At 37.8% G+C, this 72089-nt stretch overlaps 1 protein-coding gene and 1 pseudogene across 6 annotated transcripts; both read left to right on the top strand.

Moving 5' to 3' along the window:
- The first annotated feature begins 16407 nt into the window (after window positions 1–16407).
- LOC114042595 lies at window positions 16408–22854 on the top strand (annotated as a pseudogene).
- Window positions 22855–35882: 13028 nt separating this feature from the next.
- Window positions 35883–68485, top strand: LOC114042597 (cytochrome P450 2C42-like). 6 transcript variants are annotated; one of them, XM_027861278.1, is made up of 11 exons: window positions 35883–35999; window positions 37249–37307; window positions 42435–42663; window positions 47558–47720; window positions 49480–49629; window positions 50651–50811; window positions 51477–51653; window positions 55013–55154; window positions 60986–61173; window positions 66801–66942; window positions 67985–68485. In XM_027861278.1, exons 3-11 carry the CDS (start codon window positions 42484–42486, stop codon window positions 68173–68175), a joined length of 1494 nt encoding a protein of 497 aa, XP_027717079.1. In that variant the 5' UTR covers window positions 35883–35999; window positions 37249–37307; window positions 42435–42483; the 3' UTR covers window positions 68176–68485. The 6 variants fall into 6 exon arrangements, with proteins under 6 accessions (XP_027717079.1, XP_027717081.1, XP_027717082.1 ...); XM_027861280.1 differs by having other exon boundaries at window positions 37249–37360; window positions 42551–42663; XM_027861281.1 differs by having other exon boundaries at window positions 37249–37360; window positions 47633–47720.
- The last annotated feature ends 3604 nt before the right edge of the window (window positions 68486–72089 follow it).

Here is a 72089-nt window from a genome sequence, read left to right as displayed (position 1 = left end):
TGCCTTATAGAATATCATATTGCATGCCCTATGATCTTTTAATGTAGAAGCTGCAAGGTCCTGCCTAATCCTGACTGTGGTTCCATGATATTTAAATTGTTTCTTTCTGACTGCTTGCAGTATTTTCTCTTTGATCTGGTAATTTTGGAATTTAGCTACTATATTCCTTGGTGTTTTCAATTTGGGATCTCTTTCAGGAGGTGATCAGTGGATTCTTTTTATGACTATTTTGCCCTCTGGTACTAGGACCTCAGGGCAGTTTTCCTTGATCATTTCCTGAAAGATGCTGTCCAGGCTCTTTTTTTCATCACGATTTTCAGGTAGACCAATACCTTTTAAATTGTCTCTCCTGGATCTATTTTCCAGGTCAGTTGTTTTACCAATGAGGTATTTTATGTTTTCATCTATTTTTTCATTCTTTTGTTTCTGTTTGACTGATTCTCACCCTCTCATAGAGTCATTAGCTTCCATTTGCCCAATTCTAATTTTTAACAAATTGTTTTCTTCTATTAGATTTTGTACTTCATTTTCCATTTGGCTCATTTTATTTTTTAAAGAATTCTTCTCCTCAGTGAGTTTTTATGTCTCCTTTTCTGTTTGACCAATTCTGCTTTTTAAAGAGTTGTTTTCTTCAGTTAATTTTTGTCCTTCCTTTTCCAAGCTATTGACTCTCTCTTGCATACCTCTCATTTCTTCTCCTGATTTTTCTTCTACCTCTCTTATTGGACTTTTAAAATCCTTCTTGAGCTTTTCCAAGAAGGCTTTTTGGGCTTCAGACCAGTTCATATTCCCTTTTGAGGTTCCAGATGTGGGTTTGTTGACAATGTTGTCCTCTTCAGAATTTCTGCCTTGATCTTCACTCTTCCCACAATAAGAATCTATGGCACATTTCTTTTTGCTCATGGCATTTGCTTATTTTCTGGCCTTTAAAAAGACTGAGCCCTCCTGCTGGGGAGCAAGGGACACTGACCCAAACTTCTTGTGCTAGGAGCCTGGGGCCTGGTCACTGGCTTTGTGTGCTGGGGCCTCAGATGCTAGCAGTTTGAGTCTGTAGGGTTCTGGCAGCTTAGCTGTTATTAGGCTAGAATTAGCAACACTGGAACTCTAGGGGTGGGATTGGATAGTCTGGCCCCTGGAGGTTGCCTGCTCACTTGAGCCTTTCCTTTCACTTTTTTTGGCTCCTTTCAGATGGATGTTTCACTGCTGCATGATGTTTCTCCACCTGGGGTCTTCCCCCTTGCAGCTGTGCTTTCCAGAGTTTTACTGAGGCTCTGGGAGACTTGGCTGCCATAGAACACCATGGCACATGATGATTTTCCAAGCTGGTTTCCACTGGTTCCCCTACCCATACTGAGACACTAGGGGGCCCTGGTGTTGGTGTTTGCCTGCTCCACCACCTGGGGTTCAGTATCTCCCCCTGGTATGCTGAGGTGGGGCTTTCCACGAGCTTGCTGGGATGCCTCTTGTTCTGTACTGCTCCCCTTCCCCCAGGGCAAAAGGAGCATTTCTCATTAATCCCTCAAGCTTCCCGGGCTATCAGACTGCTGCACCCCATCTTTCTGATGGTTCAGCTGTTCCAGGATTTTTCCTGGGGCAATATTTTCTGGGCTTTTAGAGATTAATAAGGGACAGGGAGAATGATTTATTTCTTACTCCACCATCTTGGCTCCCAGAAGCAGATCTTGGAAATGTTTAATTAAAATTAAAATAAAAACATTAAAATAGTGTTAGATTTTAAAAGTTAAATCTATATGTGGCCTTCAATATTCATAGTGACATGTATAATTTAGTGGCCCCTATTTCTATTTGAATTTGATGCCACAGTTTTATACTATCCTCATGTGTGCTCCTTCCTCCTCATACCTCCTCCCCCAACAATAGTCCCCCCCTCCATCTATCCACACTGACTCTGCAAAAAAGGGAGGGAAGTATATTTTCTTATCTCTTCAGGAACAAGTTTGACTTGGTTATCATAATTATGGGACATTTGGTTTAGGGTGTGTTTCCATTTTCGTTGTTGTCATTATGAATAGTTTTCTTGATTCTGCTTAATTTACTCTGCATTAATTGTCATAAATGTGTTCAGGATTCTTTGAAATCTTCATAAAGAACAGACTATTAATAATATAATATTATTGTATTAACTGTGTTATTGTATTAATTGCATAAATAATACAATAATACAACAGATGATTTTACTCAGTAGGTAACAGAATCTAATAGAAGGGATGAAGCTTTGGGAGAATAGTACACAATTAAGAATAAATAGGGGCAGCTAATTGGTGCAGTGGATTGAGCACTGGTTCTGGAGTCATGAGGACCTGAGTTCAAATCCAGCCTCAGACACTTGATACTTCCTAGCTGTGTGACCCTGGGCAAGTCTCTTAACCCTGCTTGCCTCACTCCACCCCCCCTCCCAAAAAATCCTGGAGCTTTAATTCACAAATTATGTTTACACATCTTGGAATTGAATTTTAAGATATTTACAGATTTTGAAATGAAAAATCTTACTATAGCTATGATTAAGAGCATAATGTACCTTTATAATAATAATAATAATAATAATAATAACAACAACAACAACAAACATGTATATAGTGCTAGTTATGTGCCAGGCATAGTGCCTATACATATAAGAAAAGGAAAGACAGTACCTGCTGTCAAGGAGCTTATAATCAGATGAAGGAAAACATCCCATCAAAGGAATCTTTTTTTAAGAACAATTTTTATTAATTTATTTTTATTTATCAACAATCACTTCCATAAGCTTTTGAGTTTTAAATTTTTCTTCCCCTTCCCCCCTCCCCAAGACAGTGTACAATCTGATATAGGCTATACATATACATTCCTATTAAACATATTTTCACATTAGTTATGTTGTAAGGAGGAATTAGAGCCAATAGGAGGAACCACAAGAAAGAGGAAACAAAACAAAACAGAAGGGAAAAAAAAGCAAATAGTGTGTTTCAATCTGCATTCAAACTCTATAGTTCTGTCTTTGGGTGGATAGCATTTTCCATCGTGAGACCTTTGGAGATGTCTTAGATGCTTGCATTGCTGAGAAAGGTCAAGTCTGTCAACATTAGTCATTGCACAGCATGGCTGTTGCTGTGTACAACATTCTCCTGGTTCTGCTCACTTCACTAAGGATCAGTCCATACAAGTCTTGCCAGGTTTTTCTGGTCTGCCTTCTCATTATTTCTTATAGCACAATAGCATTCCATTACATTCATATACCACAACTTGCTCAGTCATTCCACAATCGATGGGAATCCCCTCAATTTCCAATTCTTTGCCACCACAAAAAGAGCTGCTATAAATATTTTTGTACATGTGGGTCCTTTTCCCATTTGTATGATCTCTTTGGGATACAGCCCTAGAAGAGGTATTGCTGGGTCAAAGGGTATGCACATTTTTATAGCTCTTTGGGCATAGTTTCAAATTATTCTCCAAAATAGTTGGATCGTTGAAAGGAAGTTTTTTTAAAAGGGCTAGAATGGAGTAATTACCTGATGAGGAGAGGATAATAATGGTGGAGTGGATTCCAAAGAAGGCAGCTTCCTGTTACACATTTTTATACACGTTTTCTTATTTTCCCTATGGTACTATGCTACTACAGTTTTGTGATTTCATCTAAGTACTCATCAAAATTTTATGCAGGAAAACGGATTTTGAGTGATAATGGATATTTCTTGCAGCGATTTACAAATGTCAGTCAAAATGCAAAGAATTGAAATAAATCTTTTTTTAAGTAAATCTTAATCATAGTCTTTATATATACACAAGGAATAAACCACAGCTTTTTGAGCATTCTTGCATAAGATAAAATTTGTACTTAATCTGTTCACTGGTTTTAGAAGAAAATCATGGAGAAGGAAGGACCAAAAGTAGAACTTAGAATATATTGTGCATTTCAACTCCTTTACTTTTTTTTGGCATATGAGGAAAAACTATCTTTAACATAAATTTTAAAAATGGCTTATAAAGGGTAAAGCTTATTTTGTTACTTTGTTGTTAGATTTTCCAAAAGCTTTTTGGAGTCCAGTCAATAATTAACAATGCAATAGCAGTCCAAACTCTAGCAGTTACTGGGCAAACTTAACACTTTTCATCTATGCACAGATCTACATGAGAAAATATTAAAAATTTCAGACTCGGATATCTTTTTCATTTTCCTCCCATGTTATCATATTAAGAAATGATATGCACTTCAATTTGTCAAAAAGCAGCACTTGTATCTTAGCAGTTATATGTGGTTTCTAGTAAAATGACAACCAATCTGTAGTTCAGCATAAATGTTTCTTTACCAAGATAGGACACAAAGATTGGGTTTCTTTGTGTGGCAAATGTGCCATGTAGCCACCCTTTGCTTGTCTAGCAACTCAGAAAAATTTGAATAACTACCTACTCCCCTCCACATACTCTATAATCTATACCTGTCCTCCAAGACTGCCCTGGACCTTCTTTCTCTATTTCACTTGGTTATTTCATCAGCTCCCTGTGGATTGACATCTCTATGCAGATGATTCCTAAATTCAAGTCCAGTGCTGATCTTTCTCCCCCAAATTCTTCCCCTCTCCCTAACTTCCCCATTACTCTCAAGGAGACCATTTTACCAGTACCTAGATTTCCAACCTAAATGTCATATTCTTCCACATTCGTGTTTAACCCCTATAGCCAATTTGTTGACAAGCTGACAAGCTTTTGAGTCTCTCTCTACAATAGCTCTCATAGACCCTTTCTCTCCTCTGATATTGCCTTCCCTTTAGAACAATCACTCATCACTTCCTCCCTGGTCTAATGCATTTACTTTCTGATTGGTCTTCCTGCCTCAAGGGGAAGGTGGGAATAAGCATTTTTATAGTGCCTGCTATGTGCCAGGCACTTTGCTAAGTTCTTTACAAATATCTTCACAACAACTCTACAGGTGGGTGCTACAATCCTTATTTTACAGTTGAAACTGAGGCAAATAGAGGTTAAATGACTTGCCCAGAGTTACAGCTAACGTGTCTGAGATCAGATTTGATTTCAGATCTTCCCTGGCTCCAAGCCTATCAATTGTTGCCACTCTACTCAGCTGTCAAAGAGATCTTTCCAAAGCACAGGTCTGACTATATCACTCCCCTTCCCCTCCTCCCCACAGCCCCCAACTCCAGTGACTCCCTATCACCTCCAAGATCAAATATAACATCCTCTTTGGCTTTTAAAACTCTTCATAAACTGCCCTGCCATTCCATTTCCCCATCTTCTTAGATTTTAATACCCTACCATATAATCTAATCCAGTGACACTGATCTTTCTCATTCTTGAATAAGACACTCATCACCTAACTGTGTTTTCACTGGCTTATCCCCATTCTCTCCCTCCTTATCTCTACTTCTTGGCTTCCCTAGCTTCCTTCAAGTCTCAATATCTCACCCTTCATAAGAATCCTTTCCTGGTCCCCCTTAATATTAGTTTCTTTTCCCCTAGACTAACAATATTTGGGATGGGGTTTGGATAGATATAATTCTAGCCTAGAACCTATCTGAGGAGAGCAGTGGCCAGCCTTATGGCCCCAGTCTCCTGCTTCCATCCTAATATGTATCTTTGGAGAAGGTGGGCAGAGGAGACTAGAGATAACTAGTCACATCTCCTGATGAACCACATTTAGACAAACCAATGTGGACGCACATAAACTGAGTAGCACTTCGCAGACCTCCAGGTCACTCTCCTTCCTTCCTCAATGAGTTGTCATCTCCAGTTGTCCTGATCTACATCTTGCCACTGGACCTAGATGGCTCAGGAGGTAAAAGAGATTGGTGACTTTGCATATCCCTTTCTCCCTTAAGTCCAATTCATTTGAAAGTCATAGCATCCCCTTCCTATTGTTATCATCCTCTTTGAGAAAAAAAGACAAATAACAACAACAACCTGGCTCACAGTTTTTCTCCTCCCTAACTACAACTACTTGAGACTTCAATGTACATAATGACTTTTCCTCAACCATTCAATTTCCCGAAATCTCCTTATCTGACCATAATCTATTGGCTACCATATTTTCCTCTGCCTTCCCTTTCCAAATACTACTATAAATGTACCCCATCACCTTCAATCTCTAAACCCTTCATTTCTTTCCTAGGCCATTACCCCTGCATTAACTACACACTTTTCTTTTTCCCCATCTTTATCTCTTGGTATACCAGTTCAACTCTATACTGTCTTCTTGAGTCCCTAGCCCCTTTATTTTCTTGGTTTTCTTTTGTCCCCACTCTAGTACAGGCCCTCACCATTTCATGCTGGGACTATTGCAATAATCTGCCAGTGGATCCGTCTACCTCAAGTCTCCGATTATGTCACCTCCTCCACTCCATAAACTCCAGTGGCTCCCTATCCCCTCTAGGATCAAATGTAAAATCCTCTGTTTGGCATTCAAAGCCCTTCATAACCTAATCTCCTCCTTTTTTCCTGTTTTCTTACACCTTATTCCTCACCATGTACTCTCATATAGGGACCCTGGCCTCTTGACTGTTCCACAAACAAAGATGCTCCATCTCTTGTCTCTGGGCCTTTTCCTGGTTGTTCCCCATACCTAGAATGCTCTCCCTGCTCATCACTACCTATTGGCTTCCTTTAAGTCCTAACTAAGATCCCACCTTTTACAGGAAGCTTCCCCTAACCCCTTTGAATTCTGGTGCCTTCCCTCTTGTGATTATCTTCTATTTATTCTGTATATGGCTTGTTTGCTCATGCTTGTTGTCTCCCCCTTGGGTTCATTGAAGTACAAAGGATTGCAACGACAAACTTTACTATTCTCTGATTTGCAATTACTGTTTGTTAATGTTTAATTCAAAATGTCTTTTCTCTAGTCTTACCCTGCCAAGTCCTAGTCTGGGTAGGATTCTCTCACCGTTTATTGCCTTTTCCCTTACTCCTGAACCAATGAATGAAGCTAGAAAAAATCACGAAAATGTGCCTGTTTGTTTCACTATAGACTTTCTATGTCATCTCAATTGGTCCTCACTGTTGCAGAGCAACCCTTTTATGCTTCCATAATGAAGTATCTTACTACCATGACTTTTCCAAACCTTTTTGTCCCCCCTCAAGTTTTTCAGGGCTCCCCCTCCTTTCACCCCTCTCAGCTGACAGCTTTATCTTATATTTCACTGAAAGAACTGAACTCACTTGCCCATAGGTCCCTCTTATACCGTCTTCCTTTCCTCCCCCTTCCTCTTTTCCTTCCTGCCTCCCTCCCTCCTCCTTCCCTTCCTTCCTTCATTCCTTCATTCCTTTGTTCCTTCATTCTTTCCTTTGTTCTTTCCTTCTTCCTTCCTTGTTCCTACCTTCCTTCTTTCCTTCCTTCCTTCCTTCCTTCCTTCCTTCCTTCCTTCCTTCCTTCCTTCTTTCCTTCTTTTCTTCCTTCTATAACAAGGGACTGGCCACTGAAACTGCAGTTCTAAGAGACCATGGATATTGAGTGGAACCCAGAGAACATACAAAAGACTCCTTTGGGGGCCACTTGGTCTCTTTCCCTTACAGCGGCTAGTGAGGACGACGAGCTGCTGTGCTCCACTCTGTGAGGGAAGGGCCTCAGACCCTCTCTCACTCAGAGTTTATAAGGTCTTATATGCCGTATAAATATTGGGCTCTTACATTTACAGAAACCCATTTAAGGAATTCTTCACCTGGAACTTTTGTTATTGGATTCTTTAAATTGAGAACCACCAGTAAACAACTGGCAATTATTTTTCTCTTATTTTATTTATTTCAAATTTTTTCTTGAATATATTGTAAAAAGTTTTAAACATTCATTTGTAAAAATTTTAAGTTCCATGATCCAACCATTCGGGAGAGCAATTTGGAACTATGCTCAAAGAGCTAGAAAAATGTGCATACCCTTTGACCCAGCAATACCACTTCTAGGGCTATATCCCCAAGAGATCATACAAATGGGAAGAGGACCAACATGTACAAAAATATTTATGGCAGCTCTTTCTGTTGTGACAAAGAATTGGAAATTTAGGGGATGCCCATCAATTGGGGAATGGCTGAGCAAGTTGTGGTATTTGAATGTAATGGAACACTATTGTGCTACAAGAAATGATGAGCAAGCAGACTTCAGAAAAACCTGGAAAGACTTGTATGGTCTGATTCTGAGTGAAGTGAGCAGAACCAGGAGGATGTTGTACACAGTAACAGCCATGTTGTGTGATGACTAACTTTGATAGACTTAGCCCTTCTCAGCAATGCTAGGATCTAAGATGTCTCCAAAAGTCTCATGATGGAAAATGCTATCCACATCCAGAGAGAGAACTATGGAGTTTGAATGCAGATTGAAGCATACTATTTGCTATTTTTTTTCTGTTTTGTTTTGTTTCGTCTTTCTTGTGGTTCCTCCTATTGGCTCTAATTCTTCCTTACAACATGACTAATGTGAAAATATGTTTAAGAGGAATGTATATGTATTGCCTATATCAGACTGTGTGCCGTCTTGGGAAGGGAGGTGTGGAAGGAGGGGGAGAAAAATTTAAAACTCCAAAGCTTATGGAAGTGATAGTTGATAAATCAAAACAAATTAATAAAAAAATGTGAAAGAAAAAAAATTTAAGGTCCAGATTCTCTCCCTCCATCCCCTCCTTGAGAAGGCAAATATATATATATATATATGTATATATACATATATTATACATATGCAATCATGAAAAACTTATTTCCATCTTAGCCAAGTTACAAAAGAAAACACAGGCCCAAAGGGGAAAAAAATGAACAAGAAAAGGAAGTAAAAAAAAAATCAATCTGCTTTCATACTCCATCAGTTCTTTCTCTGGAGGTGGAAAGTATTTTCATTATGAGTCCTTTGGAATTGTCTTGGATCATTGTATTGCTGAGAATAGCTAAGATCATCATACAATATTGCTGTTACTGTATACACTGTTCTCCTGATTTTACTCACCTCTCTTTGCCTCAATTCACATGCATCTTCCCAGGTCCTTCTGAAAACATCTTGTTCACCATTAATTATGTTACAATATTATTACATCACAATCATATAGTACAACTTGTTCAACCATTCCCCAACTGATAAGCATTCCTTCAATTCCATCAATTCTTTACCATCACAAAAAGAAGTGCTATAAATATTTTTGTATGTATGTATGATCCTTTCTCTTTTTCTTAGATCTCTTTGGGGTACAGACCTAGTAGTGGTATTGCTGGGTCAAAGGGTATGTACAATTTTATGGCCTTTCAGGCATAGTTCCAAATTGCTTCCCAGAATGGTTGCATCATTTCACAATAGTTCACTGTTACCAACAGTGCATTAGCGTCCCAATTTTCCTCCATCCTCTCCAACATTTGCTATTTTCCTTTTCTGTCATATTAGTCAATCTGATAGACAGGAGGTAGTACCTCAGAGTAGTTTTACTTTGCATTTCTCTAATCAATAGTAATTTAAGTATTTTTACATGAATATAGATTGCTTTGATTTCTTCATCTGGAATCTGCCTGTTCATGTCATTTGACCTATTATCAATTCGGGAATGATTCATATTCTTAGATATTTCACTCAGTTCTGTATATAGGTGAGAAATGAAGCCTTTATCAGAGAAATTTGCTGTGAAATTTCCCCTCAGTTTCCTGCTTTCCTTTTAATCTTGGCTGCATTCTTGTGTGTGTGTGCACAAAAACTTTTTAATATAATGTAATAAAATTATCTACTTTATATCTCGTAATCTTTCTGGCTCTTATTTGGTCATAAATCCTTCCCTTAACCATAAATCTAACAGGTAAAGTATTCCATGTTCCCTTAACTTGCTTATGAGATCACCCTTTATGTCTAAATCATGTACCCATTTTGACTTTATCTTGGTATATGGTATGAGTTGTTGTTCTATACCTATTTTCTACCACACTGCTTCCAGTTTTCCCAGCAATTTCTGTCAAATAGTGAGTTCTTGTCCCAAAACTTTGGATTTGGTGTTTGTTAAAAACTAGATTATTACAGTCATTGACTACTATGTATCATGAACCTAATCTATTCCACTGATGTACCACTTTATTTCTTAGGCACTACCAGATTGTTCTGACGATTACCATTTTGTAATACAGTTGAGCTCTAGTACTGCTAAGCCACCTTCCTTCATGTTTTTTTATTGATTCTCTTGATAGTCTTGACCTTTTGTTCTTCTAGAAGAATTTTGTTATTATTTTTTTCTAGCTCTATAAAACAATTTTTGGTAGTTTGATTTTATGGCACTGAAAAAGTAAATTAATTTAGGTAGAAATTTCATTTCCCCTGGCCGTTTGGCCTACTCTTGAGCAATTAATATTTTTCCAATTATTTAGATCTGACTTCATTTGTGTGAAAAGTGTTTTGTAACTGTGTTTGCATAGTTCCTAAGTTTGCTTTGGCAGGTAGACTCCCAAATGTTTTATATCGTCAGCAATTATTTTAAATTCAATTTCTCTTTCTAACTCTTCCTGCTGGACTTTGTTGGTAATATATAGGGATGCTGATGATTTATATAGTTTTATTTGATACTCAACAACTTTGCCAAAGTTGTTATTTATTTCAACTGATTTTTAATTGAATCTCCAGAATTCTCTAAGTATATCATCATATAATGTGCAAGGAGTGATAGTTTTGTTTCCTCATTGTCTATTCTAATTCCTTCATTTTCTTTTCCTTCTCTTATTGCTATAACTAGCATTTCTAGTAAAATATTGAATAACAGTGACATCCTTGCTTTACCCTTGATCTTACTGATAAAGTTTTTAGTTTATCCCCATTACAGATAATGCTTGCTGATTGTTTTAGGTAGATACTATTTATAATTTTAAGGAAAGCTCCATTTATTCCTATGCTTTCTAGTGTTTTTAATAGGAATGGTTGTTGTATTTTGTCAAAAGCATTTTTTACATCTATTGAGATAATCATATAATTTTTGTTTTTTTGTTATTGATATAGTTGATTATGTTGATAAGTTTCCTATATTGAACCATTTTTGCATTCCTGGTATAAAACCCACCTAGTCATAGTTTGCTGTAATCTCCTTGTTAATGTTTTATTTACATTTTTTGCTTCAATATTCATTAGAGAAATAATCTATAGTTTTCTTTGTCTGTTTTCCTCTTCCTAGTTTAGGTATCAGTACAATATTTGTGCTGTAAAAAGAATTTGGTAGGACTCTTTGCCTTTTTCCCCAAAATAGTTTATATAGTATTAGAATTAATTGTTCTTTAAAGGTTGGTAGAATTCATTTGTGAATCCATCTGGTCCTAGAGATTTTTTTCTTAGGGAGATTATTGATAGATTGTTCAATTCCTTTTTCTAAGAAAGGTTTATTTAAGCATTCTATTTCCTCTTTTATTAATCTGGCAATTTACATTTTTGTAAAAATTCATCTATTTCACTTAGATTGCTAAATTTGTAGGCATGTAATTGGGAAAATAGCTCCTAACAATTGCTATAATTTTATCGTCATTAGTGATGAATTCTCCCTTCTCATTTTTGATACTGGTAATTTGGTTTTCTTCTTTCATTTTTTTAAAATCAAGGTAATCAATGGTTTGTCTATCTTATCATTCTCACCTCATAAGACCAGCTCCTAGTTTTGTTTATTTGTTCAATGGTTTTTGTACTTCCATTTTTATTAATCTCTCCTTTGATTTTCAGGATTTCCCATTTGGTCTTTAATCAGGGATTTAGAATTTGTTCTTTTTTTAGTTTTTTTAATTGCATGCCCAACTCATGGATCTGCTTTTCCCCCTCCTATTTTACTGATCTGTTTGGAGACATAGAAATTCCCCTAAGTACTGCTTTGGCTGTGTCCCATAAATTTTTTCTATGTTGTCTCATTGTCATTCTCTTTTATGAAATTATTTATTGTCTCTATGATTTGTTCTTTGACCCACTCATTCATTAAGATTATATTGTTTAGTCTTTAATTAATTGTAAATCTATTTATACATGGTCCTTTATTGAATATAATTTTTATTGCATTATGATCTGAAAGAAATTAATTTTATATTTCTACTTTTCTGTTCTTGGTTGTGAAGTTTTTATGCTCTAATAAACAGTCAATTTTTGTGATGGTGCCATGTGAAGCTGAGAAAGAGGTATACTCCTTTCTATTCCCATTCTGTTTTCTCCAGAGGTTTATCATATCTAACATTTCTAAAATTCTATTCATCTACTTAACTTATTTCTTGTTAATTTTTTTGGTTCGATTTATCTAGTTTTGAGAGGGGAAATTTGAGGCACCCCACTAGTATATTTTTACTATTTTGTCCTGTAACTCACTTAACTTTTCCTTTAAGAATCTTTTCTTTTTCATTTTACACTGTAATTGTACAGCCAATATTTCATTATCTCAGAACAGTTTTTTTGTACTATTTTTTTGTGTAAGTACTGATACTTATTGTATTTATGAATCATTTATAAGTATTGATATTGTTACCCTGAAGCATGGAGCCTACCTGCTCAATGTTCGTATTCTCCTTCTGCCATTAAAAACAGACCTAGACTTCTTGCCTTATTGTGAGAGCCTTAAAGAGTGAAAATATATAGGATAAAGTTACCATGCTGACCTAAAAATCCCAAGTAATCAGCCTCAAATTTCCTTTCTTGGTGGTTTCATACTTTCTGGAGATATAGCTCACCTTGTTCTTCTGAAACTGAGACTGCCTGTCTTAGATTACTCTTGCTGTGGCAGGGATCCCAGGAGAAAATGGTAAGTGTCCTATGATGCTTCAGAGACAAAGAAAATTTTGGTGTTCTCTCTGTGTAATGGTGTACCTAGTGATGTTGATTAGATTCCTTAGGTATTTTGGGGATTCCTGGAGAAAATTTGAGTTGCTCTACTATGTTGCTGAATTTTATAAAATTAAACTGATTCTGTGAGTCTGACCTCAGAGGAGGAAGGGATGGACATTTTTGCAGAAGAGGGAGAGGGTGAAGTGGCACAGCTCTGTAGAACCCAGAGATGATTTATAAATACCAAGTCTGAGAATGAGGAGGCGGCCACCAGTCTACCCCCCACCCTAAATATCCCTTTAGGTAGAGATGAATGATCTGGGAAGCTCTGTACTTACAAGGTTTCGTTCTAAAATAAGAATTTTCTTCTTTTTACTTTATTTTACTTTGGGGTGGGCAAGGCCCTTTTCAGCACATAGATAAGCCTTGTAATTTTTTTTGTTTATTGAATCTATATAACTGCATTTGTGGCAATTGTAACTTCTCCATAAAACATGTAGGACTGTTTAAGATCAGGGCCACGTTGACTGTTTTGAGACTCTTTTATAGCACTAGAAGAAAGCATTCAAGAAAGAGTATTTATGCTTCCCCGAGATCCTAGGAAACAGTTCTGGATTGAAGACATGGGCAATTTGTTCAGAACAGCCCATGGCTAATTATTTGAGGACAGTAGAATTTTTTAATGGGGGTGAGGAGGTGCAGGGAAGGTTTAATAGGGGATTGGTCGGAATGGGCCTAGTCCTGAGAGCATGTGGGTGTTTGGTGAGCCTGCTTCTAGGCGGAGTGGAGATCCCATTTTCTACTTTGGAGGATGAGCATGTATTCTGACTGTTTCTAGTTTATTTACCATGTCCTTTTTTTTTTGACTATCGAGTTGGAATTAGAAATTCGTAGAAAAGACTCTCATGGGGACAGTTCTGTTTCTTTGGGGCTAGTTTCTCTTTAAAGGAACCAGGAAGCTCTCTTTAGGACTTGATAGATCTAGAGGACCAGGGCCTGAATCATTGGTATGACTTTCTGGCTGCCAGAGAAAGCCTAGCCTAGGAGGCATCATAGGCTTCACAGAACTCTCACTGATATGAAAGTCAATAGACCTTTCTCATTGGGCATTGCTGCTGTGATTTACCCGGAAGTGGAAGGGGTCCCTTGCACATTTGAATCAATATTGTATCCTTTTATTTGTTTTTATGTTTGAGTCAAAGTCTTTGTTAAATATTTTATGGCCTGCAAGTGTCTCATTGCAATCTAGTCCTTATGCTGAACTCTTCTACTGGTTTGAGTTAAGGCTAGTCCAGAGCAGGTGTCTTCTTTCCCTGTGCCTGTTTGGTGTGGTCTCTACTTCCTGTCTACCATTCTGGTGTTCCTTATGAAATTTCTTATAAAATATCAGAGAATAAATTCAGAGTTAATAGGGCATTGGATCTGGTGTTAGGAAGATCTGAGTTTAAATTCGGCCTCAGACACTTACTAGTGTGACCCTGGGCAAATCACTTAATCCTATTAGCCTCAGTTTCCTCATCTGTAAAATGAGCTGGAGAAGAAAATAGAAAACTACTCCAGTATCTTTGCCAAGAAATCTTGACACGGGGCCACAAAGAATCGGAAACAACTGAAAAGACTGAACAAATACTGGATCCAGCTTGTACCCTCTCCTGAGATCTGATTCTTAAATTTCCAGTGTGAGCCTTTATTGCAAATGTTACACATAAGGGGTGAATGGTTGTTTTGTTGCTGATTGTCTAGACTTAAGAAAGTGAAGGAGAAATGTTAATAATGTGCCTGAAACTTAAAGTGTGTTATATATACATTTTTTCCTGGACATTTTGGACATTTTATCAGCATATATCAGCACATTCCTGCCTATAACCTGCAGAAATGGCCAGTGTTACTCTCTCTGTATGCAATAGGCACTTGATAACTACATTCTGTCACCATTTAATGATTCAGCATTAAACTGATTAAGGAGAATTAAGGAGAATTTTGAGACTTGGCTACTATTTGAGTCTTGGCTATTATTTCAAGCTAGCTCCTTTTAAAGCCAGTGTGTATTAAAAAAAGAGAAGCTTTCCCCATTCAAAAAAATGATCCTTGAACTGAGGGACCATTTTTCTCAGGGAAGGATAGTTATTATAATCAGTTATGGTCTCCATTGAAAATTTACTCTAGATCATTGTTTCCCAAACTGTACATCATGGGGTAATTGCAAGTAGACCATGAATTAAAACGTACCCCAAGCACTGTCATTTAATAAAAAAGTTTGTTGTAGCAAAATAAGCACTGTAGAATGGAAGAATATTGTTTTATACATGTATATGTTATTTTTCAAAACTGTAGTCAAGTTTAATTTTTAAAGTGCAAATTAACTTAAAAGCAATGCTTAAACTTAAAAGCTCTTTTGTAATTACGTGTTTTTAATGAATACTATTAGTAAAAGTATAATGTGTAGGTCAATGAAGCCTATCTCCAGATGTATCTGGGGATGTGGCTAGAGTTGGTGATGGCTGGATATTTTGGGAAAAATATCAGATAAAGATGAACAGGAAATAATGTTTTATATTAACTTTGATGGGGAATTTTAAAAGTTTTAAACCATAGTACCGTTTCTCGGCTGTCATGATTTCCTTGCGTGTTCAGATTGAGGGAGATTGAAATCTTACTGCGTTTCATTTGTAAAGCAGAAATAGTCAAGAAGAACATTAACATAGTGAGCTTTGTATTTTGCAGATATTCAGGAGTGGCATGTGGCCTGGCCTTTGAGATCACAGATCTGTCTCTCATACACATTATATACAGGTACAATGAACTCCTGACATGGTCCACACTGTTACTCCATGCCTGCTCTGATCCTATAAAAATTAATTATTCATTCTGGGTTTTTCAGGGTCTGCTGGCATCTGTTTAAAAATTAAGGTGGACATGAAATGCCTCAGTGGTGTTCACAGTAAATACGAGAGATTGTACCAAAAAAGCAACCACAATTACCCTCTTCCTCCCCAACAATTCAAATTTTCTTGAATAAATGCTTAATGGGTTCTACAAGTCATTTCCATGAGACCTGGAAAAGACCTCAGCTTAAAAAGGCTAAAGTCTCCCATTGCATTTAGGGTCATCTCCAATTGTCTTGATCTATATCTTGCCAGTGGACCCAGATGACTCCAGAGGAGAAAGTGAGGCTGGTGACCTTGCCCAGTCCTCCCTCATTTAAATCTGCTTCACTTGAAGTCACGGCATCCCATCCCTAATGTCATGGTCCTCTTCAAGAATGAAAGACAAACAAAGATGGGTCAATGAAGTTTTTAATGTTATAAAAGTGGCCTCAATCTTGGAACAGATTAAGAAACGCTTTTTCAGCAGAGTGGTAAGGTACTATGGTATGTGACATATGCTGTCTAAGTCCTAGAACCATTGGTTTTGTTTAATGTTTGTTAAAAGTATTGATTGTAAGGTGAGGCAGGGCCATATTGGGAAATAATTGTGGTATATAAGGAGCAAAATGAATCAGTAAAACTTTAAAGAACAAATTTAAGGGCTCCTCATACTTTAAAATACACTACTATAGAACAAGGCTGGGGTTCTTTTAATCTTATTGGCAGGTAAAAAGTACATCTGTTTGCAGTCCTCCCCAGCTTTGGAGAATAAACCTTCCATTGCATTAGTAGTAAGGAAGACTGTCGATGAATCCATCTGTGGTCATTGCTCTTGGCTTTCTGCTCTGTATCTCATATCTGCTTATCATTTTGTCATGGAAAAAGGGCTTTGGAAGAGGAAAGCTTACACTGGTCCTGTTCCTCTTCCCATTATTGGCAATATACTACAGGTGGACCTTAAGAATATCCCTGAATCTCTTTCCATGATAAGTAAACATCTCTCTCTTCTGTTGGTTTCATTCCTGACTCTAGCAGCAGTCAATTTGTTTTGGGAGACTGTCTTCAAGCAGCTTATTCTAATAAGTATAGCATGTTAGAGTAGGGAGGTAGGTGCCTTGTAGGTTTTCTAGACCATATTTTGATTCGCTATAGTGGCCATCAGGGCCCACTTCCTCAGCACTAGCTGGGTGCTATTAAGTTCCTGTAGATATGGATGAGATGCATTCTACAAAATGCTATCTTCTGCTATTGCTACTCACCATGGGACTGCAAAGTTCTAGGAGAAAATGCCATCAGTCCCATTTAAAATGTTCACTGTCCATCATAGGAAGAAAGGGAGTATTTGATGTGCCTGATTATTTCTGCTGCCTGAGGAATGAGTAGGTCCTCCAAACAGGTGGGGACCTCCAATCTTTGTTGGATCAGAGTGGAGAAAGTTTTCCTTGCACATTCCTTCACCGGAGCATTCATGCAGCCTTTGTGTGGAGCCTTAGTCCTTACATGCAATCTTAAGTGTGCCTGGCTGAAAGCAAGCCTGGTCTCAAGAGGAAACAGCAAGTTCTGAACTCAGACCTGTATATCTCAATACCTTTGAAAGGTAGCCTAGGGTAGTAGAAAAGGCATTGAATGTGGAATTAGAAAAGCCTGGGTTCAAGTCCAGATTCTGACATTTATTAGCTTTGTGCCTTGGGTAAGTAATGGTGACCTCTCTGGACTTCAGTTTCCTAGGTCTGCATGAGGACATTATCAATAAGGGTCCTATCTGCCTCATAGGGTTGTGAGAAAAGATTAAGTGAGGTTAACATGTGAAAACCAAAATATGTTCTCATTTTGACCTTGGTAGATTGCCAAACTGATATCTTTACCATATCCTTCCCAGACATACTCTGATCTTTGGGGCCTCAGTGTCCTCATCTGTAAAATTATATGATTGGTTTATAAGAGGAGTGCTTATCTTTGGGACCATAAACTCCCAGTGAATCTGTAGATATATTTCACAGGTTCTGTGAGTTTGGATGGGAAAAATTACATCTTTATTTTATTCTAATACAAGTAATTTCCTTTGTAATCCTATGCATTTTGTCCTAAAAATATCATTCAGAGGAGTACATAGGCTTCACCAGACTATTAAAAGAGTCCATGAATATAATGGGGTTAGGAAGATATGGTTTAAATGATCTCTAAGGTCACTTCTGGATCTGTACCTGTGATCCAATGATACTGATTTCTAGGATTTCTGTTGGAATGAAGACACTTTTCTGCCTCAAAATGTCACTCACAGCATTTTTCCTATTTTCCAACTCTGCTATTCTCAAAGTTTTAGATGAATAATAATAATAATAATAGCATCTTTATAGTGATTTAAGGTTTGCCGAATGTTTTACAAATATTATCTTACTATTCTCACAAGAACCCTTAGAATTAGGTGTTATTATTACCCTCATTTTACAGATGAGGAAACTGAGGCAGACAGAAGTTAAGTGACCTGCCTGGGGTCACATAGCTATTAAGTATCTGAAACTGGATTTTAAGTAAGGTCTTTTTGATTTCAGGACCAGTACTGTATCCACGATGGCACCTAGCTATGAAATATAAGCTCAACCTCTCCAGAAGGTTGGAGATATTGCATCAAGGTCATAAACTGTGCCTCATTAGCTAGTCTTTTGGTTGCTAGCCCAAGGCACAGAATAAACTTTTAGTCTTTTGAGCTATCTATGACTTGTGTTGAATATGTGGGTTGCATCATCCTCTCTGTAATAAATGTCAGAAATGTTTTGAAGGAGCTGATAATGGATTGAGAACTTCTCCAATTAAGATCAACAACAGTAAGCCTACCTGTTTACCACTCAATTCAATGAGAACCCTCTCACTACTGCTCACATCTCTTTTCACAGCTAGCAAAAGAATGTGGCCCAGTGTTCACTCTGCAATTGGGTGTTGAGCGTGTTGTCGTGTTACAGGGGTACAAGGCAGTGAAAAAAGCCCTGATTGATTATGGGGACAAGTTTTCTGACAGAGGACATATTCCAATTTTGGAAGTCACTAGGAATGGATTAGGTAAGTTTCTGTTTGTTGCAGAGCAAGAAGAGAAAGACAAGAAAAGAATAGTCTTCCAAGAAACTGGTGGAAATAGACCCATTTTTAAACCAAAACCCCCAAAGGAGTGGCATGTTGGGGAGGATGTAAATATGTGATATGGAAGATATTCGTCTTTTGTCCAGGGCAGTAGCTGCATAGATTCATACTATATGTTATAGTCAGTTCAAGTAGGAAGAAAGAGAGTAAGGCAAAAATAAAAAGACAAAGAGAGAGACAGACAAACAAATAGAGACAGAGACACACTGAGAAAGACAGAGACAGAAAGACAGAAAGAAAGAGAAAAGGAAAGAAGGAAAAGAAGGAAGAAAGAGAGAAAGGAAAGAACAAAGAGAAAGGAAGGAAGAGAGAGGAAGAAAGGAAGGAAGAAAAGAGGAGAGAGAGAAAAGATGCATGGAAAGAAGGAAGGAAGAGAGAAAGAAAGAAAGAGAATGATTCTGGGTTGGAAGAGTCCTGGAGTGAGAAGGGAGATCTCCTTCTCCCGTCTGTCTAGCCTTTACAATTTGCTCTAATCATTCACCCCTCAGCTGTGACTTTTACCTTCCAAGATCCATTGCTCTAGTTCATTTTCTACTTGATTGGAATTTCTCCTTGCTGTTCAGAGATCCAGTGCTCAGCAGTCTGGTACCTACATTAGTGTCCTCCTACTGGACAATGACCACAACTTTATGTAGCTTGGAATTCCTAGGATCATGTCTCCTGGCAGTCTGACCAGTGTCTTCTCTATATTCTCTATGAACATGTCATAAGAGACATTGTCAGATGCCTTGCTGAAATCTGTGTCTACTCTTCAAGGTATTGCCTAGATCTAGTCGTTTGATAATACTATAAAAAACAAAAGGAAATTAGCTTAGGCTAGCAAGACCTAGTCTTGATGAACCCATGCTGACTCTTAGTGACCACCCTTTCTAAGTGTTCACTAATCAACTTCTCTTAAGAGTGGCAAGAAAGTTAATAACTGAGACAAGACTCCACACTGTGTAGGACATCGAGACTTTTGTCTTGCCATGTACTTCTTGTTGGGCATAGCAGAAAAGGGAGGGTGGCAGCCAACAGATGTACAAGGTTGGAAAATTTGTCACAAAGCTGCTGGTCAAGGATTTGCTACCTGCCACCAGTAACAGGTAAATCAAAATTACTTCAGTCTGCAAGGATAATGATCATCTAAAATATTGAGCCTTTGAAGACCCATCAAGGTGTAGTATAGCCAATGTGGATCAGAATCTATATGAAAGAAAGGTATCTATACTTTTTGAAATAGTCTTTGGTTGTTGTCTTTCATGCTGGAAGAGGACCAAAATGATGCCACTACGTCAGGGTCAAGGTACAGTGTGTCTGACTGTGGCTGATCAGTCCGGTCACTCTGGTAGCTAGGTGAAGGTTGAATTGGAGAGAATAGACTGGAGACAGGAATATTGCAATATTCCAGGCAAAATAGTGATGGAGACATGGGCTAGAGAGGGGGATACATGGGTGAAGAGAAGGGAGCAGTTGTGAAAGCTGTGTAGGGGCAGTTAGGTGGTACAGTGGATAGAGCACTGGTCCTGGAGTTAGGACAACCTAAGTTCAATTCTGGTCTCGGAGATTTGAAGCTTACTAGCTGTGTGACCTTGGACAAGTTATTTAGCTCTAATTGCCTCATTAAAAAAAAGAATAATAAGAAGAAAGAAAGGTAACTGATGAATGATTAGGCAACTAGTTAGATGTGAGGGTAAGGGAAGAGTTAGGAATCAAGGATCCCACTGAGGTTGTGAACCTGTGTGACTGGAAGGGTGGTGGTTCCCTGAACAAAAATAGGGAAAGACAGAAGAAGGGGTGGTTTGGGTGAGGCAGACAGAGAATTCAATTTTGGATGTAATGAGCTTGAGATTTCTGTAGAAAGTAAAGAAATGGGAGCAATAAGGGTAATGTTTATCCTTTCATTTTCCTTTCATTTCATGATCTGGGTGGAAAGAATTCAGGATTTTGGTCAGGATTCCTGAGTCCTAGGCTTGGTCTGAGACGTAACCATTCCTGACTTTAGGTGAGTCACTTAATCTTTCTCAGATTCTTCATGTATAAAACGAGAGGAGAGGACTGGACCATTTCTAAGATCCCTTCACTACAACAGCTTATGATTCAGTGAAATCAGATACAGAACAATGGCGAAAGGTTAAATTTTCCCAAGCAGTGTTTTGCCAGGCCCTTCCTTCAGCTCTTCACATGCACCGAAGGAGAGCTGCTTTTCTTTCTTTCTTTTTCATTTTTAAGGGGATTCTGAGGCAGAGAAGGAGCTACTTAAGCAGCACAGTAAGTTTTGTTATGACATCAAGAGTACGTGTTAGTGAATGTGATTCGTCAGATCGGCATCAATGAAAGTGAGCAGAAGCACTTTGCTGGGAATCTAAACTTTGCAGCAGATCCTATGAGGCCTCATGGCGTTAGCTTCCATTTTTTCAGAGAAGTGTTTTGTGAAACCAACATGAATTAAAATCCATCCCAAGGAATATCAGTCACTTTCTTCTTCTGGGGTTCCCTTAGGAAGGATCTTGAAGCAGAGGGTGAAGAATTTGATCCTGATAAAGGTCCTGTGGAAATAAGATTACGGGCAAAAGTATAGTTCTCAATAGAAGGGTAGTTAGGTGCAGTCCCCATCCTATGTCTAGAAACAGAGGGTGATATCTGAAAGTAGGAAGGTGTGATATATTTAGGGAAAGAAGGTTATGCCATGTGAAGCTTTAGTATGTGTGTATCATGTGTGTACCATAAAGGTATGGGTACACCTTTTCCATCGCTCAAATTAACTACAATTCTTTGTATAATTGTTATATTTTTTTGACTCAATGATCATTTCTCCATAAACAGCAATCCTACACAGTACCTCTCCTTAGGGAAAAAAAGAAAGCTAAGAAAAGTCATCTGATATAGGGATTGACACGTAGCTTATGTAACTTTCTATTATTATTGGGTGTACCTCTTGTTTTTCAGTCATTTCAGTTTTATCCAACTCTCCATGACCCAATATGGGATTTTCTTGACTAAGATACTGGAGTAGTTTGCCATTTCCTTGTCCAAATAATTTTATAGATGAAGAGCTAAGGCAGATCAGGTTAAGTGACTTGCCCAGTGTCACATAAATAGAAAATATCTGAGGCTAGATTTGAACTTATGAAGCTGAGTCTTCCTGACTCCAGATCCACTACTGATCCACCGAGTAACACACAAAAAGATAAGAAACAGAGACTCATTCTTTGGTCCTTGTGTGAAGTAGAAAGGCTAAGATGTCAAGACATCATAATCCTTTAGATTCCTTGGGTCAAAAAATGGAGAAGTACAAACTAGCTTACTCTACAACCATTCAAGGTCTCAAAAATATGTATTTATTCTGACGTCTCTTCGTGGCCAATTAATTTCTAGGAGGGGGATGTGGGTGTATTGAGGGGGATTGTGGGATGTGTTTATGACTGTGATGAAAGGAGAATGATGTGTTGGATGAAAGAGAAAACTATTGATAAAAGAGAAAGCAAACTGACACCTTCCCCACTTCTATTCTCCTAGAACAAGGGGTGTGGGTCAAGGGCCCTTAGGCATGGACTTTTTGACATTGTCTGTAAGGAAATTTGGTGTCTAAGGTTTCTCTTCTTCCTGCTCCCTTTTCTAGGCCTTATCATAAGCAATGGAGAGAGATGGAAGCAAACCCGCCGCTTCTCCCTCATGACCCTGAGGAATTTTGGGATGGGGAAGAGGAGCGTTGAAGAGCGAGTCCAAGAAGAGGTGAAGCACCTTGTGGAGGAGTTTATGAGAACAAAAGGTTGGTGTTTCTTTCCTTTGTTACCACTGACCTTACAAAAATCCATCCCAACCCTAGTAACTTACACAGACAGATTGGTCCAAGGAATTCACTGTAGTCTGAAACCACCATGTTTGTACTTTTGGGCCCATGCTGGGGATATGCCCATAGCTGTGTGGTCATTCCTAGAACCCCTGAAGAGTCAAGACAGCTGAGAGAAGAGATGAGAGGCAGTGCAGCTCTGCTAAGGAATTCATGCTATTCTTGAAAGGAGGCAGAATGGTGAGGAACATGGAGAGGGATGACTTTATATTTTTTTATTCCTTTTCAGATGGAGCAGAGCTCACAAGAACCTAGCAGCACTGGTTTAGTTACCTTTGGTCAACAACTCCAGGAGGAAAATGCATTGCTTTGGGATCATTTGGGGGAGTCCAGGGATTTTCTTGATATTTTGCTGACTAGCAGGAGGAGTGGAAGTAGGCTGAGAACATTGCTAGGAAGTCAATGAGCTGACTCAGCAGCATCTCTTGGAAGTTCTTTCCTTTCATGCTTCCTTCTCCTCCCCCATCTAAGCTACCTAGCAGAGGGATTGTCTTCCTTCTATGAAATTTGAAATGTAGGTGGGCCACAGGGCACTGGAGGAGGGAATAAATGGTGCTGATACCATGAATTCTATGGGAAAACTACTTTTTAAACCATCTGAAGCAAAAACCTATGTGTACTGTTTGTGTGTGTGTGTGTGTATGTGTTGGGTGGCAGGAATTGGGCAATAGTACGGTACTGTCAGACATTGTTCATCATTAGCTGTATGTGCTCTCCTACTCTAGTGTATTTCGCCAGGAATAATATAGGAATAAATTGGGAACAACATTACCCCACCACGTTGGAATCTGGGACTTTTGTCACTCCTCTGGGTAGATGTTGTCTCCCCCATTATAATGTAAGCTCTCTGAGGGCAGGGGCTGTTTCACTTTTGTCTGTGTACCCGTGGTGCTTAGCACAGAGCCTAGTAAGAGCCTAGTGACTACTGGTGGATTGGCTGATTGATACACTCTTCTCCTTTGCCTCTATCATGCTGCTCTCCAATGGTTCTTCTTTGTGCCTGATTTTTGCTTCTCTATATTTTTTTGCTGGATCACTATCCATCTTCAAGCCCCTAAGGGTGAATATCTCCAAGACTTTGTCCTTGGGCTTCTTTAATATAACCACCACCTTGACCACCATCTCCGCTCTGACCCTGATGGAAACAGCCCAGGACCTTTAAACCCAAGTGCCTGGGGAACAGCAATACTTTCACTCCAGTGTCCACAGTCACTCTTAGAAGGCCTCATAACAAGAAAGGATGAGAACTTTTCTTTAAGAAGTAATATTTGAGAGTGAAGGCCAACATAGTCTCAGACAACTAAGAACAGAATGCTAAAATATTTTAGGGAGTTAGTATAAGAACAGATGAGAAAAGTCACTATTTTGCAAAGGGCATTTGTCCCACCCTTATTCAGTCCTCTTCTGAACATTATCCAAATGCTAGAGTAGAGAATTATTTTCTCTTTCTAATAAAGTATGATATAAAATTTTTTTTAGGTCTACAATTCTTTCCCTCTTTAGTACATTATCTCCCTGGATCTCATCACAAAGCAATTAAAAATGTTCACTTACTACAAGAATTTATTTGGAAGAAGTGAAGGAACACCAAAAGACACTGGACCCCAGCAATCCTCAGGACTTTATTGACTGTTTCCTGATGAAAATGGAGCAGGTAGAGTGTGAGAAGTAGGTCTGAATCTCGGTTCTTATACGTGAAATTCCTTGTGTATTAGAACCTGACACTCACATTCACAAACATAGAGCAGTAAATAATCATATTTTAATCATAATATGACCAGAGCACTATATGGGGCAGAAAGAAGAATGAGACAACAGGGTCCAAGTCCTAATGGAATTTCTAACCCAACAGAAAGAAGGAAGCCCATGTAAGGACAAGAAAATAATTATCAGGAATGTGTAAGGAAAGCCCAAATAGATTACAAATTGAAGATTGAAGTGATGAAGGAATTTGGAATTAGCAAGAAATATAATATTTTGGGAGGGTTAACATAAGGCTTCCTTCTGGTAGTATTAGGTTTTGATGTGGGTCTTGAAAGAGGTTCTAGAGCTAGGCAGTGAAGACTGGGCAGGGAATTTCAGGACTCTACAAAGACAGCGGGGTATAGGGAACTTTAATCTGAGCAGCCTGATTGGAATGGAGGGGCTGCTGTGGTAAGTACTTGGGGCGAGTATGGTGGGTTTTATGGTCAAGATAGTGGAGTTAGAGGCTACTCACTTTCCATCCCATCCACAAACAACAAAGAGCAAAACCAAAGGGAAGAAAAATCATTGAGAAGTTACGTAAGGGGAAAAAAATCAATGAAATTAGAAACAAAACTAGAACAAATCAATATCCTAATGTAATTCACATGGAGTAAATGAAGCTCTGAAAGTACCAGAAATGTGGGAGAAGGTAAAAGATATGCTGATGGACATCCTGAAATCTATCAATGACCCACTTACAGCAATGTAGAGTGCTCTGAGGTCACCACTTGTGGTTTTCTTACCAGACAACCAGAAAACACATTAATTCAAAAACATTTAATTAAACAATATAGTAACGTAACTGACAAGGAAAATTCTACCTTCCTCAGCCTATGCACATAAGAGTACGTTCTCCCACAGATTCCCACCCCATTGGTGGATGAGAGAATGTGGCAGAGGACAAGTATGTAGATCAGAGCAAGAGATTTTTAGAACAATTAAATAGTCTCTTGTAATGCTCTCTTGTTTCATGTGTGAGAATCTTAAGAAGGCCATATGCTTTTCCCCCCGATCACCCCCTGACCACCTACCCACAACCGAGTAGACTTTGGTTCACTTGAATTTGAATTATGTTCCCTAGCGTCTGTGTGGTATTTTTATGTTTCTTATTTTTAGTCCATGGGGTATTTCTTATGTATTAAGTTTCTGAGCTCAGTGATGACTTTTCCTCAATACCAACATCTCATGATCAAGGGCAAAGGATTTAACTTCTCAATTTCTTCATTAATAAAATGACAATAATAATGCACTACCTATATCACAGTGTTTTTGATGAGGATAAAATGGGAAAATATACACCTTCCCCTTTCGTATAAATTGTTTTATATACATATATATATATATGTATAAGTTGTTAATTGTTCCTTCCTCATTTGCTAAACTAATAAATCCTGTTTATCTCACTAAACTCATATAGAGTAACAGGATGTATTAGCTTAGTAAATCAGGAGGAAAATACAATAGCTTATGTTTATATAGTGCTCGTGTATTTGTTGTTTAGTTATTTCAGTTGCATCTGACTCTTCATGATTCCATTTTGGGTTCTCTTTCTACAGATGAGGAAACTGATGCAAACAGGGTTATGTGACTTGTCCAGGGTCACACAGCCAGTAAGCGTCTGAGGCCAGATATGGATGCAGGAAGATAAGTTTTCCTGACTCTACATCCAGCACTCAACCCATTGCACCACCTAGCTGCTTGTGTATATCCACAGATATGATTGCAATATACAATACAGATATAGATATCTTGAAAGACAGCATGATACAGTACAGTTGTGTCAAACATGAAAAGAAATGGATCCCAGTGGGCCACATAGTGACTTAGAAAACCTACAAATTAACATTCTCTATGTTGTATTGTATCTTTATTTATTTTGCTAAACATTTCCCAACCACAAATTAATCTGGTTTGGACCAAATACAGTTTTGCTGGTTGCTTGTGGCTTGAGGGCTGAGAGGTTGACGCCCCGCCCCCCCATGTGGTAGATAAAGAGCTGGCCTCAGAGCCAGGCAAAACTGAATTCAAATCCCCTCTCTGACACAAAACATCTATGTGATCCTGGGCAAGTCACTTAACCCTAGAGTGCCCTAGAGCTAGGCAACTCTCTTGAGATTCTAAGTTTTTCAGAGGAAGTGCAGACTTGCATTGGGAGAGAGAATTTTTTTGCCTGGAAATTGCCTGTACAAATGAAATTGCAGGTCTAGCTCCTCCTCCTCTCTCTGTCTCTCTGTCTCTGTCTCTTTCTCAACGCTGTCTCTCTCCCTTATGTAATATCTACACTGGTCAGGCTGCCTTGATAATAGCCAGCTTCTTGTTCCACTTTGGATTGTGTTGCTCAAATTTAATTCATTTATTGGATCATAGATTTGAAACTGCAAGGGATCTTGGAGGTCATTGAATCCAACGCCCTCATTTTACAGATGAGGAAACTGAAACGTAAAAAGGTTAAATGACTTGCCCAAGGTCAAGATCAGAGCCGGAGTTGGGAGGATTGAGGGGTGGGGGCAACTTGGTGGCACAGTGGATAGAGCACTGGCCCTGAAGTTAAGAAGATCTGAGTTCAAATCTGATCTCAGATACTTACTGGCTATGTGACCAGGGTCACTGGGCAAGTCACTTAACCGTGATTGCTTCCCAACAAAAAATTAAAAAAAATCAGAACTGGGATTCAAACCAAAGTCCTCTGCCTCCAAATCCATCATGCTTTCCAATGTGCCCTGCTGCCTCACTTACTTTTCAATTAATCTTACCAAATCATTCCTAGGAAAAGCAACAACCACAGTCTAAATTTACAATTGAAAACTTGGTCTGTACCGTTGCTGATCTATTTGCAGCAGGAACAGAGATAACAAGCACTGCCCTGAGATATGGACTTCTGATTCTCCTGAAATACCCTGAGATAACAGGTGGGATAAAGGGTAATACTATACATAATTTAGTCAGCATGACAGGGGTTCTATACTCTCTCCCATTGAATTGTAGAATCTTAGAGTAAGACGGAACCTCAGAGTAACCTCATTCCTGAGAAGTGGTCACAGAATTTCAGAATCTGAAGGGATTTCAGTGGTCATACTGTCCATCCCCAATCTGAAAAAGAATTCCATCTGCAGGGTGCTCTCCTTATTGTCATCCAATCTTTGCTTAAAGACTTTCATTGAGGGGGAACCACTCAATGGAATGCTGTGGCATTCCATTCAATCTTACAGTCTTAATTTGAGGGAATTTTTTTCTTACATTAAGCCTTCATTTGCAATTTTGTAACTTTAACCTATTGCTCTTGGTTTTGTCGTCTGGAATAAGATAGGACAAAGTTATTCTCTCTTTCTAGTAACAGACCATACTGCACTTGAAATCCGCTATTATTCTCCTGTTCTATCATGTCTTCTGCTCTCTTGTCTAAATATCTCCATTTCTTTCAACCCATCCTCACATGGCAAGGACTTGTTATTCTTACTATCCTGGTTGCCCTCCCTTGATTCGCCTCCAGATCTTCAGTGTCTTCCTAAGATATGACTCAGAAGTAATACAATCCTCATTTGTGAGCTGAGGAGCTCAGAGTACAGCGGTACCTACTTCCAAGCTGCCTTTGAACCTTCAATAATTACCCTTTGTATATGGTCAGTCAATCAGTTTTAAATCCACCTAATTGTATGATAGTCTAACCTGATATTCCCATCATTTTCAGAGGAAGAACATGAAAATCTTTATCAAAAGTTTTACTAAAATCTAAGGAAACACTATCTGTCGCATTCTCCTGATCTACCTACCAGTTTATCAACACCCACAAAAAAGGGAAATAATCATGATCATAAATAATCATACCTCCTTATCTAGAGTCTTTTCCTTATTCCTTCCTTATCTAGATTAATGATCTCTTTAGAAATATATTCCAGAGTCTGAGTGCAAATTGAAGTGTACTTCTTTCACTTTATTTTTCTTGCTCAGGTGTCTAGGTGCTTTCTTATTTTCTCCTTACTTCTCTGTGGTATTCAATATCTATTAGCCGTATTTATTTGTTTATTCCATCCTTCTCAATTGAAAGGTAATTCCATTGGACAGAAAAAAAACAGAAGGAAAAGAAAAATTGAGAAGTTCTGTGTCTTCTCTTGTCACTTGTCATCCTCATCCTATAACCCTCTGAGTTGTGGGGTTATCCTTTCTTTAATCCTCCTCTTTTCTACAATATAGTTTTAAAAAACCCCTTCTTGTTGCCCTTTGTTAGCCTCACCAGCCTCTGTTCATTCTGGGCTTTACCACTTCTGTAATCCTTATGGAACTGTGACATGCTTCTTTTACTCATCCTTGTCTTTGAAAAATCCAAGTTGAATTTTTAATAATAATAATAACTATTGTTTATAAAGCACTTTGAGGTTTGCTTTACATAGGTTATCTCATTTAATTTTTATAACTCTGTAGGAGCAGATGCCATTATTATCTCCATTTTACAGGTGAAGAAACTAAATCTTAGAGAGAACACCTGGCTTTCCTGGGATTATGCAACTGGTAAGTGTCCAAGTCAGGATTTGTACTAAGGTCTTCCTGACTTCAGGTCTTGCAACCTCTCCATTGCACCACCACCTTATCCACATTGGTATCTTTAAAGAATGTTCTTTTTTCTTCCATCATCAGAACTGTATTTCTTTGTGTTTTCAGTAACTACCTCTTGTCTTTCTTGGTGATAATAATAATAGCCAGCATTAAGGATTGTGAAGCATTTTACAGATATTATCTCTCTTTATCCTCATAACAACCCTGAAATGTAGGCAGTATTATTATTCTTATTTTACACATGAGGAAACTGAGTCTGAGAGAGGGTAAGTGATTTGGCCAGTGTCACATATCTAGGGAGGATTTGACATCGATCAGGTCTTTCTGACTCCAAGGCCTGTGCTCTGTCCATTGGACCACTTAATTGCCTCTATTATAAACTCTAAGATGGACTGGTCACTTTCCACAAAATTCCCATCATTATGACCCAGAAGTGTGCACAGAAAGTGTGCCAAGTGTGATAGCATAGCTGCAACATGTTGTGCCGCAGGGGTTCTGCAGATCTATATTCATGTCTATGTTATCCAAGTTCCTCTCAGATGTGAGAACTGGATCAATAAAAAAAACTTCCCTTTTTTGGTTCTGCTACATTTACATGATAAAATTGCCATTAAGAAAATTCAGGGAATTATGAACCTCTGTTTTTGACAGAAAGGAAACTCAAGGACCCTAATGAATAATTGGAGTCTTCCACCACTACTACATCATGTCTCACCAACAGGCTTTATCATCTGTCTTCTGTGTTCCTTGTCTATTTCTTCTTTCTGTCCAAGTGATCTGTTAAATACTCTTATGACAATGTCACTCTTGGTGTTGCCTCCAATTCTCTTTATCTAGATGCCTCTCATCATTCTTTTTTCCTTTGCTTCCTAAATAGCCTCACATGGGTATATCTTCTTAATATATACTACCCCACCCTCTTTTTCCTATCCTGTTTCTTTTGAATAAGATACACTCTTTCCAGAGCTTCATTCTGTTTAAGGGTTTCATCCTACTAACTCCTAGTTAAAACTTTGAGGTAAAATTTGCTTCCTTGTCTTAAAATCTCTAGTTCAACTTGGTTTTTTTTTAGCCACATGATAAACATTGAAAAACCCTTTTGACTATATTTGCCAGAAAACAACAGAATAATCTTTCTAGCCTTTGCTAGATGCATCATTCCTGGGTAGGAGTCTATCGTTCCTATATTTTTATTAAGATGTGGTCCAGAAATCCAAATCCCATTCTGAAACACCCTCTTACAAGATGTCCACTTCTGAAATCTGCCTTTCTTTTCTGAATCTTTTGCTTCCAATTACAGCCATAATGAATACACACCACCTGTATTCATTACTCCTAAGGTCTTTAGTTTTTTGTTGTTGTCTTAAATGTCAAAACATTTGGAAATACTTCCCGGTTCCTTATAGAAGTGTTATTTTGTCCATGCAAATCACCAGAGATGGGTAATAATCATCCCCTTTTTCAAGTCTTGGGTGGTTCTTAATTATATCTTTGATATGTGCTCTGAGAATGTCAGATCTATCTATTTTTGTCATTGTCAGCAAATAACTGTTTCAGTATCCTTCCACAGGGAGTCACCAACCAGTACTCTTCTCTTCTTCCTGGATATCTTACCAGATAATACCTGTGAACCTTACCATTCTTTAGAGTACAAGCAAATGCTTCTTCCCCAGAGCATCCAATTTCTTCTTCTTCAAGAAGAGCTACCAATTGGTTTAACAGCGCTTGCCTTATTCTTCTATGTGACATTATTTTATTCTTCAAAATCTTGACACAAGTCTGAATTCATTTTTACCTCTCCAGATCATTTAGCATCTGCTTGAACTTATCCACAATTGGTGCGCTTATTGTCCACCCAGGCAGCTCTTTCCTCCTTTGATAGATCTAATGGTCAAAAGTTATTTTATTAACTTTTATTACCCTGAGATCTGCCTCCTTCTGTCTTTTACTGATCAGTACTGGTTCTACCCCTAAGTTGTCAAAATTCAGTTTCATTTCTCATAGAGTTTCTAATTTACTATCAGTATGGGCATTTAAAAAAAATATTGGCTTTTTCCATACTTAAAAATGAGGAGTTTTGACTAGATGATAGCTCTAAGTTCTCTTTCAGCTCTAACATTCTTTGGGTCTTATTTTCTATTTTTTTGTATGGGTTTATTTCAGGGAACCACTATAATACCAATGTTATCTTCGGCTCTGTATGATGATGAAGAGTTTCCCAATTTGGACAAGTATGACCCAGGTCACTTCCTGGATGAAAGTGGCAACTTTAAGAAGAGCGACTATTTCATGCCTTTTTCAGCAGGTAAGATGTTTATCTAAATATGCGCGTCAAAGATGAATTATTAACTCAGAGGACCTGTGTTTCAATCCAGTTTTGCCACTTATCCAGTTTGTCACCTATGTGACATTGGTCAAATTATTTCATTTCTCTGGGCCTCAGTTACTTTATATGCGAAAAGATTGTGCTGGACTAGGTGGCCATTATGGTCCTTCCAAGTTCTAAAACCAGGGAATAGGGTGGAGACATAGTTCATCATTCTTCTAATCTCCTTGAGCCATGGTTCATCAGCTAAACTCAATCAATTGGGTTTCAGGCTTTTTGTCTGAGCTTATTCCAAAAAAGAGGCAAGAACTGAGATAGTGACTATTCTCTTCTGCATCCAGACCCACAACCAAAGCCCCTTTGATATTAAAACGTATCCTCCCAGGCACTCTCAACCAGGAGCTACTTCTCAGATACAGTCTTCTAGGCGTTTATGTTAATATGGTACAATCTTGTATCTAATCAAGCCAAGGAAGGGGATTGGGTTATCTTAAAGGTCCATTACTCAGGTGCCATTATGGCTAAGGTCACCAAAGGTCTAATCTTAGAGTTTGCTATTTTATAGAAATGTGACTACTGACTAGGTCACATAAGTATTAAACCTCTTTTCCTAGTTATGTAGATTTTAATGGGGATCTATTGGTACAGAATTATAGCTGGTAGTCTGTCTTGTCTTTTTACCTTCAATTTTTGGGGTAACCCATTGGTTATCAGATAACAGAGGTGATAGCCAAGTCTAGGTCTGGCAGACATGAATTTTGGCAATGTCCCTGACATTGTGGTCTCCAATGCCATGCTCAATTCATTCTAATTCTTGGGCTATAGGTAGGAAAGAATAGTTAAGACAAGTGGCTGGATGGTCATGAAGTTGCAGGATAGACTCCAGAGTGGTTTTCTGTTCAAAATGGTGACAGGAGGTTCCCAAAGGGCACTTTGATCATTCTTCTGTCAACTTTCACCATTGTAATTACTCTGGGTAGCCATAAACTTGGTTTTTGAGATTATAAATGAGTGATTATTTTCTCCCTAAGGCAATGACTACTTTCCTCTAAACATAAGTTGCAGGATTTGCTCTGGCTTAGGGGGATTGATTTAGAGAGAGGATACTGGAGTAGTCTTTCTGCTCCATTCAAGAGGAACTGACTCTTCAAAGGAGTCAAGAAGCAGAGAGGAAAGGAATGTATGCAGTTTTTTGCCTAAAGCCACTGAGTGTTAGTGGCATCCCTTTAAGACCAAAGAAGTGGTCTAGATGATTTAGAAGTCTACAAATATCAAATCCTTACATTTGTCTCTTTCAGGAAAATGGATATGTGTTCGGGAAAGCATGGCTCAGATGGAATTATTTCTGGTTTTTACTACCATCTTACAGAATTTTACCTTGACATCTCCCATTGACCCCAAAGATATTGACACCTACCCAGTTGTCAATGGATTTAGCCAACTACCCCCCTCCCAGGAGCTCTGCTTTCCATTTTCCTAAAACATGTGAAGGACCACCCTTGATTCTAACTTCTCTAGAGCCTCCTCACATGCTGTGAACAAGCTGCATTCATTTCATGGCAATCAAACCCCTCTATGATTTCAGTCCAATATACCCTTCTAGCTTAATATAATACACCCTTTGACTTTTGCAAAAAATCTTGATTTAATTTTCACCAATATTCCCCAGAAATTCCATGTTCCTGGAATATTTCTTCTCTTCTCCACAACTCCACAGATTGAAATCCTACCCACCTTTCACATCACAATTTAGATACCATATCCCTGTGACCTCTTTAGTACTTATAGTCTGCATTACACAATTTGTATAACAACAACAACAACTACTACTACTACATATTTCAACTGCCTACTATCATTGCAAAGTATGTATGTTAAAAAAAATACAGGATACATTTGAATAGTTCAGTTTGACTGAAGCATAGAGTACTTAGAGGATATTAATATAAGATAAGCCTGGAAAGGAAGAGAAGACTTGCATGTTAGGAAGAAGAGTTTAGACTTTACTCAGTAAACAAAAAGTGAGTTCAATATTGACCTGATCTATGCAAAAGGGAGGTTAGTTTGACAGAATGTGAGGAATGTATTTTATGGAAGAGATGGCTTTTGCAACTATATAAAGTCAAGGAAGCCAGGTTGTTTCAGGATCTGGAAAAAGGAATCATTTGACACACACATTACAATGATTGATTTAATGAAGCTAGTAGATAGGATATTACAGGTATTCAATTTCAATTAATTATGCATCTGCCTGATGATTTTCAGCTGGGATATACAGAATTGTTCAGCTATATAGCAAGATGCAGAAATTCCTCGCTCCTCAAAATGCTACTGAGAAGGGATTCTTTCATTTACCATCATGACATACTTCCAAAATACACACAAATAGTCCAGTTTTCTTTTTGTCCAAGAGTGTGGGGACTTAGAATTGGCTATATGCACGAATATTTGCAACTACTTAAAAGGTACAAAAAACAAGCAAGCAATAAGATTACTGTCAGCAGTCTCTGAAAAACGGTAAGAGTTCTTCTACCTTCAGCCATATTGCCAATCTCGGTTTATTCTTAGCCTGTTTGAGGAAAGGATGAAGATTTGAAGGGATAACTAATCTCTTAGCTTCTCCAAGAGCCTGCTATATTAAAAAAAAGACTTAATAAATTATTTTTCGTTCATTCATTTGTTCATTCATTTATTCATTAAGGTATTCAAAATCAAAGACCCACCCTCTTTTCCCATTGGGAAATTCTAGGTTTCATTTCTGTAGTGCTTATGGTCAGAAACACTGCCAAAAAAAAAAAGCAACTTAGAAGGGACCTTAGGGTCAATCTACTTCGACTTGCACTATTTCATTATCATTTAGCATTAGAAAACTTCCTCTAGTCTCAGCAATATTTGAAAAACATGGGCTACCACATAATGATGGTATGAAATTAATAGCTCTTATTGCTCCAAGATTAGATGAGTATGTCACCTTAGAAAACAATTCAGTAGATGAAATGGAAAACTTAGGGTTAGGAATAAATCAATCAGTCAATCAAATATTAATTAAACATTTCACAGAATCACAGAATTTGAGTTGAAAGGGATTTCAGTTCCTGTCTTGTCTAACCCACACTACAGGAATTCCCACTATAATACATCAAACAATTGGTCATCCAGACTCATATCCAAGCACTGTGCTAGGTGCTAGTGGTAAAAAATCAAAATGGAAACAATGTCTATCCTCAAGGTGCTTATATTCTATTGGGGAGACAACTAGTCCATCCATAAGTTCAGTGTATATTTTATAAGTACAGGACAACATGAACTTATATAAATGTAAGATGCCAATGTGGTGCAATGGGAAGAGTAAAAAAGAGGATCTGGGTTCAGATCCCAATTCTGCCACCTGTCTGTGAGAACTTGGTCAAGTCACAACCTCTCTGGACCTCAGTTTCCTTATCTGTAAAATGAGAGGATTAGACTAGATGCTCCAACTGACGTCTCTTCTGGTTCTAAATTTATGATCCTCTAAGTATATATAAAATAAATGCAGTCAATTTTGGGGAGAGTCACCAGTTGTTGAGGGATCAGTAAAGGAAACAATTACATGATGGCCAGGCTTCTAATACTCTAAGTGACCATTTTTGATGTGTCTGCTAGATGTATCTTTTGCTGGTCTCAGGTCAACAGATTTTTGAGCTGGAAGGGACTTTGCAAATCATCTGGTCCAATCTTTACATTTTGTAGATAAGAAAAAAAGTGAGGTCCAGAAAATTGATGTGACTCGCCCCAGACCACATAATTTGCTAATTTCAGAATCCTGGTGTCCTGAGTCCAGTTTACTTCTTTCCCCATTATATCCTTCTTCTTTACTTTATTTCGATAAATACGCACATCCCATGTTTCTTAATGATGTAGTAAAATAGGTGGGAAATTCATTTGCATCACTTTTTATATTGATGTATCTTCTCTTCCTTAATGTGACACTTGTCATTTTTCTATATTTGGGTTGGCAGGCATCATACATGATGCTTGGGCATGCACCTACTAGATGTCCAGAAAGACTTTGGTTATTATAGCTTTATGTTTGTTATAGAACTGTGGGCTGGAGATCATGAAGACTCATCTTCCTGAGTTTAAATTTGGCCTTGGACACTTACTAGCTCTCTGACCCTGGGCAGGCCTCTTTACCCTGTTTGCCTTAGTTCCTCAACTGTAAAATGAGCTGGAAAAGGAAATGGCAAACCACTCCAAAGTCTTTGCCAAGAGAACCTCAGATGGGATCACAAAGAGTCGTGTCTCAGCAACAACAAAAGATTTCCTTAGGTGGAGTAAAGTGAGTGTGTTTTTAAATCCAGTGTGTTCACTAACCACCATTATCTTAAACTGGTTAAATATTTCCTACTCTACAGCATCTCTTATGGGCTCCAATAGTTGTTTGGGAAATCATAAGGAAGTTATGAAGATAGGAGGTGTCAAATCTAGTTTGGAACCTAGTATGTGATTTGTGCTAACACTGTCTTCTTTCTCTTCATCTTGCTCTTTCTCCCTTGGCAGTGAGATCATTTTCTGGTCTGTTTTGCCCAGGCTCTACACTGTGAGAGGCCACAAGTTAATCATAAAGGATTGAGTCTGTCCTATTGGTTCAAATGTGGGGTGGGGTAAGGAGTTCAGGAATCCAGAAATGAGATCTCAATCAGACGAGAGAAATAGAAGCTGTAAAGAGAATTGAACTTCATATCTAAGCAAGCAGCAAACCAGCTGAAGTTCCCAGACATCATCAGTCCAGGAGGGCTCACTGAACTAGAGTTTTGCACCAGGAACCAGGTGAGGTGATCTATTCACACACATAGTGTATGCTTCAATTTACTTCACTGAGAATGGTCCATAGTGGTCGCCCAATTCTAGGTGCTATAGTGGAAAGTCATGAAGTTTGAAGTTAAGGCAACCTGAGTTCAAATAATGGCTCTGCCATTTATTAACTGTGTGGCCTTGGGCAAATTACTGAACTTTTCTGGGGATCAGTTAAAATAAGGTGGTTCCAATTGATCGCTATTATGTATTATTCTTGCCAGATCTAAATCTAAAACACCTTATATTTCTATGGTCTAAAGATAATACATTTCTATAGCAAGAGTACTTTCCTTAGGACAGACCTGTAAAGTAGCTTGTGCAAATATTGTTGTCCCTACTTTACAGATGAGGAAAATGAGGTCCAGAAGGTAGCAGTGACTAACAGCACCAGAACTTATGTCTTATGACTAAAGGTTGGAAACTTTCAGGGCTCCTCAGTGAGTCTTCCCTCTTCAAGTTCTACCTGCCTTATATCCACATGCACTCCTTTTCCCCTTTTCTCCCTTCTTCCAAATTCAGATGAGCCCCTGAATTGTTTAAGCTAGGCAAAAGAATTGCTCTTTCCCAGAAGTACTGAAAAATGACTTCCCCTTTGTGTTGAGAAGACAGAAGAACATCTTTGTCCAAAATCATTTTGTAGCAGTTGTTTCTACTCATTCTATTGTGTTCTCCTAGTCCATGATCAACTTCTTGATGGCACCAAGGAAGGGACTTTAGAAATCAATCCACTAGCCCATTCCTCTCATTTTATAGATGGTGTTTGGGGAAACAGATATTTAGTGAGGCGACACGACTTTGGCAAAGAGTTCAGAGCTCTCTCTGCATCAGTTCTTACAAGATTTCCCAGGTTGTGATGAAATAATCACTTTCATCATTTCTTAAGATACAATAGTATTCTGTTACATTCACGTACCCTAATTCATTCAGCTCTTCTCCAGTCGGTAGGTATCCCCTTAATTTCCTATTCTTTGCTAACACAAAAAGAGGTGTTATAAATAGTTTTGTTCATACGCTTCTTTCTCTTTGTTCTTTGATGTTTGGGGGTATGGGCCTAGTAATGGTAGTTGGGTCAAAGGCTATGCACAGTTTAGTATCTTTTAGGGCATAATTCCAAATTGATAGAGCCCTGAGCCACGCTGTCCTGAAAATGCTCTTGCTCCTTGCTGTACCAGTACTGCACTCACTGGGTGTTTGTTCACCCAGTGAACAAACTTTCCTACAGCCACAACCTGGGATCATGTCTGGTCAGCACCACTAGACCTAGCATCTGGAAATAGCAGGGTGAGGGTGGTCCTTCAGTCTTCCTCCACTTAACCATCTGATCCTCATGCTGGGTGAGTCGGAAGTCCAAAGGACTTGAGGCGAAAGTTCTTTGAGGCCTGCTCTGCTTCCCTGGGGGCAGCTCTGTGGAAGTTCTAGAGGAAGAGGGTAAATTTGAAATAGAAAGAAAATCTACCATTTACCCCCTAAAAGAGATACCAGGAGGAAAACTTAAAAGAATGTCATAGCCAAGTTTCAAAACTCCCAGGTTAAGGAGAAGATATTGTGAGCAATAAAGAGTAAAACAAAAAACAAAACCAAAAAAAATTTAAATACTGTTGGGAAAACAATCAGGATTTCACAAGAACTAGCAGCTTCAACATTAAAAGACCATAGATCTTGGAATATTATATTTCAAAGAGCAAAAGAGCTGGGGTTGTGACCAAGAATAACTTAACCAACAAAGTTGAGTATCATCCTGAATAAAAAAAGACATTTGACAAACTGAAATACTTTCAAGTATTTGTGACAAAAAGACCAGAACTCCATGAAAAATTTCATATAAAAGATCCAGGAGAAAAATGAGAAAAACATTAGAGACCAATTATAAGGGACTCATTAAGGTCAAGCTGTTTACTTCTTGTATACGAGAATATTGTCAGTATTCTTTCAACTGTCATCATTTATAAGGTAGTTTGAAAGAAAGATTGGGGCTGAGCTGTGTGTGATGGTGTGATTCTAAAAACAAAATTGGGCAGGAAAAGGTAAAAAGGAACAATTATCTCAAAAATGGGTGAAAGAAAGAACTGATACAAAGCAGGTGAGAATGGAAGGCTGGTAATGTTGGAACCTTACTCTCATCTGATCTGGATTGAAGAGGAAATAATATGTACATCTGTAGGGGTGGAGAAGTCTTCTGGACTTGTAGAGAGGTGAGATGACTATGTAGAGTAAGATTTAGTAAAGTGGAGGAAGAGGATAAGGGAAGGACTCAATGGGTTGGATAAAATAAAGAATAGGAGGATAAGAGGAGAAGATAAGGTAACAGGGATAGGTAAAAAGAGAGGCTGAGAGGATGATAGTGAGTAAAATTAAGATGGAAGGAAATTCTCAAATAGTAATTATACCTTTGAATGTGAATGGGATGAATTCACCCATAAAACAGAATCAGAATCCAACAATATGTTGTTTACAAGAAACACATTTGAAAAATGAGAGCTATACACAGAGTTAAAATGCAGGGTTGGAGTAGAATTTATTATGTTTCAGCTGATAAAATAAGACAGGGATAGTAATCATGATCTCAGACAAAGTTAAGGTTAAAATAGAATTAATTAAAAAAAAGATAAACAGGGTAACTACATTTTGATGAAAGGTACATTGACAGGAAATAACATCAATACTGAACCTATATGCACAAAATGCTATAACACCTAAATTTTTAGAAGAAAAATCAAATGAGGAACAAGGGGAGAAAAATAGTAGTCCTATAATAGTGGGAGACATTAACCTTTCCCTTTCAGAACTAGAAATCTAGCCAAAAAACAAATAAAGAAATCAAGAAAGTGAACAGAATTTTAATTAAGCTAGAGATAAAGATCTGGAGAGACTTGAATAGAAATAGAAAGGAATAAATTTTTTTTCTCTGCAGTTCGTAGTACCTTCACAAAGATTGACCATATATTAGCACATAAATTTTTTATAGTTAAAGGCAGAAATAGTAAAAGTATCCTTTTCATATCATAATGCAACAAAATTATATTAAATAAGGGACCATAGATTAAAAACTAATTGGAGATTAAACAATCTAGTTTTAAAGAATGAGTGGATTAAATAACAAGTTATAGAAACAATCAATAATTTTATTAAAGAGAATGACAATGAGGCAACATATTAAAACCTATGAGAGGCAACAAAAGCAGTGATCAGAAGTAAATTTGTATTTCTAAATGCTTACATCAATAAAATAGAGAAAGAATGGATCAATGAATTGGCTATGCAATTAAAACACTAGAAAAAGAACAAACTAAAAATCCCCAATTAAACACTGAATTGGAAATCCTAAAAATTAAGAGTGAGATTTAAAAAATTGAGTGTAAAAAAACCATTGAATTAATAAATGAAACTAGGAGTTGGTTTTATGAAAAAAAAATGAATAAAATAGATAAACCATTGGTTAACTCAATTTAAAAAAAAAGAAAGAAGAAAACCAAATCACTAGTATTAAAAATCAGAAGGATAAATATACCACTAAATTAAAATGAAATTAAAACAATTATTAGGAGTTATTTTACCCAATTATATGTCAATAAATTTAACAATTTAAGTGAAATGGAAGAATATTCACAAGAATATAAATTGCCTAGATTAGCAGAAGAAAAAATAGAGTATCTAAATAGACCTATTTTAGAAAAATAAATTGAACAGCCTATAAATGAGCTTCCTAAGGAAAAAAAAACCATCAATACCAACTGGATTTACCAGTGAATTTTATTAACATTTAAAGATCAACTAATTCCAGCATTTAATAAATTATTTGGAATAATAGGCAAATATGATACTGATACCTAAAACAGGAAGAGCAAAAACAGAGAAAGAAATCTATAGACTATTTCCCTAATGAATATGGAGGCAAAAATCCTAAATACAATGCTAACTAAAAGATTACAGCAATATATCACAAAGATTGTATGTTATGACCAAGTGTAATTTATACCAGGAATTCAGGGATGGTTTAACATAAGGAAAACTATTAACATGATTGATTATATCAATAGTAAAAGTATAAAAAAAACCCACATGATTATATCAATAGGTGCAGAAAAAAACTTTTGATAAGTAGAACATTCATTTCTAATAAAAACACTTGAAAGTATAGGCACAAATGAGTTCTTCCTTAAAGTGATAAAAAGCATTTATCTAAAACCACCAGCAAATATTATTTGTAATGGGGATAAGCTAGAAACCTTCCCAGTAAGATCAGGTGTGAAACAAGAATTCTTACATGTCACCAATATTATTCAATATTGTATTGGAAATCCTAGCAATAAGAGAAGAAAAAGAAATAGAAGGAATCAGAATAGGTAATGAGGTAATAAAACTATCTCTTTTTGCAAATGAGATGATGATATACTTGGAAAATCCCCAAAACACAACTAAAAATTAGTTGAAGCAATTGGCAATTTTAGCCAACCTCCTCAATTTTAGCAAAGTAGCAGGATATAAAGTAAATCCACATAAATCATCAGCATTCTTATATATCACAAACAAAACCCTGCAAGAAAAAATAGTAAGATATACTCCATTTAAAATAACTAGACAGTATAAAAACAAATCTATGAACTATATAAACAAAATTATAAAAAATTTCTTACACAAATAAAACCAGATTTAAATAATTGGAGAAATGCTAATTGTTCATGTGTGGGCAGGGCCAATATAATAAAAATGACAGTTTTACCTAAACTATACACTCAATTGCATCCCAATTAAATAATTAAAACCAAAAAATTGGGGAAAATTTTATAGACAGTTTCTTTATAAAATCTGTAAGATTTTGAGTCACCACCCAATTGATAAATAGTCAAAAGATATGAACAGGCAGTTTTCCAATAAAGAAATCAAAACAATTTATAGTCAATAAAAATGCTCTAAATTGTTATTGATTCGAGAAATGCAAATTAAAACAACTTTGAGATATCATTTTACAACTATCAGATTGGTTAAAATGATTGAAGGGAAAAGCTACAAAAGTTGGAGGGGATGTGGAAAAATTAAGACACTAATTCATTGTTGGTGGAATTGTGAATTGATCCAACCATTTTGGAGACCAATCCGGAATTATGCCCAAAGAGTTATTAAACTGCCTATATCTTTTGACCCAGCAATACCACTACTAGGTCTATTTCCAAAGATGATTAGGGAAAAATAAAAAGAACCTATTTATTCTAAAATATTTATAGCACCTCTCTTTGTGGTGGCAAAAAAAGTGGAAGTTGCAAGGATGCCCATCTTTTGGGGAATGGCTGAACAAGTTGTGGTTTATGATCTTGTTGGAATATTACCATGCTTTAAGAAGTGAGGAGCTTGAAGATCTTAGAAAAACATGGATAAACTTGCACAAAATAATGGAGAGTGAAATGAGCAGAACCAAGAGAACACTGTATACAGTAACAACAATATTGTTTTAAGAACAGCTTTGAGTGAAAAAATAATTGTAACTAAAAATTAACTACAAAATGGGGCAGGTAGGTGGTGCCATGGATAGAGCTCCAGCCTTGGAGTCAGGAGGACCTGAGTCCAAATCCAGTCTCAGACTCATGACTCTTACTAACTGTGTGACCCTAGGCAAGTCACTTAACCCTGATTGCCTCACCAAAAACAACAACAAAAAAAAGAACTACAAAGGACATATGAAGGAAGATGCTATTTGCATCAAAGAAAGAAGTGAAATATACAAGTACGTATAGAATGATTTTACATATATATGTATGCACACACATACACACACACGTATATACATACACATATTTGTGTCTAATGGTAGCCATCTCCAGAGTGAGGGGGGTGGGAAGGAAGAAAAAAGAAAAAAAGAAATTTAGATGATAATTTTGTTATGTGCTTACAAGGAATAGCAAGTTGTACATGATAGATTTCCAGTTTCATGTGCAATCATCTTTTTTTTAAATTATACTATGTTATGGAAATGCTTGTTTTATTCCACTAATTAAAAATTAAATAAATAAAAAGAAACAGAAACAAATTGCTTTCCAAAATGGTGGGACCAATTCATAGCTTTACCAATAGTCTATTAATGTGCCTGTTTTCCTGAAGTTCTTGGAACATTTATCATTTCCCTGTCTTGTCAACTTTGACAATCTGATGCATGTAAGGTGAATCCTCAGAATTACTTTAATTTACATTTATCTACTAATGATTTGAAGTATTTTTCCCCAAATTATTATAGTTAGCTTGGATTTCTTCATTTGAAAATTGCTTGTCCCCATCCTTTGGCCATTTATCAACTGGGGAATGAGCTTACCGTTTTTATCTTTATTAGCATGTCAGAGTTCATTAGAAGTAAAACCCTATTTTGCCAGAAAAGGTGGACTCATTGGCTGATTAGTTTTGTGTTTACAATTCATACAGGCATTGGAATCTCAGCCTTCCATATCAGTAATAGCAAGGAAGAATTTCAATGGATCCATCTACGGTGACTGCTTTTGGCCTAGTGTTCTGTATCTCGTGTCTGCTTCTTATTTCAGCATGGAGGAATGCACTTGGAAGAGGAAAGCTACCTCCTGGCCCTGTTCCTCTTCCAATTATTGGTAATATGTTGCAGTTGGACACTAAGAATATCCCCAAAACCTTATGCATGGTAAGTGAGGCTCAGTCTGTCCTATTGGTTTCATTTCTGGCTTTCAATGGCAATGTGTTTTGGGAGACCATCTTCAAGGAAATTATCCTAATGAGCATAGTTTATATTAGAGAAAGAAAATACTAGACAGATTATCTAATCCATATTTTGATTCACTTGTGACTACCATGGCCCATTTTGGTTAGATTTATCTAATTCTGAGAGGGGAAAGTTAAGGTTCCCCACTAGTATAGTTTTATTATCTATTTCTTCCTGTAATTCATTCAACTTCTTAAAAAATTTGGATGCTATATCATTTGGTGCATATATGTTTAATATTGATATGACTGCATTGTCTATGATTCCTTTTTGTAAGGTATGATTTCCTTCTTTTTCTCTTTTATTTAGATCTATTTTTGCTTTTGCTTTGTCTGAGATCATGATTGCTACCCCTGTTTTTTTTTGCCTCAGATGAAGCATAATAGATTCTGCTCCAGTCCCTTACCTTTACTCTGTGTGTATCTCTCTGCTTCAAATGTGTTTCTTGTAAACAACATATTGCAGGATTCTGGTTTTTAATCCACTCTGCTATCTGCTTCTGTTTTGTGGGTGAGTTCATCCCATTCACATATATAGTTATGATAACTAATTGTGTATTTCCCTCCAAGCTATTTTTCACTTATTTATCTCTCTCTCTGACACCGCACCTTTTCCCTCCTCACAAGTGTTTTACTTCTGATCACCACCTTTCCCTATATATCCTCCCTTTTATCAGTCCCCTCACACTCTTCTATTATCCCCATCCCTTTTAACTTCCTTATAGGGTAAGATAGATTTCTATATCCAACTCAGTGTGTATGTTATTCTTGCTTTAAGCCAATTTTGATGAGAATAAGGTTTAAGCTTTGCCCACCACCAACAACACCCTCCCCCGAATCTTCCCATCCATTATAATAGCTCTTTCATGTTTCTTCTATGTGGGATAATTTACTCTATTCAGTCTCTACCCTCCTTCTTCTTGCACTGCAATTTTCTTTCTCACCCCTTTATTTGGTTTTTGGGAGGGTAACACCCCGTCAAAATCACTTCATATTCCCACCTTGTGTCTACATATACTCCTTCTAATTGCTATTATAGTAATCAAGTTGTTAAGAGTTACCAATATTATCTTGCTATATAGAAATACAAACAATTTAACCTTATTGAATTTCTTATGTTTTTTCTTGTTTCTTTTTTACCTTTTTATGTTCCCCTTGATTCTTGTATTTGGAGATCAAATTTTTTTCAGTACTAGTCTTTCAATTAGAGATGCTTGAAAGACCTATATTTCATTAAATGTTCATTTTCCCCCTGAAATATTATGTTCAATTTTTCTGGGTAGGTGATTCTTGTAATCCTAACTCCTTGTTTTTTGGTATATCGTATCCCACGCTCTCTGTTTCTTTAACGTGGAAGCTGTCAAATCCTGTGTAAACCTGACTGTAGCTCCATATTTGAATTGTTTCTTCTTGGTTGCTTGCAATACTTTCTTCTTAATCTGTGAGCTCTGGAATTTGGCTATGATGTTCCTGGGGGTTTTCATTTTGGGATCTTTTTCAGATGGTGATCAGCAGATTCTTTAAATTTCTATTTTGCCCTCTCGATCTAATATATCAGGGCAGTTTTCTTTAATAATTTCTTAAAAGATATTATCCAGGCTTTTTTTATTACAGTTTTCAGGTAGTCCAATAATTTTTATATTATCTCTCCTCAATTGATTTTTTAGGTCAGTTGTTTTTCCAACAAGAAATTTCCCATTTTCTTCTATTTTTTTCTCTTTTGATTTTTTAAAAATTATTTATTTTTTTATAGGCAATTGGGGTTAAGTGACTTGCCCGGGGTCACATAGCTAGCAAGTGTCAAGTGTTTGGTCTGAGGCTGGATTTGAACTCAATTCCTCCTGACTTCAGTGCTGGTGCTCTATCCACTGCACCACCTAGCTGCCCCTTTCTCTATTGATTTTGTTTTATTATATCTTGATGTTTCATACCATCATTAGTTTCCACTTGTTCAATTCTAATTTTTAAGAAAATATTTTCTTCTGCAAGCTTTTGTATTTTCTTTTTAATTTGGCCAATTCCATTTTTTAGGGAGTTATTTTCCTTGGTAAAGTTTTGTATATCTTTTCCCATGCTATTGACTCCTTTTTCATAATTCTTGCATTACTCTCATTTCTTTTCTCATTTTTTCTTCTACCTCTCTAATTTGCTTTTTAAAATCTTTTTTACATCTTTCCAGGAATTATTTTTGGGCCTGAGACCAAATTACATTTTTCTTTGAGGCTTCACTTGTAGCCATTTTGACACTATTGTCCTCTTCTAAGTTTATGCCTTGAACCTCTCCATCACTATAGTAACTTTCTATGGTCAAGCTCCTTTTTTTTATTTTTTGCTCTTTTTTTGTGACTTGGTGTTTTTATATGAGAGTTGGGCTCTGGTCCTGTGAAGTCCCAAACTTTTTGTGCTAGGGCTCTGGGTCTTACTGCTGGTTTTCACTGGGCTTCAGGGCTTAGCTGCTTGCTTTCTTTGGAGGGTAGGCTTTCCTTTCAGCTTGTACTGGGGGATGGGGTCTCCCTGTTGGCCTCCCCTGGGTATGGGGTTGAGTTACTGGCCTGCTCCAGGGGTGAGGCTTTGCTACTGGGTTGCTATGGAAGCAGGGCCTCTCTGCTGATAAGCCCCAGGGTGGGGTTTCACTACTGGTCAGCAATGGGGTCAAGGACTCCACTGGTGGCTTTTGATGGGGGTGAGATCGCTGGGGTGGGGCCTTGCTGTGCTATTCACTTGCTTAGGGGGCTACTGGTTTGCAGGTGAGATGGGCCTCACTGGTGGATTGCCCCAGGCTTGGAGTTTTGCTGCAGGCCCTCTTCTGTGAGACTAGCTGCTGTTACTTTTGAACCTCACTCCTCTCCCACTCCAGTGGGATAGACCTTTCCTGCTAGGCTGGTAAGCTGCTTCCCTGCTCCTAAATGAATTCTTAGGCAGTTTTCCAGTTGTTTGAAAGGGAATTCAAAAGGGCTTCAGAAGGTTCCTGCCTCACTCTGTTATCTCAGCACCGGAAGTTTATATCTTATTTTCTAAGCTATTCTTCCATTTTTTCCTCCATAAGACTTAATTGTTTATTTTTATCTCTCCTTTCATTTCATCTAGCTACTATTGTCATCCTTGAGGTCAAGCCACTTTTTTTCCCCTGAGACTCTTATTTAGTTATGTGATTTCTGGGTTTACCTCTTGGGTATTTCCTGGGATATAACATTTCCCCATCTTGTTTGTTTTCTTTTGTTTACTCCTATTTGCCAGCTCAGTTCCCAGTTTGTGACTTTGTGATATGGCCAGCCTCTTCCCATTCTCATAGTCTTAGATGTGGTGGTCAGCTCCTGTTGGACTCTTAAATTCTTGGTTTCCTGTCACTGGTTTCCACCTCCCCAATATGTCTATACATGGAGTCCTGGCAGGTTTCAGGACTCCCATGTATCATCCTAGGTTAGAGCACTACATTCTTCATTCCCCTCCTCACTTGAACATCCTCTACCAATTTCCCAATTTTCAGCACCTAGAGTGTCCCAGTCAGAGGTTTATAGACCTCTGGCTTCCCTGGAGCCTTCCAGTCAAAGTGTTATGGAATGAAATCTTTTACAAACATTTATGGGTTTCCAGCCTCTGTTGAATCAGAGTGGAGAATGTTCTCCCTGCATAGGCCTCTACAAGAGCACAGGCACAGCCTTTGTGTGCAGCCCCAGTCCTTATGTGTAATCCTAAGTGTGTCTGGATGAAAGCAAGCCTGGCCACAGGAGGACCCAGCAAGTTCTGAACTCCCATGAGTACAGAAATCAGGATCTAGACCTGTAGATCACAAAGTGTTTTAGAGACAACTTGATGAAGTAGAAGTAGCATTGTCCATGGAATTAAAAAGACCTGGGTTCAAGTCCAGACCCTGGCACATAACTAGTTTTGTGACCATGGACACTTGACCTGCCTCTCCAAGCCTCAGTTTACTTGTCGGTAAGAGGAAATCATTAATAAGAGCCCTATTTGTCTCATAGGGTGGTGCAAGAAGATTAAATGAAGTTAATGTGTAAATGTGCTTTGTAACTACAAACATAAGACAAAACCAAAATGTGTTTTTATTATGTTCTGCTAGATCTCCAGACTGTTGCTCTTCTCATACCTTCCCCAGCCACACCCTTCTTTTGGGGCTTCAGTTTTCTTCTCTGTAAAAGAAAGTGATTAATGAATGTACTACCTACCTCACAGTGATGTAAGTGAAGATCAGATAAAATTCACATATGTGGAAGTGCTTCCTAACCACAAAGTTTTATGGGAATGTGTATATTCATTGTGACTTTTAAATCTCTAAATTGTTACTCTTGTAACACTGGTACCCTTCCATGACATCACCTGCTCTTTTTTTCTTCCCCTATAAAACGAGATGACAGGTTTATATGTCCTCTAAGTTTCCTTGTAGCTCAAAATCTATTGGATTGGTTTACGGGATTTCCAGTGGAGAGAGGGGAGTGGCCAGCACTGTTCACCCGATCCAGGATTTCATTGATGGCACTGTTCCTCCTTTCCCGCTCTGGTGTTTTCAAAGTTTGAGAAAAACAAAAATAAAAAAGAGCTCCTTCTCAGGGGAAGGTTGGAGACCCAATACCAGACCGTGCAACTGCTATCTCACAGCAGAAAGTGAGATTTTGGACTTTGGGTCCTTCTGTGTCCTGGGTCAGGCATACGTATTGCTTAGATGTTTTTTGTTATAAATGATAGAAATGGTTTGAAAGAGGCAGAGAATAGATTGAGGACTTCTCCAATGAGAAGTCCAAACTTTTTGTCAGCAAGTTCAGTGATGACTCTCTCAAAGCCCTCTGCATCTGCTCCTCCAGCTGGCAAAAGTCTACGGCCCAGTGTTCACTCTGTATTTGGGTTCTGAACCTATTGTTGTATTACATGGGTACAAGGCAATGAAAGAAGCGCTGACTGATCATGGAGAAGAGTTTGCCGGCAGAGGAAGTTTCCCCATCATTGATGCTATTAACAAAGGGTTGGGTAAGTTTCTGCTTGGTGTAGAGCTGTGAATTCAGATGTAGCAGAGAATGGAGAAAAGGTTGTCATTCTAAGAAATTAGTAGAAATAGATCCACTTACCCAAATCACCTAAATCAGAAACATACAATCATAGCTTCTGGAATTAGGATTGTAGCTATGTATCTTAAGGGAATTTGTGTTCCCTTCTCTTTACTTACAACATGATCCCCTCAGTTCAGACTCTCATCACCTCTTGTCTAGGCTTTACCATTGTTTTCCCTACTTTAAAACTCTCCCTGCTTCAACCCTATATTTCCTTGGTTTTACCAGAATTTATCTTTTGGACTGTATCTTCCCTAACTTATCCATACATATAAGAGAAATATTGCCAAATGTCTTGCTGAAATTTAGGGAAAATAGGTCAGTATTCCCTGGATCTTGTTTTGCAATCATATGAAAAATGAGGTTAGTCTAAAAAAAGCTTATTATCAAGATACCTATGCTAACTCTTAATGAAATCACCCTTCCTAAGATCTCACAAACCAACCTGTCTCTGGTGGAGAGTGCTGGGACATAGTATAAATGAGACAAGCCTCCTGTCCTTCCCCCACTACGTCGAACCTGTCTCATCCTATGCCAAGTCTCTCTCTCCAGGCATATGTACAGTTATATTTTTAAGATGTTAATGGCAAGGGGTAAGGGTGGTTAATAGATACTTAATTAAAAAAAAAACTTGTCATGAGAAAAATGAAATTAATCTGAGTCAGGGATTCTCTGCCTGGTACCAGTAAGAATGGAATAAAAATTACCTCATCTAAGCAACTAGGTGGCACAGAGAGTAGAAAGCTTGAAGTTAGGAAAGAATGGGTTTAAATTCTGATTCAGATGCTTCTTAGCTGCATGACCTTGGGCAAGTCACTAAAACTTTTCCAGACTCAGTTTCTCAAGATGTAAAATGGAGATTGGAATAGCAATTGTAATAGTAATAATGAGATACAATAATAGTAATAAAATGGAGATTGTAATAGTACCTCAACCTCAAAAGGTTGTTGTGACTATCAAGTGAGATAATATAGGCAAAGTGCTTTGCAAACATTACAGTGATGATTGCTACCTATTGTTCAGTTGCTTTTCAGTTGTGTCTGACTCTTTGTAGCCTCATTTGGAGTTTTCTTGGCAGAGATACTAGAGTGGTTTTCCATTTCCTTCTCCAGTGCTTTTTACAGATGAGGAAACTGAGACAAGCAGGTTGAAGTGACTTGCCCAGGGTCACACAGTTAGTAAGTATCTGAGACTGAATTTACACTTAGGTCTTCCTAACTCCAGGTCTGCTACACCACTCAACTGCCCCCTCAAATACTTTTTATTAATATCATTATTATTATTATGATTTTAGTCAGCAATATTAAGTAGGAGCCAAAATACTGAGCCTTTGAAAGCTAAGCATGGAGAAATGTGGCTAATGTGAATAAAAACAATATGAAGCAAGGATGTCTATATTGTTCCCTAACTTCTTGCTTTTTGAAATGGGCTTAAAAATGAGTCATCTGGCTAAGACTGAGAGTGGGCTTCCTTGTCCAGGTTGCTAGTGATAAAATACGGCAAGATTACATTTCTTGTGATGTTTGACAATTCCCACACTTCAAACTATTCTACTAGAACCAGGTCAAGAGTCCGTAGGCATGGATTCTGCAAAATAGGAGACAAGAGCATTTTCTGAGACTTTCCAGTCTGTGGGAGTTGGAGATTCACTCTTCTTACCTCCCCGATTCTCCTTATAGGACTTGCTTTCAGCAGTGGAGAGAGATGGAAGCAAATGCGCCGCTTCTCCCTCATGACCCTGAAGAATTTTGGGATGGGGAAGAAAAGCATTGAAGAGCGAGTCCAAGAAGAGGCAAAGTACCTGGTCGAGGCATTAAAAACAACCAATGGTTGGTGCTTATTTACTTTAAAAAAACAAATCTCTAATCTCAGGAAAAATGGTTACTTTTCTGATAACTGAAGACTGAGGTAGACCCCAAAGAGTCTGCTGTGATCTGCAGTCACCCCTAGGTTTGTCTGAGTTCCCAGTCTTGTTCTGGTACAAGCCCATAACACTAATGATGATGATGATGATGATGATGATGATGATGATGATGATGATGACGGCTAGTATTTATATAATGCTTTACTGTTCATTTCATCTTATCTTCACAACAACCCTGGGAGATAGGTGCTATAACTCTCCCCATTTTACAGATGAGGAAACAGGAAAACAGAGGTTAGGTGACTGTCCAGCATCACACAACTAGAAAGTGAGGCTGGATTTGAACCCCTCCTGGGTAATGCAAAAATAGGGAGAGGGCTGGATTTAGCTCAGGCTGAAGTTTGCCAAGCCCTGTTCGAAACTTAAGAAATTATTAACACAGAATAAACTTAAAAGTGTGTGCATACTTCACCCCCCTCAGATAGTCAGTAGTTAAACATTTACCAGTAAGTCCCTATATTGCCCTATAAACATTGTTTGAACTCCACAGAAGTATAGTAGAAAGAAGGCTTAGGGAATAAAGTCATCATCAGGCTGGAGGACTAGTGACTATAAGCTAATAATAATAATAATCACTGAGATTTATATGATGCCTTAAGGTTTGCAAATGCTTTTATATCAATTTATCTCATTTGAGCATCATACCACCCTATTACCAAAAACCTCTTACATTTTGACCTTTTCTCATTCTTCTTCTCCACAAAAATGTTGTAAGGATTAAATCAGAAAATATGTACAAAGTGCTTTTTATTACCTTTCTATACCATGTAATTCTCAGCTATAATGAAAGTTAAACCTGTTGGAGGAGAACATAAAATAGTCTGGTGGCCACTGCTCCTTAAGGTAGACAAATCTTCCCTTGTGGTCTCAATGCTAACCAGTTAAAAATCAATATTAAAGCTCTCTGTCTTTCCCTAATTCTTTAGGGATGCCCTGTGACCCCACATTCATCCTTGGGTGTGCTCCCTGCAATGTCATCTGCTCTATCATTTTCCAGAAGCGTTTTGAATATCATGATCAGAAATTTCTACATTTAATGGAGCTTTTAGATGAAAAGGTCAAGATCCTGAGTTCACCATGGGCACAGGTGTGTGCAGAGTTCTTTTTTTATGGGACGTAGAACACTCTTTTTTATTCTAGAGAGAAGCTCTACCTGGATCAAGGCTGGGGTCCAATATGAACTTCATAGGGAGGTACAACTGTGAGATCCAGCCATAATCCAAATCTTTTTCATCATAAACAGATGGCCCCTTGAATGTAGTTGGAGAAGATCACCCCTTTAAAGTTTCACTGAGGGCCTCTATCAGGCCCTTTCCTGAAGGAGTCTACCTATATGTCAAAGGGACTGACATCAAAGGTCCCTTTTTTAAAAATACCCATTGCCAGAGGACTGCTGACCTTGGCCATGAACACTTGAACCTGGATAGTGTTAGCAGGTGTCAGCTGCCCCACTGGAAATTAGAAAGCAGAGCTCTGACACAGGAAACCTTTCAGGGGTAATTAATTAATAATGGAAAGTGGAAGTTCAGATGGACACTGGCTGCCAGCAAGGGGAGGAATATTAAAATGATTTCAGGGGGTTTTGCAGGTGAGTGAAGAGGATGAGTGAAGATATGTCACATTTTTTTCATAGGGGATTTGCCTTGGCAACTTCTCCTTACCTGGTCACAATCTTCTCTTCTGAATCCAAGGTTGGAGAACTATTTCGTGTATCTACCGAAAAAGAAATGTGCCATTGTTTCTTTTTTATAGATCTACAATCTCTTCCCAGCTTTGGTACAATATCTCCCAGGATCTCATCACAAATTATTTAAGAACTGTCAAATGCTGCATAATTTTATTTTGGGGAGAGTGAAAGAGCACCAAGAAGCCCTGGACTCCAACAACCCTAAGGATTTGATTGACAGTTTCCTTTTAAAAATGGAGCAGGTACAGTGAGAGGAATGGGGCTGCAGCTCAATTCTTGGGAGTTGTGTGATTCCTGTGTTGGGGGCTGTTCACGAGTAAATAAAAGGAAGTGAGAATTTCTTAAAGGAAGTGTCTTCAGAGAACTATGTGAGGAACTGAGGGACAGTTGGTCCCTGTCATGAAAGAGTGTATAAGCTAATTAGAGGAAGGAAATACTTGAAGGGGCCTGAGAATAATTGTAAGGTGAGAAGCATGGCCCAGGGCAGAAAGAACAGCATATGGAGTCAGGAAGACCTGTGTTTAAGTCCCATCTCAGATGCTTACTAGCTGTTTGACCCTGGACAAGTCAGTTAACTTCTCTATGCCTCAGTTTCCTCATCTGTAAAATGAGGAGTTTGGAATTGATGACATCTAAGGTCTCTTCCAGCTGTAAGACCTAGGAGCCTATGATTCTAGGACTGTATCAGGAAGGGCAAAATAGTAGACAATGACAATGCACAATAGAATTGGGAAGAGTTGGATACAAAACATTCTTCTAGAAGAGCTAAGTTTTGATCTGGATATTGAGAGAGGTGATGGCAATTAAACAAACTGGCAATCTGAATGGGAAAGGGTATTTCAGGACTCTGAAGAGATGGGTAGGTGTGAGGGATGATGGCAAACTGAGTGGCCAGATTGAAGTGGAGTTGCTTTAGTGGGTGGTAGTGAGAGATGGGGTTGAAATGATACAAGAGGATTCTCTGACAATGATGGCAGAGGAAGGATCCAAAAGGAGCCAGGTTCCTCTCTTACCTTTCAAAAAACAACAAAGACAAAAACCAAGAAGAAGAAGAACAACTATTAATCTACACTACGTATAAGGAAGTATCAACTTCCTTAGAAATGAATAAAGCAAAATGCTAGTATAATTTTTAAAAAATACAGCAAAAGAACTGAAGAAACTGAAAAGCAGTGGACACAAGGTAGATGTTAGAAGAAAAGCACCCAGTACCCTGGTAGATGTCCTGAAGTAGCCTGAAAGAAATTAGTGTGCTTTGAGAGCTCCACATAGGTTTCTCTTGCCAGATTAACCAGAAGAAAAGAGACAAATAGATAGACTAAATAAAATATTTATAAAATGCTTACTATCTTTCAGGCAGTAAGAAAGGAGGTCCTTATTCTCAATGTGGAGGACAACATATAAAAAGGGAGCTGGAAAGGGAGTGATGGGAGTGGGAGAGTGAAGGGTGAGGGAAGGTAAGGATGATAACTGGAACATCACGGTGAGAAGATAGCAAGGAAGCTACATTAATTCAAATCAAAAGACATTTAGTTTAACAATAGTAATATAATTTACAAGGAAAATCACTTTTCCCCTAGCCAACAATCCAGGGGTACCTTACTTCATGACTTAACACTGATCAGAGAGACAGATAAGAGAAGGCCCACATGTAAGGAATATCTTTCTGTCTGTCTGTCTGTCTATCTATCTATCTATCTATCCATCTATTTTTCTATTTATCTCTGTCTATCTATTTATCTATATCTATCTATTGATACTAATACACACACACATATACACACCAAGGCAACTCGTGTTCTTGGAGTGAAACCTATCTCCATCTCTATGACTGCCATTTGCAGCTTCCTTCACACAGCCCCTGGTGTTATATGCTTTTCAGATAATATTATTGAGTGGTGGGTATGCTATGCTGAGTTGATTGCTGAGCTATACTATTGGACCAGTATTTCCACTGTTGCCATCTGCTGGTTGTCAGTGGGATGCTCTTTGAGAGTCTTTTGCTACCATCTTCTGATGAATTGTGACTGGTACCAGGCTTTGGCTATTTGGATAAGGGAGGAGTCTTAGCTCTTTCAGAACATAGCACCAGGAACTATCTTACTCTTTTGAGATTTAAATTCCACAGAGTCATCCAGACCAACCAGTAGACTTATGTTTAATTTAATTTACTTTTAATTAATGAAATTTAATTTACTTTTAGACTTATATTTAAGTCATCTTTTGAACAACTTTGCTTTTGCTTAAGTTGTTATTCTGTGACCCCAGTCTTTTACTTGACTTAGTCTTGACCTATGATTTCATGGATGTGTGTGTGCGTGTGTTCATATGTGTATGTATAACTTTGAGAGTAGAAAGTCTCTTCACTAATAGAGTTTGGATTCTCATCTGTAATTTATAGTGTTAGACAGTTGTGTGGGGCAACTGACAGATTGAGTAACTTGCCTATGGTTACCTAGCTATTATCTGTCCAGGCAGAATTTGAACCTAGATCTTTCTGATTTCAAGGCTAGCCCCTCCATCTACTATGTCATGCTGCCTCTTGCCAGGTGATTTAGGGTGAGTGAATTTCTTTCAACTCCCATCATGACAATTGTGGTTGCTGCAAATCTCTACAGGGAATAAGGTTAAAAGTGAATCTGTAGAACTTTTTAAAGGGCAGTTAGGTGATGCAGTGGATGGCGTGCCAGGACTGGAATCAGGAAGACCCCTCTTCCTGAGTTAAAATCCAGCTTTAGGGCAGATAGATGGTGCAGTGGATAGAGCCCTGGCCTTGGAGTCAGAAGGACCTGATTTCAAATCCAGTCTCAGACACATGACACTTACTAGCTGTGTGACCCTGGGCAAGTCATTTAATCCCAATTGCCTCACCAAAAAACAAAACAAAACAAAACAAAAAAAATCCAGCCTTAAATACTTAATAGCTGTGTGACCCTGGGCAAATCATTTAACCCTGTTTACCTCAGTTTCCTCATCTGTAAAATGAGCTGGAGAAAGAAATGGCAAAACACTCTAGTATCTTTTCCAAGAAGACCCCAAATGGGGTCATGAAGATTTGAACATAACTGAAAAATGACTGAACATAACAACAGCACTTTTAACTTTTGTCATGTAAGATACCATGAATTACATGCCCCCTCCCCAACCCTCCAAACCTTCCCCTCTTCTGAACTTGCCTACTACTGTCAGGAGTACTATCCTTCCTACACACCAAGGCTTGAAACCTTGGTGTCATTCTGGACTCTTGCCTCCCACTCACCCAATATCCAATCTGTTGCTAAATTTTGTGGTTTCTACCTTCACATTGCTGTCTAAGTCTGGTTTTACCAGGAGCTAGTTCATTTCCAGCTTTTTGCCATCACAAAAAGATCATAGTTCTTTACAGGTGAAAGGGACCTTTGAAGTCATTGAGTTTAACCCCCCCATTTTACAGATGAAGAAAATAAGACTTAGAGAGGATAAGTGACTTTCCCAAGCTCACATAGATTCTTTACTGGCAGAACTGGTATTCGAACTCACGTCCTTGGACTCCACACGCACCACTCTTGATATTGAAGCATTTTGCTTCTTTTATTACATAATTTTATCAAATTATTCCTAGGAAAAGAAAAAGCCACAGTCTGAATTTACCATGGAAAACTTGCTCTACACTGTGTCTGATATATTTGGTGCAGGGACAGCAACAACCAGTACCACTCTGAGATATGGCCTTCTGCTTTTCCTGAAACACCCTGAGATAACAGGTAGGATTATGGACAATATGCCCAATAATAATGCTCAGAAGTAAAGTCAGGGACAGATGGATTTATGGTCCTGTTGAGACTATCGTTGGGAATATTTCCATTGTCATTTTCGTGTATTTACCAGTCACCACATATTCCAGTTTGTCCTCAGACGACAGACGCAGACCATCTCCAGGTGTGTATTCTTTTTTGTCCATTAATTTTTATATTACTACATATTTATTAAATAAAAAATCATTTCCATATAACATAGGACCATAAAAAGATGACTGTACACAAAACTGCAAATCTACTAAGTGCAACTTGCTATTCTTTTCAGATATAAAACAAAATTATCATGTACATTTCTTTTTTTCTTCTTTTTTTCTATACTTCCCCTATCCCACCCTAGAAATGGCTACCAATAGACACAAATATATATATATATATATATACACACACACACACAATACATATATATGTATATGTATGTATATATATATATACACATACATGTATGTAAAATTATTCCATACATACTTCTATTTATCAGTTTTTTCTCTGGATGCAGATAGTATCTATGTTCATATTTTTTTTACAGTTAATTTGAGTATTCATAATAGTCAAAAAACTTATTCACTCAAAGTCATTCTTAAAATAATATTGCTGTTACTATATACAATGTTCTCTTGGTTCTGCTCATATCACTCTTCATTTTTTCATTCAAGTCTTTCCATGTTTTTCTAAGATCATTGAGCTCATCATTTCTTATAGCAGAGAAGTACTCCATCACAATCCTATACCACAACTTGTTCAGCCATTCCCCAACTGATGGGCATCCATGCAATTTCCAGTTTCCAGGTGCTTATTCAAAGCCATTCAAAGTCAATAGGACTTTGCTCAGAGCTTGTATTCTTCCCTGTTGCAGCCACTCAAACCCAGAAGGAGTTCCATGGTATGATAAGGCACTGGAGCAGTTACATTTTGTTTTGACACAACAACTACTTCCCAACAAAAAACACACGCAAATATTTAAAGTTCCTTCCTCCCCCATATTTGGTTATTGGGAAGTAAGTATTTTTGAACTGTAAGATGTCAAGAGATATTAATATTTTTATTATCAGCTAGATCACTTTCTTCTGAACCAGACAAAGGAAGGTTGAACATACTCACACAAAAACACATATGCAGATACAGAAAGGATGAGGTTTAGAAATACATTAAATAGGTAGAGACAAGAAGTGGGGGAATTTAAGAGGTAAGTAGTAGTCATGAACCAACTCTCATAAAGCTCCAGTGTTAGAGAGGAAAATGTGAAGAGGGAATTAAAAGGAAGAAAATAATGAATAAAAATCTGTGATTAAGGGTGAGACAAGGGGAAAAGAAGAAGAGCAATAGAGTAGAAACAGATTATAACATTTATATAGCATAAGTGTTAGTTAACTCCTTTTTCACCACCTTCTTCATAAAGAGGGGACTGGGGACAAAGAGGGAAAAAAGTACAAGAGGATAAATTGAGGGAAAGGAAATGAATATGAATGGGATGAATTCACCTATAAAATGGAAGGTTAGTGGGTGGACTAGAAAACAGAATCCAGCAATACAATGTGTACAAGAAACACAAATGAAACATAAAAATTCTCTCAGAGTTAAAATGATATGCTATACCAAAACCTATTATACTTTAGCTAAACTCAAAAAGTTTTGCTTTCAGACAAAGTTACAGTAAAAATAATCACTATAAAAAGGGAATAGAGAAACTACATTATTCCCAAAGATATCACAGATAATAAATCAGTATCAATAGTTCATATGGCATCTAAATACTCAAAAAAAAAATCAATTCAATTGCAGGGAGAAATAGACAGTAAAAATATAATAGTGGAAGACCTCAGTATATCCCTTTTTGGCCTAGACAAATCTAAACAAAAGGATGAAAAAGAAGTCAAGGGTCTGAATAAAAATCTGAAAAATTAGAGACAATAGATTTCTAGTTATTACTGAATGGGAACATAAAGGGAATGAGAGTATATTTCTCAGGTATGCATGGCACCTTTATAGAAAATGACCATTTATTAGGGTAAAAACCTCACAAACAAATGCAGAAAAGCTGAAATGTGAAACATACTTCACTGACAACAATAGAATAAAAATCATATTTGATTAGAATGAAATTTGAACTAAGAGTTGAAAATAATTGGAAATAACGTAATTCTCAAGAACTGGTGGGATAAAAATCATAAAAACAATAGAAAATTTCATGAAAAATGCCAATGAGACAAAATGCCAAAACTGATATGGTACAGCTAAGGAAATCTTAAGGGGAAATTTTGTATCTCTAAATATTTTCCTTAATAAAAGAGAGAAAAACCAAATCAAACAAACTAGAGATGCCACTAAAAAAAATTACAAAAGCAAATTACTTACCCCTGCCAACTAAACATCAAAGTAGAAATTCTGAAAGTAAAAGAAAAGATTATGAAAATTGAAAGCAAAAATACCCATTGAACTGATAAATACAATGCACTATTTTCTGGGAAAAAAACACTAATGAACAGTTAGTCTGATTAAGGAAGAGAGGAAAATCAAATTGCTGACATAAAACTGAAAAAGGAATATTTATGGTGTAAGAGGAAATTAAAAAAAATGGTAAGAAAAAATTTTGTCCAATTATCTTCCAATAAAACCAGCAACTTACATGGAATAGATGAATACTTACAAAGATGTAAAATAACAAGATTAACAGATAATATACATTATTAAAAACCCAGTATTAAAAAATTAGTTGAACAAGATAAAAATGAACCCTCAAAGAAAAATTCCAGAACCATACAAGTCAATTCTATCAAACTTAAAAATGAGAAAAGACCCTTCCAAACTCTTTCTGTGATACAAATATGGTATTGACACTAAACCAGAGAAAGATAAAATAGAAAAATAGAATGGTAGACTTTTAAATGCTTACATTAAGTGAAGGGAAACAACATATGCATATTATATCCCCCATTTGAATATGAGCTCCTTGAGGGAAGGGACCCTGGATTTTTTGCCTTTCTTTTGGTTCCCAGAACTTTACTACAGTGTACAGAACATAGTAAAAAGTAGTAATCATGTAGAATATATAAATACAAAATCTATACCAAAAGTAAATATCAATTCTCTTCTCATGCTAGTCCATCCACCATTCAGCAACCTAAGTAATCCTACTAAAGGGCAGATCTGACCATGTCACTCCCCTAATTTAATAAATGGCAGTGCTTCCCTATTACTTTCAGGATAAAATATAAAATCCTCTCTTTGACTTTTAAAGTCCTTCATAACCTGCCCTCTTCCTATCTTTTCAGTCTTCTTACACTTTACTCTCCTCGGTGTGATCTATAATCCAACAACACTAACCTTTTTGCAATTCTTCAAATTCAACATGTCATCTTCCAACTCTATGCTTTTTCACTAGTTGGTGTCTATGTCTGCAATTTCCCCCTCGTCATCTCCACCTCTCTGGCTTTTTTCAATTTAACTCACATCTCACCTTCTGCAAAAGGTCTTTCCAGATTCCATTCCCCTACCCTAGTACCTTCTTTCTAAGATTACCTTCTAGTTACCCTGTATATTACTTATCTGTAAATGAACACATACTGACAGTGTAATGATGGGTAACTCATTTAGTTTCTAAATACTTTAGATAGTAACTCTCCTGAGACTATTAATTGCAGAGTGGAAGCCTACATTGAGAGAGGAGGTTTCCCTCTACCATTTGGGAGTTCCCCATATTAATGAAATTACAGATATAGCCCCTCTTCCTATCTATCCCTTACATATGCAAGACCTTTGGGCTACAAGGATTAAAAAAAACACAGTCCCTACTCTCATGGAGTCATTCATGATGCTATTATTAAATGAACAATTCCCTCAGTTTTTATTGTCTACAAATTTATCAAACATTAACTAGTACTTGTAAGTGTGTAGTTCTAATTCTTAAGTCTCTATTCTTTTACCTTATCTGACTTTTCCATGTAGTCTAGATAGTTTTAATGAGTTAAAATAACATGTTTTACAACCTGGAGGGGAAAGTCCATTTTCATCCACTTTTACTTTTAAAATTAACCCTTCATATTCTTGCCCTTCAGTTCCATCTAATATTCATCATGTTTAAATTTAGTTTTACAAATAAACTAATTGACATTTTTGTTGATTTTACATTAAAGCTATGCATTAATTTAATTAATATTATCACTTTTGCTACACTGATATAATATTTATTTAGATCTTTTACACCTAAAATGCTATAGTTTTATAAATATTATAATAGTTTCACTTAAATTTCATGTATGATTTTATATGTGTTGTCATAAATGAGACCAATTTTTAAATGATATTTTCTTGTTTTTGGTAGTACAAAGAAAGTGCTTTTTATATACATATGATCCTTAAAACAACTTCTGAGGATGGAAGGCTAGGTCTTATCCCTAATTTATAGATGGAGAAACTGAGTCCCCAAAGAATCTCTTTCCTAATATTACCTAGTGATTGAGTGACAAATCTAGACCTATAGCCCAGATCTTCTAATCAAAAAAAAAAGTCCAGGACCTTTTGAAAGAGTTTAGTGTCTTTTGAAAGAAAAAGTATAGAGGAAACCAAGGTTCAAATCTGGCCTCTGATACTTAACAGCTATGTGATCATGGAGAAGTCACTTAAAATCCATGAATCTCAGTTTCCTCATCTGTAAAATGGTGGTACTAATACCTGTGACACTTTTGTCATAAAGTTTTTTTGAGAGTCAAATGAGATAGTATATGTATATGTACATATACATATAAATAGATAAATAGATGTAAAAAATGGTACATATAATAGCATTTTGCAAACTTAAAGCTCTGTGTAAATGTTAGTTATTATCATTTCCATTCAATATTCTTACTTGCCCTCAAACATCAGAATAAATAATGATTGACCAATCCTGTCAATGGTCTATTTAAAATAAAACCAATCTGTAGAAAATGAGACTTATTAAAGGTTTATAATATATCTTGGAGCGTTGCCTCCCTGTAGAGAGACAGATCTATCAGATAGTGACTTATTACATGGTAGTATGGCTGTGATACAATTCATTAATAATATCTAGCATTAGTGTTGATTACTAACTAGGAAAAAGAGGACCATTAAGTCATAGGATCATGGATTTAGTGACTGAAAGCACCTTAGGGACAATCTCATCCAATCCCCTTGTCTTACAGATGAGGAAACTGAAGCCCGAGTTCAATTACTTGTTCAAGGTCATACAATTAGGAAAGGGACCATGGTGGTGCTTGAACATGAGTTCTCTGAATCCAGAAATAGTGTTCTATCAAAAAAAAATGCAGAGGGTTACTCTTAGATTAGGTCTAATTCTCTGCAGCAGACTGGAGAGTAGAATGATTCAGAGAGGCCTTTTTGCTGTGGCTTATGTGATTGACCTGTTGAAGGAGTTAGCGCAACTGGATTGCCTGTCATTCATGCAACTCTGTAAATAGGTAACTTAGACTCCTATGAATTTATTGGTCATATTTTGTTCAGTCCCAGTCCCATCTCATGTTCTCACTGCTTCCTCACCCAAATATTGCTTGTCCTGTATTTGTCTCTGGACATTGTGAGGCCTGTGCTTTGAGGATATGGGACTTAGGATCCTTGTTGGAACCTAAATGAATCCTCCACTGAGTCAAGGGACTGAAATTGAACTCTTCATTTTCCTATAAATAGGGAGAGTCAGTTGAATTTTTGCTACTGGAGCTCAGGTAATAGAGATCAGAGAAACTAATGGGGAAAAAACATTTTATCCTCACTTTTAAAATAAATTTTTATTTCTGTCACGACAGATAAAATTCGTGAAGAAATTGACCGTGTGATTGGCCAAAACCGAAGTCCCTGCTTGAAGGACAGAAACAGTATGCCTTACACAGATGCTGTAATCCATGAGATACAAAGATATATTGATCTGGTCCCAGCCAATCTGACCCATTCAGTGACACGAGATACTAAGTTCAGACAATACCTAATCCCTAAGGTCAGAAATGTTTCTCCCAGCAGTATAACATGAATTTATGTTGTCTAATATCAACTGGACACTCACTGTAGCAAAGCAATCATTCCACTCCTCCCTAATTGATTTGTAGCATGAATGCTACAGGTGGGCTAGCTCCATTTCCCCTTGGGGTTCCAGGGTACACTGAGGGACTTGGAGTAGCTTTTTCCTTACTGCCACATATTTGAGCCCCACACTGCTTGTGTTTCCCCCATTGTTAGAGGCCATTGTCTAGCAGCTTAGTTCCGTTTAACTACTTAATACCAATCGACTCTTTAAAAATATATTTTCTTTAAAGACATAGCCAGAACAAACATTTTCCTAGTGCCTATAGGGCATACTCTCCCCTACATCACTTCAATCTCTGGTGGATATAGGATCAACTTCACTCAGTTCCTACATAGAATCATTCCCACTACATTCACCTCCAAAGGCTGCATCTCTGCCATATGTATCCTTGTCTCAGCTTCCAATGAGTGGAGAACTATGAAGTTTTCTTTGCTCCTTGAGGCACTGATGCTGGCCTGACTCAGCCTGGGCTCTCACTCCTGCATTCCTGTGACTTGCTCTCCCAACTTTTCAAAACTCTCAAAGTCAATACTCCTCCCTTCATCAAATGCCATGAGTGAAGGAGTCCCTGAGATCACCAGAAATAAATGGGACAGAAAGACTGTAGGTGAAGCTGACAGTCCATTTAAATGTTGCCACAGTCGATCTGAGAAGTCTCCTCTTCAGCATGTGGTTAGACAACCAGAACCACTTACAGAATACCTGCACGTGCTCCTTAGCCTGTTTCTCCAAGACACTTCCCTTAAACATCATTACAATTCTGGAGGCTGCTCCATAGCATCTTCCACATGGATAGTTGCTGTCCTGTCCATAGCATCCTCCAAATGTAGATGCCATCTGAAGAATTCTGAGGAAGCATCAGACTCCCATTATAGATTTATTATCCTAGTCTTCATAGTGGCTGTTCCAAGCCTTATCTTTAAGATTCCCAAGGCATCCTCTCTCTCCATCCCATGAGCTGGGGTCCTCACCTCATACTTCATTAAAAAAAATTGATTGCATTTTTCATGAGCTTTCCTTTCTCTCCTCCTCCTCATCTTACATCATTCAGATATCTTCCCCTACTACCTCATCCTTCACTTTTCTCTGATAAAGAGATTGCCTTTTTCCTTACCAAAGCAAACCCCTCTACATGCTCCCTTGAGCCCATCCCATACAGTTGTCTGTAACAGATTTCTCCTACTATCATTCCAACTCTCTCTCATCTCCAGTCTTTCCCTAGATACCAGTTCCTTCCCTGATATCTCTAGAAATGTCCACGTCTCCTCCATCTTTAAAAAATCCTCACTTCATCTTACCAACCCTGTTAGCTAATGCTAAAGACTTTGATCAATCAATCAAAAAACATTTAAGTATCTACTACGTCCCAGACACTTTACTCAGTGCTGATGATCCAAACAGAGGCAAAAGATAATCCTTGCCTTCAAGAAACTAAAAATCAAGTGACAATCTTTGGTGGCAAGAATTTTCTTTTCTGGGTCCTTAGTAGCTGTAGTTTCTGACAAAGTGAGGATTAAACCACTTACAGAAGGAACTGACAGTTATTTCCAAAATTGGTTCACCTCCCCCCTCCCATGGAAAATGGCTCTGGGAGCCAGGCTGGTAGAAACTTGGTGGCCTGAGAGACACTGCTATTTTTGGGATTCTTAGGCTGACATGATAGTCAGTAGATAAAGTTGATAATGGTGGGAGTGGTGGACTTCTTCTCTATAATGGTTGATCCCCTGATGATGACTGTGGAGATTGAGTTGAAATAGGATATCAGTGGTCTGAGAGGCACCATAATTTGCTAGGTTTTTGGACCCTGGGACACTGCCTGTTCCCACTGGGGTTCAAAGGTAGGTTTCAGTTTGTCTTGCTTGATATATTCTCTCTCTCTCTCATTCCATATGAAGATCAGCTGAAGAAACCTGGGATCTTGGCCTAGAAAAAAGAGGATCTATGAAGGACAGGATAGGTGACTTCAAATGTTCAAGGGGCTGTCATTTGGAAGAGAGACTAGACTTATTTTGCCTGGACCCAGAAGACAGAACTGGGAATAATGGATGAAAACTGAAAACAAGCAAATTTAGGAGAAAATTTCCTCACACTTTGTGCCTCCCCATAATGGAACAGACTGTGTCAGGAGAGGCCCCTTACTGGAGATAATCAGCCAATAGTCACTTGTTGAGTGTGAAGTAGAGTGACCTTTTTTCAGAACTGAAGTTGGACTGGAACTAGATGGCCTCTGAAATTGCTTCCAGCTTGATATGTCTTCAGTTCTGTGACTCAGTAGATCCATCAGCTTTTTCAGTACTGGAAGGTGTCTTTCATCTGTGCCTGGTGACTTGAACTCAACAAGAGTAGCTCTAGGTGTTCTCTTACTATCTCCTTTCTTATATTGGCCAACAAAGCTCTATTAATCATAATTATACTTTGTGTCTTTTCCAGTACAAAGATCATTGTCCTTGTAAAAGAAAATTCAAGCTAAATGAGAATTGAGAACTTCTGCTTCATTTCTTCTTATTATTATCATTGTTAGAGAATTGTTTCAGTCATGTCTGACTTTTTGTGACTCCATTTGGGGTTTTCTTGGCAAAAATATTGCAGTAATTTGCCATTTCCTTCTCCAGTTCATTTTATAGATAAGAAACTAAGGCATACAGGGTTAAGAGACTTGCCCAGGGTCAAACAGCTAGGGTGTGTGAGGCCAGACTTGAACTCACAAAGATGAATCTTCCTGTCTTCAGACCCAGTACACTGTGCCACCCAGCTGCTTTCCATCACTTGTTGCCTGTTACTATTATCATCAATCCATTCAGAGCAGTCTCATTCTTTCTTTGACCTCCTTTCTCCCACACTATAGCTAACACTACCAAACCTTTTGTTGTTCTTTGTTGCCATCACCAACATCAACTCATTCTAAGATTTACCACTGCAAGGTGGCATTGATGTCACTCCATTTGGCTAGGGTGCCTTGGATAGGTATAAACACTTCTGATTGAATCAAAGAATCTGAACTGAGTGTGAACAGGTGATCTGTACACCTCCTTGAATCAATCAAAGCCATTATGTGAGAGTCTGGGTTGTACCCTAAGTGATTTTTTTTTGTCTAGGCAATGGGTTTAAGTGACTTGCCCAGGGTCACACAGCTAGTAAGCCTAAGCAATTTCAATAAAAAAAGAGAAGTTGTCTTATAATTGGGGAAAACCATGCTAAGCCTTTGTACTGGACAGGTTGGAGCAAGCATGGAACATAGGCAGGATTGAGCTATGGTGGACATAGGAGATATTAAGGAGAGTTGTTGACTCTATAAGAATCTTGCAAGGGAAGACCCAGGGAAGTCCCCCCCACCCAAAAAAGTCAGCTCTTTCCACACTGCACTAAACATCTCAGCAGATGAGCTAAATCAGGTTGAGCTTAACCAATGGACTTCAAATCTGTCAGTGGGGTAGTGGGTTTTCTACCCCAATTATGTGAAATTGTGAATTGGTAAATGAGGAAATTTGTTTCAGCAGCCATGAAGGCAGCAGAAGCAGGCACTGGGGAGCACTTCGAGCTTAGTCAGACATCAAAGATGACAAGGTCATCCACTGTACCCTGGGCCATCTTTAGTCATCTTGGCTTTTATCCTGCCACTGGACTTCCGTGACTCTGGAGAGTGAGTGAGGCTAATGACTTAGTGCAACTCTGTCTCACTTAAATCCAATTCACACGCAAGACATCACCTGTGATGTCATTGGTTCTCCTTGAAAACGGATGGGCAACAACAGATATCATTAATACAATTTACTTTATGGTTTCAAAAATGTTTCAGTTAATGAATTTTATCTTAGCCACAAAGAGGCCAAGGGATGTCTAGTGATAGATGTAAGTCTAAAGATGGGCAGAGAGCCCTGCCTTTTATTAAGTATTAGAGATTTTCCTAATTTGTGGCTCAGAACAATCGTGACTGAATCCTGAACTTTCCATCCAAAATAAACTCCTTAAAGACAAGAGGAGCGAACCAGGTGGACCAAAGGGGCCATTTTCTTTTCTGCTTTGCTTATAATAAAGTCATTTTTGCCACAGGCTGTTTAACCCCTCTTGCCATTCTTATAGGACCCTGACAAGCTTCCTTTACCTGTTTTTTTAATTCCATCTTTTGTTTATTTCTTTTGACAATCTAAGATGTTTGTTGAGTTCCCTGAGTGGATATCTACACTGATACTTTCAGGTAACTCTCTTTTTTCCCAACAGAAAATACTGTTTTTCTTTATACTACCAGGATTTCATTTTTGAGAGCTTCCTACCCCTCTTTGATTAACTTCCTTTCTAGATTTTTAATTAGTGGGAGCTTACTTATTCTTCCTCTGAGGTGTTTGAAATCTGCTCTCCTATAATCTAGGATTTTTGTTAAATTATACCTGGCTTTTATGTTTATCACTTTCATTTGTGAATATATAACTCTTCTCACTTCCCTGTAAATATCTCTTGTAATAAAGTATAGAAAGGAAAGAAAAAAAAACCAGTTCAGTAAAACTATCTAACACTTCAAACAGATATGATATATAAGTAATATTCTATAACCATTATCCTCCATTTCTGCAAAGAAGGGAGGAAGGTGCATTTTTCATTTCTTTTTTTTTCAGGGCCAATGTTCATAAGTACAATTATACACCATTCAGGTTAATTTTTTTCCACCACCCTCCTCCCTTTAAAGACAATCTGAGGCCCACAGATATGAAAGGACTTGCCCAAGGGGTCATAGGTAGCAAATATCACAGCTTAGATTAGAACTCTTATTTGTATTGGTCACAGAGGGAAAGGATGTACTTGGCTTTTCTCTCCTCTATTACATTCTAAGATAAGATAATAACATTTTGCCCAAGGTTATCATAACATCATCATTTCCATCTCAGCAACCAGTTCTTCCTTGTTGGGGAAAATCAGGTCTAGAATGGATTTCTTCCATGTTGCTTCTACCTTTTTCAGGATGAAATTTTTTTAAGGTATGTACTGTACAGGCATTTTACCCCAGTTCACCAGGAAAAGCTCAAAGAGGGGCTACAGGGAAGTGTTGTTTTTAAGTCTGCTATGTCACTAAGTTAACTAGCAGTCAGGGCCAACTGAGGGTTGTCCAGTCTGCCACCAATCAACGTCTTGTTTGACAAGATAGATGTAGGGAGTATACAGAAGTCCTAAGTCTAGGATACACACGAGGAGTTCAGGGTGCAGATAATGAAGTAGGGAGTTGGTATAGATAGTCCAGTGGGTACGAATATCTTAATGAGCCAGTACAAAGCCAGTTCAAACAAATAATTCCTACAGGTGTAGTTTGTAACTGTTCCAGGGAGAGAGATAAGTGTGTTGCTGAGGCCCACACATGAGTAACTGCTAGGCATAGTGTCCTTGGGCTGGGGAGAAACTGCCAGGGATAGTGTTTCTGAAGCTAGGGAGAAATATAGTCTTGAAGTTGGGGTCTCAGTACAAGCACCCAAGCACTCCATCAGTCTCTTTCAGTGTTGACATTCTAAGGTTCTTATTTTCTAATTCTGTTTATCTATATCTCTTCATTTTAGGGCACTACCATAATACCATTACTGACTTCTGTTCTATATGACAAGGAAGAGTTCCCCAATCCAGACCAGTTTGACCCAGGGCACTTCCTGGATGAAAGTGGCAACTTTAAGAAGAGTGACTATTTCATGCCCTTTTCAACAGGTAAGACAAATTCATCAAAATGTGTGCATCAAAGATGGATCAACAGCTCAGACAACATGGGTTCTAGTCTAGCTTTGCTACTTATTACTTGGGTGTCCTTGTTCAAGTCAATTCACCACTCTGGGATTCAGTTACATCATATGTCAAAGAAGGGGTTCAAATAGCTTATCACTTAAGGTCTCTTGCAGTAAGAAATCCTAGGAGGGTGGCAAGAGTTCTTTACCTTTTCAATGCTCCTTGGATCATACATCATCAATTGAAGGAACACTTCAATTGATTGGATTGGGGGCAGTTGTCCTTGATAGTACTGCTGGAGTGGAAAAGAGACAGGCCACGAGTTGGCACCAAGTGGGAAATTGATTCCAGACCTGTATTGCCTGTCCAGAATTGTGACTGAAGCTGCCCGAAGGGGAATTGAGCATCATTGCCCTATCACCCTCTCTCACCACAATTATTAAAATGAACTTGTCTTTGTGGAGTTGAGCGGTTGGCTTTGTTCTCTCCTTGGTAGCAATTATTCCTTTCTCCTGAGTTTCAGGAAGACTGATTTACAGGGAGAGAGCTCCGCTTCTACAGAGCAGGATAAAGGCTTTGAAAGAACTAAGAAAGCATTTACTCCTATCCCTGCACTGAAAGTGGGCCAAAGGGCTAAGTCTCCCCTGGGGTAAGGAGTGATGGGTTGTGTGGGTAACAGAGAGGGAAGGAAAGAATAGTCTTCTAGGAATACCACTGGGTAGTAGAGGGGAACCTATAAATCAGAAGGAGTGGTCTAGATTAGAGGTGTCAAATAACACTGCTCTCAAGATTCTTGGGTGCAGCAGGAACCAGATTAAAATATAATTAGGAAATATGTAACAAAATAAACAAAAACACAATACAATAGAACATAGATAATATGAACATGGGGTTTCCTAAGCCAATATGTAACCACAGAATCCTTATATATGGTTTAGTGGCCCCTGTTTCTATTTAATTGCAAGACCACTGTTCTAGATGACTTATAACTCCACAAATAGCAAATCTTTTCATTTCTTTCTTTCAGGAAAACGGATATGTGTTGGTGAGGGCCTGGCTCGGATGGAATTATTTCTGTTTTTTACTACCATCTTACAGAATTTTACCTTGAAATCTCCAATTGACCCAAAAGATATTGACACCGCCCCAGTTGCCAGTGGGTTTGGCAAAATACCCCCTTCCTTTAAGCTTTGCTTCCTCCCTTCCCAAAACATGTGAGACACTCCAACTTCTCTAGTGTCTAGGAACATGCTACCCTCATTCCCTGGCCTGGCAATGAAAGTCCTCTATGATTTCAATCCAAACTACCTTCCTAACTCAGTCTCCTATTGCTTCCTCTGACTTTTGACAAAATGGATTCCCTGCTCCCCCTAACCCCACCCAACATTCTCCAGGCACTCCCTGTGCCTGAAATATTTCTTTTACTGAACTCTACTGGTTAAACTCTTACCCACTTTCAAATCACAATTCAGATGCCATATCCCCATTTACTTATCACCATACAAATTAAAGCTCAATTATATACCCATCCATTTGTTCTTGTTTCATGTATGCTGTAGTTTTTTTCATCTTGTATCCCTAATTACATTGTAAGCCCCTTATTGGCAGGGAAAGTGTTTTACACTTGTATATAATTATCCACCAGCAATGAGTAAGGAGCAATCCTATTCCTCAAACGCCCCAACTGATACCCCCTCAGCACATACACTACCTTGCTGCCAACTCAGTAGTTCACTATATTCACCTGCCTAATCTAATTACAGAATAGAAGCATGCGTATTAAAAGCATAGGACACATTCAGGGGACACTTACTAAAGAGTTGAATCATTTAATGAGGATAGAAGAGAAAAAATTGACTGATATTCAATCCCTATCAACCACATAGCTGCCCCCTGGGACTTAGGATTCTTGACCCTGGGGTATGCAGGAATATTGTTCAAGTGGGAAATCCAATTCCCTCCTGGTCAGAGTTCATCATAGGGAAGACCTGTGAACCTTTTGTTGTCCATGTACATCACAGTCTCCCTAGAGGAAGAAGGGGCCATGAGTACAATTGCTAGTTTTATATTACTAGCTGCAATAGTGATTGACTAGTCTCTATGGTGCTCGCAATCCTGAGTTGCACACACTTAATCTAACTCAATAGTAGGCATGGGTGTGCTACACAGAACAATTTCTAACAGGGGTTCCTAATATGAACTTAGTCTTCTAATATTTTGAAAACTATGTCAATATAACTGGTTTATGTTATAATCTGATGTATTTCATGGGTTTAAAAACATTATTTGGAGGAGTCTATTGGCTTTGTGAGACTGCGAAAAGATTTTATTACATGAAAAGATTAAAATCTCTGCTCTAGATCGGTGGAAAATCAATCTCTTGTCTTTGGAAAATCAGGTGGACACATATTGCTAGGTTTTGTGAATAAATTATAAGAGATACATATGTGTATATATATGCCATATATATGTATGTGTTTGTGTGTGTGCATATACACACATATGTACATGTATACGTACACACACATACATACATACATTAGATGATGGCATATAGAAGCCTACTAGAGGATAGAATATGCAGATAGATAATATAGAAATCTTGTTAAAAACAGGGTTGCCAACAATGCTCCTCCTTAGTACTTATACAATCTCCTAACTGCACTCATTTGGTTCAAATCAGAATTTAAATATGTTGTCTATTGTTCTAAATAGAGTCACTATTCACTTCCAATTATTCAGGGGTGTCAGTAGGCCAGTCCTTGGCTTAAGTACATGACAGCCTCACCAATACAGTCTCCAACTTTAAGGTGTGCTCCAAACTTTAAACCACCTGAAGGAGACAGCTAGTAACGAAAGCCTGTATTAGGGTAGTAGTAGTAGAGAAGGGAGGACAGATAAAAAGCTTTCATAATTTGGTATTAGGGATCATGCCAGGGGCAGCTAGGTAGCACAGTAGATAGAGAACCAGTCTTGGAATCAGGAGGACCTGAGTTCAAATCCGGCCTTAGACACATAACGCTTAATAGCTGTGTGACTCTGACCAAGTCACTTAACCCCAAATGCCTCACCAAAAAAAAAAAAGAAAAAAAAAGAAAAGGGATCATGCCATATCAGAATCTATTAAAAGAACTACAGACATTTAACCTGGGGAATAGAAGATTCAGACTGATTGGGAGTCACCAACTTTTGAAGCACTGTCATTTGGAAGAGAAATTGCATTTATCCTGGCTAGTCTCAGAGGACAGAACCAGGAACAATGGGTAGAAATTGCAGAGGGTCATATGACTTGAAGAAGGGGAAAACCTCTTAACTAGGCCTGCTAATTAAACGAGAGCTATCCAACAGTGGAATAAACTGTTTCTTGAGCTAATACATTACTCTTTACTAGAAACCTTCAGGCAATGGCTAAATGTTGGAGATAGGATTTTTATTTTGTTTTTGATTCTCTTTCCATTAAAATCAAATCTTTAAACTTGAAAGGACATAATGTGAATGACTAATAAGGAGCTGATGCCTGAGCTAAGTAGAGTGACATTTAAAGAGCTCTTAGTTCTTCTATTTAATTCAATTCAACATGCCTTTATTAAGTGTCTATATGTGCCAGGTCACGTGTGAGGCCAGATGCATACAGAGATAAAACCAAAATAGTCTCATTCCTCAAGGAATTTAAATTGTTCTGGGGCTGAGGAGAACACATACACAGGACAGGATATACAAAATGTAGGCAATGCATTCTTAAGGGTTTGGCTGGGATGGTGAATGTGTGAGGCAGAGTAATAGATTCCAAAATAATTTTAATCTGGAAAGATAGAATGAAGTCAGATTACAAAGGACTTTTTGTGCCAAACATAGGAGTTGGTATTTTGTCTTAGAAGTAACAGAGAGATTCGAAACATTCTTAGCAGAGGACAAACATCGGACTCATGTTTTGGGAATGCCAATTTGGAGAATGGGTTGGAGAGAAGAAAAAACTTAATGTAGAGAGACTGATTTGGATGTTATTGGAATAGTCCATGTGAGAGATGATGAGGGTTTGGTTTGGGATGGCAACCTTGCCAGCAAAGAGAAAGGGCTGGATAAAGGAGGTGACAAGATTATTACCAGGCTCCAAAAGGAGTAGCAGATATGATTGCTGAGCTACTGTTAGAAATCTTTGAAAGATCAAGAATAGGAAAAGTAGTAAGTGCTGGGGAAGGGAAAACATTCGAAATTTCAGAAAAGTGTAGAGAATGGCTTTTGCAATCTAAAGTCCAGCAAGCATGACTTTGATTTCTAACAAAAACCTTTATGCTTTGCTTTTCTCTCTCCCTGCCTCCCTCTCATTTCTAAAAGGTATTGTTAGTGAACATTTATAAAAGAAAGAAGTGATCACAAGGAGCCAGCCTAGCTTCTTCAAGAATAGAACTTTTGAAAACTAAAAATAAATTAATTGATTAAAAAAAAGAATAGATCTTGCCAGATTATTTCTTTTATTAACTGGGTCACTGCACTAGTACACTGGGAGAATGCTGTAGCTACAATTAACCTAAATTTAAGGAAAGAATTTGACAAAATCTCTTTTTTTTAAAAAAAATATTTATTTTTTTTTGGTCTTAAACATACCCATTTATTTAACAATAAAGCAAAAAAAAGATATTGTAGATACTAATATCTTAAACCAAATGCATAAATAATAAAGTATACCATAATTTATTTTATTTTAAATTTATGGATAAAATATTGCTATTCTTGTGGAAAAGATGCTGAATGTGGTGGCACACAGCTGTAATCCCTGCTACCAGCAGGCTAAAACTGGTGGACTGCCTGAATTTAGGAGTGCTGAGATATAGTAGTCACTGAGGAGGCAGCGAGGTGGCACAGGGGATAGAGCACTAGGCCAAGGGTCAGGAAGATCTGAGTTCAAATTTGACCTCAGACACTTACTAGCTGTGTGACCTTGGGCAAGTCACTTAACCTCTATTTGCCTTAATCCACTGGAAAAAGAAATGGCAAACCACTCCAGTTATCTTTGCCAAGAAAACCCTAGGGGGCAGCTCGGTGATGCAATAAATAGAGCATAGGCCCTGGAGTCAGGAGGACCTGAGTTCAAATCAGGCCTCAGACACTTGACACTTACTATCTGTGTGACC

Source organism: Vombatus ursinus, unplaced genomic scaffold (genome assembly GCF_900497805.2).
Source record: "Vombatus ursinus unplaced genomic scaffold, bare-nosed wombat genome assembly UNPS02014620.1, whole genome shotgun sequence".
In the NCBI taxonomy this organism is placed as follows: domain Eukaryota; kingdom Metazoa; phylum Chordata; class Mammalia; order Diprotodontia; family Vombatidae; genus Vombatus; species Vombatus ursinus.
This window is presented reverse-complemented; position numbering and strand designations above follow the sequence as displayed.

Coding starts and splice junctions, on each gene's coding strand:
- LOC114042597 (XM_027861279.1), top strand. CDS start 42,484: ATGGATCCATCTACGGTGACTGCTTTTGGCCTAGTGTTCTGTATCTCG. Junction 42,664..47,557: donor TCCCCAAAACCTTATGCATG/GTAAGTGAGGCT, acceptor CTGCTCCTCCAG/CTGGCAAAAGTCTACGGCCC. Junction 47,721..49,479: donor TGCTATTAACAAAGGGTTGG/GTAAGTTTCTGC, acceptor TTCTCCTTATAG/GACTTGCTTTCAGCAGTGGA.